General features: G+C 54.9%; 4 protein-coding genes and 1 long non-coding RNA gene across 8 annotated transcripts in view; 3 read left to right on the forward strand and 2 right to left on the reverse strand.

The window, feature by feature from the left end:
- Positions 1-812: 812 nt before the first annotated feature.
- Positions 813-17389, forward strand: SYPL2 (synaptophysin like 2). Of its 2 annotated transcripts, none has more exons than XM_050956425.1 (6): positions 813-1040; positions 1140-1211; positions 6499-6623; positions 11712-11913; positions 12789-12980; positions 13816-17389. In XM_050956425.1, the coding sequence occupies exons 1-6, from the start codon at positions 993-995 to the stop codon at positions 13942-13944; spliced, it is 768 nt and encodes a 255-aa protein (XP_050812382.1). In that variant the 5' UTR covers positions 813-992; the 3' UTR covers positions 13945-17389. The 2 variants fall into 2 exon arrangements, with proteins under 2 accessions (XP_050812382.1, XP_050812383.1); XM_050956426.1 differs by lacking the exon at positions 813-1040 and adding an exon at positions 2483-2591.
- Positions 17390-19999: 2610 nt separating this feature from the next.
- Positions 20000-23673, reverse strand: LOC127052664 (uncharacterized). The gene is made up of 3 exons (XR_007774842.1): positions 23460-23673; positions 21098-23408; positions 20000-20376 (listed from the first exon to the last, which is right to left on the reverse strand). It is a non-coding gene; the product is annotated as an uncharacterized LOC127052664 (long non-coding RNA).
- A 1518-nt stretch (positions 23674-25191) lies between these two features.
- Positions 25192-42466, forward strand: ATXN7L2 (ataxin 7 like 2). Of its 2 annotated transcripts, none has more exons than XM_050956155.1 (11): positions 25192-25354; positions 30275-30346; positions 31634-31738; positions 33471-33675; positions 34675-34985; positions 36083-36165; positions 36853-37097; positions 37402-37594; positions 37942-38063; positions 39874-40720; positions 42306-42466. In XM_050956155.1, the coding sequence occupies exons 1-11, from the start codon at positions 25222-25224 to the stop codon at positions 42318-42320; spliced, it is 2331 nt and encodes a 776-aa protein (XP_050812112.1). In that variant the 5' UTR covers positions 25192-25221; the 3' UTR covers positions 42321-42466. The 2 variants fall into 2 exon arrangements, with proteins under 2 accessions (XP_050812112.1, XP_050812113.1); XM_050956156.1 differs by having other exon boundaries at positions 25193-25354; positions 30278-30346.
- A 3738-nt stretch (positions 42467-46204) lies between these two features.
- LOC127052598 (probable transmembrane reductase CYB561D1) lies at positions 46205-51327 on the forward strand. Of its 2 annotated transcripts, none has more exons than XM_050956452.1 (3): positions 46205-46429; positions 47423-47460; positions 49015-51327. In XM_050956452.1, the coding sequence occupies exons 1-3, from the start codon at positions 46297-46299 to the stop codon at positions 49516-49518; spliced, it is 675 nt and encodes a 224-aa protein (XP_050812409.1). In that variant the 5' UTR covers positions 46205-46296; the 3' UTR covers positions 49519-51327. The 2 variants fall into 2 exon arrangements, with proteins under 2 accessions (XP_050812409.1, XP_050812410.1); XM_050956453.1 differs by having other exon boundaries at positions 46205-46420.
- A 7491-nt stretch (positions 51328-58818) lies between these two features.
- AMIGO1 (adhesion molecule with Ig like domain 1) overlaps positions 58819-67784 on the reverse strand; it is a 16060-nt gene continuing 7094 nt past the window's right edge. The window contains exon 2 of the mRNA XM_050956263.1: positions 58819-58835. The gene's annotated coding sequence lies outside the window, so the exon portion shown is untranslated. The remainder of the gene's footprint in view (positions 58836-67784) is intronic.

Consider the following 67784-nt stretch of genomic DNA (forward strand, 5'->3'; position numbering starts at 1 on the left):
GGAAAGCTCATGCTCCAATACACCTGTTAGTCTGTAAGGTGCCACAGGACTCTAGAATTACTGTATCAGAGAGGTAGCCATGCTAGTCTGCATCTGTGAAAGCAGCAAAGAATCCTGTGGCACCTTATAGACTAACAGACGTATTGGAGCATGAGCTTTCCTGGGTGAATGCATGCATGCATCCGACGAAGTGGGTATTCCATGCTCCAATACATCTGTTAGTCTATAAGGTGCCACGGCACTCTTTGCTGCTTTTATAGAATTACTGTGTGTCCCAGCACCAGGTGAGTATGTGCACAAGGCGCTTGGGGGTGACAAATGCACCTGTAAACTGCCTGGGAGTCGGTAGGGAAACTTCACTATGTGTTTGCTTTAGTGCCCAGCCCCCAGAAGAGGTGGGTAGAGACAGAACCATGGCGCTGCTTGCATCTATTCGGGGTGGCTATTCATGTTGGTTTGCTACGCTAAATTCACTAATCATCGATTACTAATTATTGTGCATTAGACAAAATGGTTCATCCCAGCTCATGGGTTCGTGCCTGTCCCTGATTTTCATTAGTTATCGGGGGAATTTAGGGCAAGGGTCCCCACCCCCGATCCTGAGCCGCGGGCTCCTGGCGGGTGTGAAAGAGGCAGCCCCCAGCCTGGCAATGGCCCGGACACTCCGGGAGTGCCGCGGCTGCGGACAGGGGGCGCCGGTGCCCCCAGCATAGGGGCAGGCGGGGGCTGGGTTTGGGGTCTCCACGTGACTCCGCGAAGTTTCGCTGCGAGTTTGACAGAAGTTTGAATCGCGGGTTTGTGCAGCCGCCAGGGCGAAGCGCAGGAGGCAGCAGCCGCCGGCGGCAGTCCCGGAGCAGCGCCCCCCGGACAGCCCCCTCTGCGCCTGGGCTCATCCCCAGCCCTCCTCTCCGGCTCCCCGCAGCCCATCGCCCTGCAAGGGTGCGCTCCGCCCGGCGACACACGCATCGGCCAGCCCTGCCCGCAGCCTGGACATGTCCGAGCCCACCGCCCCGGCTGGTGACAAGGAGCCCGGGCAGCAGGTACGGCCCCCTCCCTCCCCTGCCCCCTTTCTCTGCCTCTCCGCTCTCCTCCCGGGGCTTGGCTGACCGTGGCTCCCCGCCCTTGTCTCTCCCCTGCAGGGCCGGCGGCTCTTCGGGCTGCGCTGGGGCCGCCTGGAGGAGCCCCTGGGCTTCATTAAGGTGCTGCAGTGGGTGAGTTTGCTACAGAAGCTCTTTCTATTTCGGTACCAGTGAGTGACGTTCCTGCAAAGCAACGCAGCGCTGGCTGGCTGGCTGCACTGGGGGGGAGGAGGGCTGCTCTCTTCGGGGGCGAGTTCTTGGTGAGTGGGGTATGGGGTAGGTTAGAGGAGGGAAGGAGCTGGGCATGCGGTGCCCCTCCCAGGCAGCCCTTCTATGTGCAAGGAGGGCCTGCGTCTTTCGGGAGAGGTATGGGAACTGGCCTTAGCCCTGCTCACGTTTCACTCCGGGGAGAGGGGGGGGAAAGCTGGCTGCAGTGGCTTAACCTTTCCAGAGCTCTGATCCTGCACATACCAGGCCGCCAGGGTCCCCCAGCTCACTGAACTCGCCTCTCCCACCTCCCGTGGGAGAGACTGGAATCCTGTGCTTATTTGGACCCCAGTACTTGGGGCTGAGTGTGTGGGAACCCCAGGCCCCTCTCAACAGATCTGTTATAGAACAGCCTTCTGCCACCTTCTGATCACTGAATCAAGTGGTAATAGCCCCAGTTGTCTGCTACAGCACTGTTGAAAGAATTGTGTTCCCAGGGCAAAGTTACAATTGTTTTATAGCAGGAGTTCTCCAATGGGGTTGGGACCCCTCAGGAGGTTGTGAGGTTATTATATGGGGGGTCACGAGCTGCCAGCCTCCACCCCAAACCCCGCTTTGCCTCCAGCATTTATAATGGTGTTAAATACACAACAAAGTGTTTTTAATTTATAAAGTGGGGGGTCCCACTCAGAGGCTTGCATGTGAAAGGAGTCACCAGTACAAAAGTTTGAGAACCCCTGTTTTATAGCGTCGGAGTCAGGCTCCACTCTGAGTGTGTAAGGCATTGTCAAAAGAGCTTTACATGTACTGACTCTGTTTAAGGAAAGAACTGTTGTCTAGGGCAGGATGCTAAGAGCCAGGACTCCTGGGTTCTATTCCTACTGACTCTCATGTGACCTTGGGCAAGTTATTTCACCCCTAGGAGCTTCAGCATACCCATCCATACGGTGAAGATATGCACCCCCCTTCTCAGCAGCATTTCACCAAGGCCATTGTGAATTAAACAGGCTATAGAAGAGCTCCGCGTTGGTGTTCTGAATACCACCAGTTATGAATTACAAAGTTTGCAAAGCTTACTGTTTAAAAGGCTTTCTGTCTGAATGAGGAACCGCAGCACTAGCGTATCTCGTAGCACATCAAGGGGACTGCATTTGTTTCATGTCTCCATGTGGTGACCAAGTGTTTGTGGTGTGCAGGTCACGCTCTTGATCTGCCAGGATCCAGGGAGCCTGTACTTGGTATATGGTGTGCCATGTATTCAGCATTCGGCTTGCCTGTAGCTCTCTTCATCCGGAAATCACAAAGGTAGGGGAGTGTCATGGCCCGTTTTACAGCTGGGGAGAGTGAAGCAGACAGGGGAGGTGATTTGCCCAAGGTCACTGGCAGGGCTAGGAATAGACTCACATTGTTTGTCCCACCCCACATCCCAGCCCTCACCCACACAGTCTCTGAGAAGCTGGCTGTGACTCTGTTTACTTTGGTTTCAGAGTAGCAACCGTGTTAGTCTGTATCCGAAAAAGAACAGGAGAACTTGTGGCACCTTAGAGACTAACAAATTTATATGAGCATAAGCTTTCGTGGGCTACAGCCCACTTCATCGGAAACATGTAAGTGGGCTGTAGCCCACGAAAGCTTATGCTGAAATAAATGTGTTAGTCTCTAAGGTGCCACAAGTACTCCTGTTCTGTTTACTTTGGGTTCACACGTCTAGGCCGACACCTTCCCAAAGTGGCTCCGGTTTCGGATCCCTCTGTTTTTGGGAGCCTAACCTGAGACACTGGGAGCCGGATTTTCAGAGGTGCTGAGTGCCTTCAGTCCTGACCAAAGTCAATGGGAGCTGCTGGTGCACAGCACCTCTGAAAATTCAACATGTCTCCAGTCAAATACCCTGAAATAGAGGCATCCAAAATCAGTGGCCGGTCTCACAAACATTAGCCTTGCTTCTCACTTAGCCACATCTGAGAGGCGCTGAGTACCCAGAATTCTCACAGAAATCAATTGGAATGGAAAGTGCTTCAGTATGCTGCAGAATCAGGCCTCCAACCAATAGTAGCAAAAGGGAATAAATCCTGGGGAGGGAAAGAAATGATACAGGGCGGTTCAAAGGGACATAACTAGGAGCGACACTCTAACACTGAACAAAGAAACTGAAGCTGAATGCAGGAAAACAAGGGGTAACAAAGGCCAAGATCCTTACAGGTATTTATGCTGTTAGTGGAAGTTAGGAGCCTAAATACCTTTGAGCATCTGGGTCAAAGAGTTCTTTGTGGTATAAAGTCTCAAGTAAAATGGTGGGAGACACATTTAAAATTAGGCTGGGCAAAGTACTTGGAAATATACAGTATGAAAAAGTCCTGCCCTGGCTGAGAATGGACAAGGCGACATAAGTCCTCCTTTGCCCCTGACTGCTGTGATTCTCTGCCTGTTCTGTTCAGGATTTGGTTACATAGATCAGTCCTTTATAGATGAAGTGGGAACCCGTCAGTCTGTTCAGCCTACGTTTTCATTCTCTTTCGTGTACACATGCACACAGAGAGTTGTTTTCTCTTCCTGTCGCTCATGGGAGCCAGAGTTCAGGGTGCATGAACTTAACCAGAGCTGAGTGTTTCTGCATGAGTTACCAGAAAACTATTCAGAAGCCACATTCATCTTCCCCACCCCCCCATGCCAGTGGAAGAGAAAGAGAAATTCAACTCAGAACCAAGAACAGGAAATGTCATTTGAGACTCGTAACCGTTTCCTGCATGGATGAATTACACTCTCATTACTGGGGGGGAGGCAAAGAAAACAAGACATCAGTTTATTGGTCCTGTAATTGAAAACTGATTTTGGTTTAGAAGCAAAAAAGGCCCTTGACCATAATCAGCCCCAGAAAGCGAATTAAAAGGTGCGTTAAAGGAAAAAGATCCTACCGGGGGTTCAGGCCCTCAGCTTCACAGTTCTGAGAGAGAGATTTGGGTATCAGGTTGCATCTTGCAATGAGGCAGCAAGTTTGAGGTTCTTGTGAAAACACAGATTTTTCTTTTAATGGAGTCTGTACTTCTGCCAACGCCACCTGTCTGCATGTCTCTGCATCAGCCGTTCTGGAAACACCAGCTTCTCTGGGAGGTTTCTGAACTGTTGACTCTGGGCTTTAGGGCACAGGTGGCCCTGTGGTGAAACTCTTCCAAGGAGTCTGCTCACGCATCCGCCTGGGCAGGTAATCCCCACTGAGGCCAATGGGGTGGGGAAGAACCGTGTGCAGCTTTAGGTCTCATGGGACAGCATCCAGGTCCCTTCTCTGCCTGTGGCAGTTCCCTTCCACACACCCCGAAACCCATTGCTCTCCTCCGTCTGCCAAGCGAGTGCAGGGGGCCTCATGGAGTGCACACAAGCTGGCCAGTGAGCGATGTGGGGAAGGGAGCCTGTGAGAAGAGATCTTTGGGATGGCGCCTGGCCAGCCTGTGTTGCTGGCACAGATGGGCAGGGATGGAACAGAGGAGCTCAGCAGGGAGGAGGAATCACTGAGAGCGTGGGCTGTCTATCAACTCTGCTGGACGGTTACTAGTGCTGTCAGCTGTTTGGTGTTGGGGATCAGGCACCATGGAGCCCCCACAAGAAGCACTGGTGTGACAGATCTTTGGAATGGGGAAGCTTAATGAGCCAGCGATGTGTTCACTGCCTTGTGTGCCCAGGTGTCCTGGTGCTGTGCTGCAGTCAATGGAGCCTGTCTGCCCGTGCGGCTCAGTGTCTTCTTTGTGAGCAGAGCCCCGGGTGCCATGGTGTGCCCCAGGTGGAGGCATCAGCCCCATTGTCTCCAGCAGTGGGACAGCTCTTGCTGTCTTTAAGCTATAATGCCTATGTTAGTCCCTGCAGCTATTCTCTGCCCTTACCTAATGGTTTCTAAGTGATTCTTAGAGCAGCTAGTAGTTGGAGGTGGGTGTGGTGCAAAGCAGACACGGATGTTGGGTAAATAGCTCTGCCAACCTGGCATGTTGCCTGTTAGGGTTTCTTTCTGTGCCGACCCTCCTCAGCCCTGGAACCTGCAAAAGGCCTTGTTAGAAAGGAGAGTTACGGGAGTCATCCTGGCGGTGCTGTTGTTCCCTTCCCTGGGGCTGGTGCATACTGGGGTCTATTAGAGCTGAGGTCAGGGAGTAAGACACTGAGGTTCTAGTCCCAGCACTGCTACTACCTGCCTTTGTGTTCCTGGGCAAGTCACTTCCCTGCTCTGGGCCTCATCTCTTCCTGCAGTAGGGATCAATGGGCCTGCTCCGCAGCTGCGGTAAACTGGTGTAGCTCTGCTGAAGTGAGAGCACCAGTCTGGGGGCACATACCAGTGACGGGGAATGTGCATCCTGAGAGAGACTGTAGTCTGAGATCGCACCTCTCATTGTCCCTGCAAACGTGACTGGTCCTCTCTGAGGAAGGTACATACTTAGTTATATGCAACATAGCAAGTAGAATCCTAACCAACCAAACTGGGAAGAGAGGCTGGCTCAGAGGATTCCTGGGATCTAGAGAACTTTCACTGCTAGGCTGCCAGCTTGGCCAGCTCCCGGTCAGGGGAGCAGTGACTGAGAGCTCTGGTGGTGGCTCGCCGGTGGTGGTCTCAGCCAGGTTCCATATCCCAGAACCTCCATCCCAGTTGGCACTGACTGGCCCGCTTACTGGGCCTCAGCCAGAGTGGACTATGGAGACTGCTTCTGTCTCTGTCTGGGTCATAGCACTGCCTGGTCTTCTGTGAGGAAGAGATTGATTCCAGCTCCGCTTTTTCCTCCCCTTGCACTGCTGCTGAGGGGAGTGCTCTAAGAGCGGTTGCTTGGGAGACAGGGGTGCTCAGGAGCCTTGGGTTCTGTTTCTCCATGTTTTGCCTGCATTTGCCTGTACTGATTTCTTGTTACAAATGTTATCACTCAAGGAAAAGACCTTGCTGACTGGGTTTTCTGCTGGGTCCTTGCACCAGGTGACAGGGATGTCATATGACCATGGCACTACATTGCAACTGTTGAGGATGTTGCCTTGATGATAGTGTGTGGATGCACCATTGTTATATTGTGATGATGCCCCAAATAAACTCAGGACTATTTACCTGTGAACACTGAGGCTATCTTGTAAATTTCAGGAGACGTGGTAAGCCCAGAAGAGCTGCTTGCTAAGCCTGTTACATGTTGCTACTTCACTGTCACCAGCTGGAGTCCCTCTGACTCCAAAACCTTTTGCTTTTCTCTTCCAGCTCTTTGCCATTTTTGCCTTTGGATCCTGTGGCTCTTTCAGTGGGGAGACAGGGGCTACTGTGAAATGCAATGATGACCTGAAAGAGATGACTGCCATCTCTGTCCAGTTCGGATACCCTTTCAGGTAACGAGGGGCCTTGCTGGGCTCTAACCCGGAGGATGCTTCCTCTCCAGAGTTACATGCCGCTGGAGATGGTAATCAATCCATCTGAACAGATAGACTGGCCAGACAACAATGCTTGACTCAATGGAGAGAGGTCTGTGAAGGCACCAGAACCCATATCTTACCCCTCAGCTTCCCAGATGAGTGCTTTTCCCAAACCAGTACACTCTGACTTGCTTTTATTACAGTTTTCAAAAAGGAAATACTTTTGTTGGGGGGGGAGGAAATGTATTTTTAACCAGTGGAACTCAATGCTGCATGATATTTCTGCCAGAACAAGACTCTCACTGCAGGTTTTTCTTTAATTTTAATGCTACCTAAACAGATTGAACTTAGTCTGGGAGTTGAAGGGTGGCTGTTTAACTGCTCCTATTGAAAAATGACTCCCATTTGGGCTCTGCTTTGGGTTTTGAAAATCCCTTCTGCAATGGGTATGGGCAAGGAAGGGGAGAAGGCAGGGTGGTATAGGTCTTAATTACCCCCAAACTAACTGCAAATAGGAAGCTGCAAGGGAACGGATCCAAAGAAATGGCCTTTGGATGCCTGAAGAGTTGGGGCAAGTGGGCACAGGATGGACACTGCCTGATCCCATGGTGTGCCAGGGAAGTTGGTTCCTAGCCCAGCTTAGTTGCAAAGAGAACAAAGCATTTTTAAATAAACAAGTGGGGAGAGCCAGCGAGAGGAGCTGTCAGCCTTCCCCTCCACGCTCTGCCGAAGCCCTGTCTATGCAAGGCTCCTATGGCCATGGAAGCACCGTAACTCAGACCGATTCATACCAACTGAGGATCTGTCTCCACTGAAGTCAGTGGAGCTGCGTCCTTTGACATCAGCATGTCTTAGATCTGCTCTGAGGAGTAAATAGTGCTTAAAATGGTGCCAGCTGCCTCCCTAGGGCTCCCAGCGTTGCTGCTGCCCATGGATCTCAGCTGGGGTTAGCAATGTTTGAAAAACTCCCTTTGTGGAGAAAAGGGAGCTGCAGTCAGGCCACAAGATGTAAATAAGGTTATGGTCAATGGAGAAACCTCCTTCTCAAACCAGTCCAGATCTCTTCTCACCTCAGCAGAGCAGACTCCGCTCCTCGGGCCAGAGTCAGGCCATGCTTTCTCACGTGAGCGCCTGCAGGTCATGTGTTTTGTTGATTATATTTTTTTCTCTCTCCCCTGAAACATGTTTTGTCCAGTAACATAGACACCCACCCACTGGGGATTTACTCAGGAATGCAATGTTCTGTATGGGCCCATCTTCTCAGCCCTCTGCTAGGTGACTTAGGGACCTTGAAAGCAGGGTTAATCAATGCTTGAATAGCTTTGACTGCATCGTATTTAAAGGTGTATCCTCTCCGAGCATCTCCTGGAGACAGAATACCCAAAGGAGAGCCAGTCCATTATGGACAGATCTGATCTGAGCCCTTTAGCTCTTGATCCAAGAGAGCATTTCAAACGCAGACCCCAGAGCATAGGGAACCCTTTGCCCAAGACAAGCTAAGGAGGCTATATGCCTGAGCTGAAACCTTTTGGACATCTTCAGGCTGCATTGTATGGATGAATGCATGAGTAGATCCGGTATCGGTTCCCACAAGAGAGGAATATGTGCCACTATTATCTGAGGCAAATAGCGTAGCAAAGCTTCAAAGAATGATTAGGTATTTGTACGAATAAGAGCAGCACCTTCAGTTATAATAGTTCTGATAATAACTGGAAGGACTTTTAGTCCTCATGCTTCAGGGCATATGCTGATCACCAGCTGGGTCAGGAAGAAATTCTTCTCCCCCCTGCCCTGCCCCCTTGTGGCATTTAAAACAAAGTATTTTTCTTAAAGCATCTTGCACTGGTCACTGTTAAGAGATGAGGTGCTGGACTAGATAGATAAACCATTGATCTGTTCAGTCAAGCAGTTTCTCTGCTCGATTCTCTGTAGGTTGGAGGGCTCAGAGATCCTCCTTAATCAGCTAATGTGGGTGTATGGAGAAAACCATCATAATTCAGAGGTGACTACTTTAACCCCTTGTAGCTCACAGGTGTCAATGTCACAGCTGTGAATTCTGAGTGCTATGCTATGGGCTGGCTGCAAGCCTGTTCCCCTTGCTGGTGTCTCTGAATGTGCCCCTTCAGGTGTCAGGCCTCATGCCTTTTCTTCCCTGGGGGTGGAATTACATGATTCTCTCACTCTTAGACTGGGCCCTGTGCTTCATCACCTTATGTATCTACTGTGCTTACCCCGACAGGTCCGAGTGGGTTCAGCACCAGTGGTTCATCCCTTTGGGAGCTTGTAAGCAGTGGTTAGTTCAAAGAGCCAGAGAGCCTTCTACACCAAAGCATTGTTCAGCCTTAACAGTAGGAGCCAGGCATAACATGAGAGAAGGATTAAACAAGAAACAGCCTGCACTCATCTCTCTTATCTAAAGTCCACCACCCCCTAGGAAGCCCAGAAGGCTTGATTTCTTCAATTCCTCCAAATGGGTGTCTGTGTCGATCTGCCCCTCCCTGACAAGGCAGAGAGAGACTTTTTAACTGTTTGGTTTCTGTTTCGTTGGTTGGCTCCCAGTACTGGCATAATAAGTCTTGTAACTTGGCTGGAGCCTGGAAATAGCAACTTCACAGCAAATAGCTCAGGCATCCACTTTTAATGAGTGGCTAGTTGCTTATCTGCAGCCATTGTGTTGCCTTCCTACTTTTTCCTAGTCAGTCCTACTATTAAACTAAACCAACTCATACAGAGACAGTGAATGTCCCAACAACCCACCATAGCCAACAACCAGGTCACATACAGTGTTCCTAAATCATCATCCGCTCCTCCTCACATCCTGCACAGCTGTTCCTTTACTCCACTGGCTGTAAACTTGCAAAAGGGGCAGCTGGCCTTGGAAAATATCCCTCAGTCACCTGTTTGGAGGTGCGGTAGGGAGAGGGAATATACTGCAGGATCCATCACCCCCATTCCTGACCGCTGCTGAGGTCAGGAAGCAAGTTGCTGCAGACTTCAGCTCATGTTTCAGGTATAGGCCGTTGCTGGAAGCAGGGTACTGGCATTGATGAGCCAATGGTGTGTTCCATTATGGCCGGCATTTGTTAATCCCTCAGCCACCCCAAAGCCAGAAAGTTTTGTCAAGCACCAAGGAAGTCAAAGTGAGCACAGGAGTAGCCCCGTTTGTTAGGGATCGGCAAAAAGGCCTCTCGGGTGAGCAGAAAAGAGGCTAGAATTAGATTGAAATCCAGCCTGTGAAGCTAAACGTATGAAAAGTGTGAACATGGCTATATCTATCCACACATCTCGGCCTGCCTGCCAACATTTGATAGCTATAAATAGAGGCACACCTCTGATCTCCACTGAAATGCATCTGACTAGGAGCACTGCTAGGAGGCTCAGAGAGGGGGGGAAATGGAGAACTGTGCTACTGAAATAACAGTGACTGTCCCTGCTCAATAGAGACAGTTGGCAAGAAGCGTGGCAAGGCCTTGGGCATACCTCCGTTCCTCCTTAACAAGTGCTTGCACCATCAGAGCTCCTCTAGGGACCTCCAACATATGCAAGACTCCTGCCCAGCTCCAAACACAAGATGGAAGAGTATAGCTCTCATCCCAGTCTGCTAGGGGCGCATCACCAAACTCACACCCCAAGATGATGAACACAGGGAGAGTTTTAAGCATCTAGTGAACTTGTCCCCTGTTTGACGGTCCCTGTTTGCTTGATACATTTCACCGAATGGAAAACAGGCTGCTCTGTTTCACTGTCCAGGTCAGGTCATCCTCCTCCATCCTGACGTACACAGGCTGAGCCAAGTGGAGCGTTGCCCATTTAGACCTGCTCCGACCTGGCCCTCGCTTTCTGCTCAGTTTCTAGCTGTAGTTCTTGGTACTAGTCTGGTGCTGTTGTTTTCAGCTGCATAAGAGTGAAGGGAGAGAATCAGATCGATGAGAAAATCCCCCTTTTCCTTTAAAGTCAAACTTGGTGGGTGGGGTGATTGGGGTCAGAAAGTTTTTCACCCCTCGGTGGCTGTGTCATATTCAGCGTCGGACAGTGGTGACAGAAAGTTACCTGTTTACCTATGGGGCTTGACTGCCATGGACAAAGGAGAGCTGACTGCCCGGGCAGGGTACAGTCTAATCAGCGTGCACAGAATTGGAATGCAGGTGCCATCTGATGGTTCTTAGCAGCCTGTGTGAAATGAGCGGGTGGGTGTCATACCGGAACTGAAGTGACAAGTCACAAAATCCTTTCTGTTACTGACATGAATCAGCCCCATTGCTGGCAGCCTTAGCAGAGAGGTGGTTGGATACCATGGTGATGGGCAACCTAATGGAAACCCAGATAGATAGAGTGGCCAAGGACTGACTGCTGTGGAATCTGAACTCGCTCCTAGAGTGTGTCGACCCTATCAAATCATCCAGGGGAAGTGCTGCTCCAGTGTAAGAGCAAGTGCAGACCAGACACCGGCATTTATACAGCCATGGGCAGGGCTACTGGTGTAGGTCAAGCCTTAGAAGGGATGAGGCATATTGGTAGGCTGAAGTGTGGGGACCTTTCCCTGCCACTGCCCGTGCTGTCCTTGCTCTGTGGATAACTCCCGCCCATGACCCCCGAGCCCCAAGACCACACTGACAACCTCCTTCAGAGGCAGGCCAAGACAGCTGTCCATCTGTCCAGGGGGGGAGCAGGACAGACGTTTCTCTGTGACTGTGGGGCCTTTTTCCAGGCCCTTGTCCGTTCACGCATCCAATCAGGATTCCTATGGGTGCCATCCACTAACTCCTTGGTCTCCTCTGGGCAGCAGGTGCTCTAGGGGATTCTCTGCTCAGTGTCTCCCTCTGCATTGCTGGTTTTATCCCATGACCTGCACCGCCAATCCTGTTGGCTTTTGTCCCCCATACTCAGTCCACCATATCTGGGTTTCATGGCCCCACCCCCGTCTGAGGGGGTGGGCCTTCCAAGGCTCTGCCCACCAATCCCAGCCTTCAGACAGGCTGGCTCCTTTTACCCAAGAGGGCGGATGGAGGTCTCACCTTCCTCCCTGCTAAATGCGTCTCTCCCCATCCCTTTCTCTGTGGGCAGGTTATCCAGGATTCCCTTTGAGATGCCTGTCTGCGAGGGCAACGCCACTAAAAGAACTCTGCATCTCATGGGGGACTTCTCGGCCCCTTCTGAGTTCTTCGTGACCCTGGGAGTCTTCTCCTTCCTGTACAGCATGGCAGCCCTGGTGATCTACCTGCGATTTCACTCCCTTTACATAGAGAACAAGAGGCTTCCCTTTGCGGTGAGATCCCTGCCATAGCCCCCAGGGCTGGGGTTTGTTTGGTGGCTCTTACGGCTGTGGGGCTTGTTCTAAAGAACCTGTGCCAGAGCACAGGGCTGGGAGTTAGGTCTCCTGGGTCTGATTTCTGGCTCCGCCACTGACTCGCTATGGGGCCTTGGGCAAGTCACTTCCCATTTCTCTGGAGGAGAAGTTTGGGAAGGCAGAGCTGAGCATCTGAGGGCTTCTCCCACCATTGAGCCATCATTCTGTCCCCGCAGCCCCTTCCAGCCTGGGAGCTCTCCCTGTGGTGCTGTCACAGAGCTAACCCTTAGCAGGTACCTTCCCCCTTATCCTAGCCAGGGTCAGCAGCCAAGTGATTGAGCCTTCAACTCTGTGTGCTAGGTGCAAAGGCTGAAGGCAGTTTCAGAGCCGGGGCTTGCAGATGAAAGCTGCAGGCCCTGTGGTGGGATATAGCAGGATGTCTGTTTGGTGCCCAGGGCTTCAAGTCAAGAAAAGGAGGCATTAGATGCAGGCAGCAAGGGCAGACGGTACTAAACCCCTTTGCTTATCAAAGAACAGGGGAGATGCATACATTGTGGGGAGGTGCTGGGACACTTGTGGGACCCTCCAGGGAATTTAGGGGCCTTTCTGGAGCATTGGGCCTAGATCTTTTAGAGTTTGCCCTAGTCTGCCAGCCAGAGGGGCTGGGGCAGAGCTGGGAGGCTGGTCCCTGGGCAGGTGGTGTTGGGAGGCAGCATAGGCCAGGTGGGCTGGAGGTCCTGGAGCTAGAAGAGCATTCCCATCTCCATGCCTGGGGCTGGAGCGAGTGAGAGGAGCCCTGCTGTGCACAGCACCAGAACCAACATGATATTTCCTTCCTTCTGCCGCCCTCCCAGGATTTCTGTGTGAGCGTCTCCTTCACGTTCTTCTGGCTGGTGGCGGCTGCAGCCTGGGGCAAAGGCCTGTCAGACGTGAAGGGGGCCACGCGGCCGTCCAGTCTCATCGCCGCCATGTCTGTGTGCCATCTCAAACAGGCGGTGTGCAACGCTGGGGCCACGCCGGCCATGGGGCTGGCCAACATCTCCGTGGTAAGAGCCCGCAGCGAAGCCAGCGCCACAGCTGTGCACAGGCAAAGGGGCAGGGGACTCATTCGGCCAGATTTACACCTGGTGTAAATGGGTTGTGCCCATTTACACCAGCTCAGGATCTGGTCCACAAGCTGCAAAGCCTGTGACCACAAAACTGGAGTAGAGTGCTGGTGGAGACACCTCTTAGGCTGTGCTATGCCCTGGGTGGGGGTGGGGGTGGGGGCGTTATCAGCACTGGGGTTTGATCCAGGGACCATGAGCTGCTACTGACTGAGCTCCAGAACCTGGCTCTGTTAGCCAGAGCTGGACCAGGCCCATTGGCCTCTGTACATGGAATGCCTGTGCTTCGGGGAGATGGATGGCCACATGGTGCTGTAGTTTAACCAGTGCACCAAGGGCAGTCAGCGTGCCAGGAACTGCTCAGACACCCTGGTGTGAATGGTGCATTGAGTGCTGTCTCTGTACTGAGTGCATTGCCCTGAGAGGCAGTCACTGGGAGTGGATGTGTGCGCTCTGAGTGACTTAGCTACTTCTTCAGCACCGGAACAGGGGCAGAGGCAGCAGTTGAAGAATTGAGGGGATTTTGCCAAGTCTGCATGGCCTCTAGGCCTGGGGAGCTAAGGGAAGTTTTCTGTTAGCTGTAGCAGTGAGCAGCCTTATAGCCTTTGAGCCCCCAGCAACCGGGGGGCCATGCAGCGGAGAGCCGAGCCGTTCTGATTCCACCCAGGAGCGGGGTGTACACGGCTGGACACACACATGCGCCTGAGGCTGGGAGGCCTTGCTGTGAGTGCACTGATGGTAATTGTGCCCTTTGCTCTCTCTGACTCTCCCCTAGCTCTTTGGCTTCATCAATTTTATCCTGTGGGCTGGAAACTGCTGGTTTGTGTTTAAAGAGACCTCGTGGCACGCGCAGGCCACCAACAAGGAGAATTCTGCTGAACAGGGAGCCATCGACAAGCAATAAAGGCCCTCTCTGCCTGCCCACCCCCTTCGAGACCTTCTCCCACCCTGGACAGCCGGTACCTTGTCACATACATGCCTTCATCCCAGCGCTGTGGGACCGTGTTCTGTGCAAGCTCCATCCTCATGTTGGCATCTCTCCTGAGCATTCTGGGATGCCCGCCTATGAGTGACTGGCAGGCGGGAGTCCTGACTCGGTCCCAGGTATACAGAACTCGTTGCAGACTCCAAGGTTCTGGTAGCAGGGTTTATTAATTTTGTTAATAAGTGTAATTTATTTGTTTCTGTGTTCCTGGCCCCCACCAGCCTGTGGCTGTGTGGAATTGCTCTTCACAGCTGCTGTGATGAGCCTAAACCAATCAGGAGTTTAGATGCCATAGGATCGGGTACGGAGTCACTTGCAGGTGAGAGTGGATGTGCTGGGGAAACCTAAGACTGGGGCACTACAGGACCACCCCTCATGCAAGAGCATCCCTTACTGCCCAACCATGGAAAGGCAGAGGCTGTCTCAGACCTCCCCCCTACTTGACTATGAACAAGGGAGACAGACTAAGATGCAGAAAGGGAAAGTGGAGAATATGTGTTTCTTGCTCCTGGGAGAAGGCCGGTATATTTGTCCTCTCCCCTTCTGCCTGCAGCATTGTGTATGTCCTGGAGGAGGCTGATGGAGGGTTTTCAGCTGCCCTTGAACTCCGGTTTGGCTCAGCGGGAGACCACGCATTAGGCCAGATAATCTAGTGTAGCAGCAGCTTGATACGGGGGTGCGATCCTGCCCTTGCCGGACAGTGCCCTAGGAGGGTTTTCCCATCTCTGATCGCAAACACGGGCAATGCTGGGGGTAGGCAGTTCCTTACTCAGATCTCCAGATCGTTCCTCTTCCCAAGACAACCCACCCTATTAGCAGCTTTTGGTGCTCGTTCCCTCCCTCTCCTACAGCTGAGGAGCAGCCCCCGATTCCTCCAATCCCTCCTTATAAAACCTCCGAGTGTGTGTGTGTGTGTCTGCTCCATCGACTCCCCGAGAGGCAGCAGCAGGGGCTGACCCTCTCCAGTGTTCTGAGCCAAAGAGCTTTGCTTGCTTCTAGGAGACTTTTCTCACAGCCGGAGGAGCCACTAGCTGAGTTTATGACCCTAGACGGAAGGATCCAGAGCTGAGCTGTGCTGATACCAGCACAAGCAGAAGGGAAGCTTTGTCCAAACAGAGCGTTCAGATCATCATCAGTCTCCTTGTCTGCAGTAGTAAGGCCGTCCCCTTTCCCTGCTGGCACTATACCAGCTGCTTCTACTAAGTCCTGTCCCTGGAGCCCAGCGACACTGATTGGTGACAGAACCCCTGAACAGTACTGTCATCCCCCCTGGCCACTGGGGCACGAGGCAGCTGGCCCCGAGCCCATTGGCATTTTAACCTCTGACCCCCCCAAGGTGCTGTGTGCTCCCGGAGCTGCTGGGCAGAGTGGTAGCATGGCATCCCAGGTCCCAAAGACAGCCCTGCTTTGTTCTTGGAGAAGGGGCTTGTTCAGCAGCTGCTTTAATGCCCTGAACTCTGTAAACCCCTCTGAGCTTCAGGGCATTGCTCTGTTGCAAAGGGCTTGCTGCCTCCCCTACAGACAGGTGAGAGCTTTGGTTCAGGGGCCCGGGGAATCCAGACGCCTCGCTGACTCTTCTGGGCATCCTCTCTCTCTTTCCTCCCTCTGCCCCCCACGATGAGGGTGCCTCCCTTCTGCTGAAGGAGAGACCGGCGTTAGTGGTGCTTTGTTAGCTGGGGACCTTCTCTTCAGCAAAGACCTAATTCCTGCATATTCTGTATACTTCCCCTCCGCCAGCACCTCTCGCCCCTCTATGGCAGCCAGGCTCTGGCCAGTTGTAGGGAGCCTGTGCGGTCCCTGCCCCAGAACTGCAGGGGGCTGAGCCCCACAAAGCTGCGATGCCCAGTTCCCTGCAGCACAGCCCCAGTCTACATGCTGTGGTCCTTACTGTGGCCATTGGATGCCCTGCAGGACAAGAGCATTGACCAAACTGTTACTGGAGGGCTACCCCCTCCCCACCCAGGCTTCCTGGGCCGATTTCTGTCCTTGAGTTCCTAGAGGTATAAACCTTCATGTTTCCAGGGGGAGAGACAGCTCAGTGGTTTGAGCACCGGCCTGCTAAACCCAGGGTTGTGAGCTCAATCCTTGAGGGGGACATTTAGGGAACAGGGGCAAAAATCTGTCTGGGGATTGGTTCTGCTTTGAGCAGGGTCTTAGACTAGATGACCTCCCAAGGTCCCCTCCAACTCTGATAGTCTATGATAAGCCACCACTAGCTGCCAAGGGTCAGGAAGAAGCTTCCCCTGTAGCCAGGCTATTCCATAAATGTCCAGGAGGGGTTTTCTTGTACCTTCTTCTGAAGCAGCTGGTGCTGGGGACCAGATCCCAGACTAGGCAGACCACTGGTCTGATAATTCCTACACTCCCATGGTGGCTCCAAGAGCACCAGGACAACCAAAGCACCAACACACCACTGCCACATTTGGTTCCTTCTGCTTTGCCTGTGTCCCAGTTTGCTAATTTGGGGGGAGAGTTGAAGCCAATCCTCAGCTGCCAGGCTCCATTAAAGTCAGAAAGTGACACTGCTTTATGCTAGCTGAGGGTCTAGCCTTTGTGGATAAGCCACTTCAAGGACCGATGCTGCTCAGATCTTCTCAGAGTACAGCGATGGAATGGCCTGGTCTTTATTTTGCTTATCAGTGATTAGTAATAATGGCTCCAGAACCTGGGGGGGAGGAGAGGGCACTTCTCTGCATTTTGTAACCTCAGCCCTCACGGGGAAGCGGGGGCTGGGAACCATTTCTACTGTGAGGCTTGTTGTGTTCTGTGTTTATTTATTTTTTTGCTTTGGTGCTAAGGTTGGCACCTGCCCCTTTGCCCAGCACTAGGAGCAGCTCCTATGCTAGCCTGCAGTCCTCCCACATGGATAACCCCCGCCCAGCTCAGGCAGCAGGCTCCAGGCCAGGGATGTGCTCTCCTCATTGGGCTCTGCCCTGTGACAGAGATCCCAGAGGAGGGGTCCTGGGGTTAGGGGGAGAGACCAACCTTAGCTGGTGCTGGCTTTCCGTTTTCATGTAGAATCTCTTGGCTGGGGGTGGAGGCAGGCCTGGTGCCAGCAAAGGGCCCTGAATGTGTGTGACTCTGCAGGGAGAGGGGTCACGGGAGGTGTGGGGGAGGAGGAGGAGGCAATTGCTCAGAAACTCTTTTGGCCACTGTTAAAGCAACTGATTACAGCAGGAGCTGAGAAGGGGGCAGTGGCCCAATCCCAAGCTCTGCTGTGTGCGCCCTGGCACTGACTGGCTGCTTTCCAGCAGCCCCTTCAGCCTCCCCAGGCCCAGCCCGGCCCGGGATTACATTGCATGGTTTTCTGGTGCTTGTTGTTATGACTCTGAATAAAAAGTGCAGTGAGGGTTTGATATGACAAGGTGCCGCTCCAGGCCAGTTTCCTTTGCACTCTCCACCCATCTCCAACAGTTGCTCTCTACCCTGCTTCGTGTCACAGTCCTAGCAAGCCACTTCTCGGCTCCTGCAACTGTCACGCCTGCAACGTGTGGTGGGCCTCCTCCTCGAGGGGTTAATCCAGATAGATAACAGCCTACTATTACTGCTAGCTGATGTTCCCCTCGCTGGAGAGGCGCAGGCCTGTGCTGTTGGATCTGAGGGCCCTGGGTTCAAACCCCTGAAAGGAGAGTTGTTAGCACAAGCAAGCTGCTGCCTGTGCTTGGCTCTCTCTCCACCCCATATCAGAGGAGAGCAAATTCAGACCCTGTTCCACCTAGCAGCTCGGGAGGTGCTGGCACTAGGCCACTGAGGACACAAAGCCATGTTTGCATCAGCTGCTGGGACCCAGCTTGACATCCATTCAGCAGCAGGTGCTGATGATAGCCTGTGGCCCCCACGTCTCCCAGGGTGGAGTGGAGTGCAGTGGCCATACCTGTGATGGGCCCTGCACTACTCCAGAGAAGGGGTGGGTATGCTGCTGCACTGGCTGCCTCCTCTGCCCCAAGGGAACAAGCCTGCACTCACCTCCAGGTCAGGTGCTTAGGTGACCTAATACAGCTTTGCTGTTGTTGCAGCGTCTGCCCGCTGACTCCACCACCTGTACGCCACCTGTTCTGTTGCCCATAGCATTCAGGCAGGGAGGGCATATAGTACGCAGCCATAGTCACCCGTATGCCAGAGGCTCCCCATCCCCGCTGACCTGGCCTGGGAATACACTGCCATCTCACCCACAACATGCCCCAAGGATCAAGGGGGGAAGAGCCCTTGCTTTGATCCTTATGTCTGACCAATCATGTTAGTAGAGCCATACAACCAGGAACTCCCCAGAAAGGGAAAATCACCATCTGTTAAGGGCAGAGCAAATCCCACTAGGCAGATAGGTTGGGGTCATATTAGTCCCAACCAGCTGCTGCACCATTCTTTGCCCACAGGCAAGTGCCAATCAGGCAGGGCAAAATGCTTCCCTGCCTTTGAAAACATGGGAGAAAATGCTTCTGGGCTGATCCCAACCCCAGGGCACCCCACGGCTCAGCGTGAGCACCAAGGGAAAAGGCTGTGAGGGTGGGTTGGTCATTGCTTCATGTTACTATGTATGTCTCAGCAGTGTACATGGCACCTAGAAAGAGGAGCAGCTGGATTGTGATCTAGGTTATACTGGAAAAAATCCACAGGAACTCGACCGACTTGGACAGAGTCACTTTGGATTTACACCAGTGTAACTTAGATCAGAACCTGGCCCAAGCTCTTTGTTGCCAGGATCTTTTGGTGTAGTGTTAGGCTGATGCCAGGATGAAAGGGTGCTAGACACATAGGGGATGGGCGCCGCAGTGCTGAAGAAGGGGATGCAATTTCCTGTGGAGATTGAGTGCTAAAAGCACAGTGGCTTTCTTGTGGATCATCCTTCCAAACGAGGCTCAGGGCTCACACCCAAATACCTTCCTCTGAATCGTACTCAGTGCTGGTGCAGGTAGCTGCCTTGCCGCCAGCGAGAGTTGGGCCTTACAGCCTTGGCTCCATGTGCCAGGTGCAGTAGTGCCCATGTGGATTCATTTTAAGGACATTTGCAATGGTCCTCGCTCTCTGCCTGATCTACTAGGTTCTGAGGCTCTGCTGCATGTACCCCAGGGTGGGCCTCATCTTTGAACATAGAGGAAATGAGCCCACGTGGAGGTGGGTTTTTTAGAGCGCTGGGAGAGCTCCCAGCACTGCGCCGCAACCACACAAGGCATGTTAAAGCACTGCCGCGGCAACGCTTTAGCGTTGCCAGTGTAGACTAGCCCTGAGCTGTGCAGGATAATGAACTATGCAAAGTGCTAATGATGCAAGAGGCTGTGATTACAGCTAGGAGAATCTGGTCTCTGCACAGCTCCCACTGACTTGGGCTATGTCTGCACTATAGCCTGTCAGCAGAACTTATGTCACCCAGGAGGGTGAATAAATCACCCCCCGAGCGATATATGTTACACCGACAAGTGCACGTGTGCACAGCGCTATGAGCTATGTAAGCGGGAGAGCTGCTGCTGCTGCTGTTCGTGGTTTTATTATGCTGAGGGGAGAGCTCTCCCCCATCGGCATAGAGTGTCTTAACCGGACGCACTGCAGCAGCACAGCTGCAGTGGTAGAGCTGGGCCATGCACAGCTGTTCATGTAAACATGCCCTTAGTTTAACCTGGTACCCCAAGTGCTGCAGTGGGGCCCCTTCTCCCCCCAGCCCTGAGATTTCCAACCCCTCGGTGTATTCCCAGAGCCTGAATCCTCTCCAGGCCTTCAGACCAAATGTTGAATTAAAGCAGGTAGGCAGAACCCCAGTGAGACTGACTTTTATCTCTGTCATCTGATGGGAAGAGGCAGGGTTATGGGGGAAGCAGGATCTGGATGCTGTGATTCCAGCCCCACCACAGCCTGCTAAGAGGAGTGCCAGATTCTGGAGAAATATTGCTGTTTGGAGACTTAGCAACAGCCCTTATAGGAGAGAAAATATTCATTAGAAAAGGAGCAAAAGTGATGGATGAACTCATTCTGCAGGCTGGGCTGGCGGATGCCGGCTGGCTGGCTGTATTGATTTCCATGTGGAAGGGGGAGAAATGGATCAGCACAGGCATTGAAACAGACAAAAGCTTTCAGGGCCCCAGGGGGCCCCCTTGGCTGCAGTCCTTGCTGACCCCGGGGAGTCCTCTGTCACCATGACAGGAGAGTCAGGTCAGCTCTTGGTGCAAGCTTCTTATGGCCTCATCCTAGGTGGTGAGGTGAGGCTGCAGCGGTTCTGTCACCCCAGTATCCTGATGGATGGTTACTGCTAGACCCTTTATCTCGGGTCATTACCTTCTGCCTCCCTCAATTCCCCCTGGCAGTTTCCAGTGATACAGGATATTTCTTCACTTCCTGTCCAAACCTGTTGGGTGGTGGTTTCTGCGAAGGAAAACAGAAAGGAACATAAACTTTGGCCAGCCAAGTGTAGAAGTATAATTAGGCAGGGCAAAAAGAATTTGAAGAGCAACTAGCAAAAGACTCAAAAACTAACAGCAAAAAAAATGTTTACGTACATCAGAAGTGGGCACTGGACGATAAGACCATTGCAGGGAAACTAAATGAATTATTTGAATGGGTCTTCACTGCATAGGATGTGAGGGAGGTTCCCAAACCTGAGCCATTCTTTTTAGGTGACAAATCTGAGGAACTGTCCCAGATTAAGGTGTCAGTAGATGCAGTTTTGGAACAAACTGATAAATTAAACAGTAAGTCTCCAGGCCCAGAAGGAACTCAAATATGAAATTGCAGAACTAACTGTGGTATGTAACCTATCACTTAAATCAGCCTCTGCTGATTGGAGGATAGCTAATGTGATGCCAATTTTTAAAAAAGACTCCAGAGGTGATCCCGGCAATTAGAGGCTGGTAAGCCTAATTTCAGTACCAGGCAAATTGGTTGAAAATTTAGTAAAGAACAGAATTATCAGACATGTAGATGAATGTGATTTGTTGGGGAAGAGTCAACACAGCTTTTGTAAAGGGAAATCATGCCTCACCAATCCATTAGAATTCTTTGAGGGGGTCAACAAGCATGTGGACAAGGGGGATCCAGTGAATATAGTGTATGTGGACTTTTAGAAAGCCTTGACAAGGTCCCTCACCAAAGATTCATAAGCAAAATAAGCAGTCATGGGATAAGACGGAAGATCCAATCCTGGACCAGTAACTGGTCTCGAAGTCCCTTCCAGTCCTAGAGAGTCTATGAAACTGGTAACAAAAATAGCAGGAAACAAAGAGGAGGAATAAACAGTCAGTTTTCGCAGTGGAGAGGTAAATAGTAGCATTCCCCAAGGATCTGTACTGGAACCAATGCTGTTTGACATATTCATACATGATCTAGAAAAAGTGTAAACAGTGAGGTGGCAAAGTTTGCAGATGATACAAAATTACTTGAGACAGTTAAGTCGAAAGCAGACTGTGAAGAGTTACAAAGGGATCTCACAAAACTGGGCAAGAAAATGGCAGATGAAATTCAATGTTGATGAATACAAAGTCATGCACATTGGAAACCATGATCCTAACTATGCATTTAAAATGATGGGGTCTAAATTAAATGTTACCACCCAAGAAAGAAATCTCGGCATCATCATGGATAGTTCTCTGAAAACATCCACTCAGTGTGCAGCGGCAGTCAAAAAGGTGAACAGAATCAGGAAAGGGATAGATAATAAATAGGGCCCTACCAAATTCATGGTCCTTTTTGGTCAATTTCACAGTCATCGGATTTTAAAAATAATAAATTTCATGATTTCAGATATTTAAATCTGAAATTTCACGGTGTTGTAATTGTAGAGGTCCTGACCCAAAAAAGAGTTGTGTGTGTGGGAGTGGGTCACAAGGTTATTGTTGGGGGGTGTGGTACTGCTACCCTTACTACACTGCTGCTGATGGCAGCGCTGCCTTCAGAGCTGAGTGGCTGGAGAGCGGCGGCTGTTGTCCGGGAGCCCAGCTCTGAAGGCAGAGCTACCGCCAGGAGCAGTGCAGAAGTAAGAATGGCATGGTATGGTATTGCCACCCTTACTTCTGCGCTGCTGCTGGTGGGGCGCTGCCTTCAGAGCTGGGCTCCCAGACAACAGCTGCTGGTTTCCAGCTGCCCAGCTCTGAAAGCAGTGCAGAAGTAGGGTGGCAATACCATGGCTCCCCTAAAATAACCTTGTGAGCCCCCCACAACTCCCTTTTGGGTCAGGACCCCCAATCTGAGATGCTGTTCTCCCCCATGAAATCTGGTCTTTTGTGTAGTTCTACCCTGTATTATACAGATTTCATGGTCCGTGACATTTTTCATGGCCATGAATTTGGTAGGGCCCTAATATCAAGATAGTAAATATCATGTCACTATATAAATCCATGGTACTCCCAAACATTGAACAGTGCATGCAGTTCTGATCACCCCATCTCAAAAAGATTATATTAGAACTGGGAAAAGTACAGAGAACAGCAACAAAAATGATTAGAGATGTGGAAAACAGCTTCCATATGAGGCAAGATTAAAATGACTGGTACTGTTCAGTTTGGAAAGGAGACTAAGGGGGGATATGATAGAAATATATAAAATCATCATTGGTGTGGAGAAAGTGAACAGGGAAGTGTTATTTATTGCTCATAACACAAGAACCAGGGGTCACCCAATGAAATTCATAGGCAGGAGGTTTAAAACAAACAGAAGGAAGTATTTTTTCACACAGCACAGTCAACCTGTGGAACTCCTTGCCAGGGGATGTTATCAAGGCCAAAAGTATAACTGCATTCAGAAAAGAGCTAGATAGATACTGGGCCAGATGGGCCATTGGTCTGACCCACTCTGGCCATGCTTATGTGATGCTGTGCAGTGTTAGACAGCTGCTGTGCTCTGTGCCTAGGGCGACCAGATAGCAAATGTGAAAAATCGGGACACGGGGTGGGGAGTAATAGGAGTCTATATAAGAAAAAGATCCCAAAATTGGGACTGTCCCTATAAAATCAGGATATTTGGTCACCCTATCTGTGCCATAACCCCCTGCACTTCAGAGGCAGGTGAGGAATCACTCCTTCCCCCGCAGTAGAAACAGTCTGTACAGCATTAGTGATCCTTGTGCTATGTAAGGTCCTATGGAAACCCCAGAGGCTATTACGACTCCCCAGATCACTTTTGTGCTGTAGAAATGTTGAGGGTGAAACTCCCTCCAGTGCAGGGATCCCAGGCAGAGCTGGGCACAGAATAGGGTGACCAGCTGTCCTGATTTTATAGGGACAGTCTCAATATTTGGGGCTTTTCCTTATATATGTGCCTGTTTCCCCCACTCCCCAGCCCCTGCCTTGATTTTTCAGACTTGCTATCTGGTCACCCTTAAACAGAACCCTGGCATCCGGGCTCCCAGTGCCCTTCCCCCCGAGGGCAGAGAGAGAACCCAAGCATCCGGGCTCCCAGTGCCCCTCCCCACCGAAGGCAGAGAGAGAACCCAGGCGTCCCGGCTCCCAGTGCACCTCCCCCGCGAGGGCAGAGAGAGAACCCAGGTGTCCCAGTTCCCAGTGTCCTTCCCCCCAAGGGCAGAGAACCCAGGCATTCAGGCACCCAGTGCCCCTCCCCCCGAAGGGCAGAGAGAACCCAGCCGCCTGGGCTCCCAGTGCCCCTCCTCCCCAGGGCAGAGAGAGACCCCAGACATCCCAGCTCCCAGAGCCCCTCCCCCGCAAGGGCAGAGAGAGAGACCCCTGGCATCCGGGCTCCCAGTGTCCCTCCCCCCCGAGGGCAGAGAGAGAACCCAGGCGTCCCGGCTCCCAGTGTCCCTCCCCCCCGAGGGCAGAGAGAGAACCCAGGCGTCCCGGCTCCCAGTGTCCCGAGGGCAGAGAGAGAACCCAGGCGTCCCGGCTCCCAGTGCCCCCAGGGCATGGAGAGAACCCAGGCGTCCCGGCTCCCAGTGCCCCCAGGGCATGGAGAGAACCCAGGCGTCCCGGCTCCCAGTGCCCCGAGGGCAGAGAGAGAACCCAGGCGTCCCGGCTCCCAGTGCCCCGAGGGCAGAGAGAGAACCCAGGCGTCCCGGCTCCCAGTGCCCCGAGGGCAGAGAGAGAACCCAGGCGTCCCGGCTCCCAGTGTCCCGAGGGCAGAGAGAGAACCCAGGCGTCCCGGCTCCCAGTGCCCCCAGGGCAGAGAGAGAACCCAGGCGTCCCGGCTCCCAGTGCCCCCAGGGCAGAGAGAGAACCCAGGCGTCCCGGCTCCCAGTGCCCCCAGGGCATGGAGAGAGAACCCAGGCGTCCCGGCTCCCAGTGCCCCCAGGGCATGGAGAGAACCCAGGCGTCCCGGCTCCCAGTGCCCCGAGGGCAGAGAGAGACCCCAGGCGTCCCGGCTCCCAGTCCCCCCAGGGCAGAGAGAGAACCCAGGCGTCCCGGCTCCCAGTGCCCCCAGGGCATGGAGAGAACCCAGGCGTCCCGGCTCCCAGTGCCCCCAGGGCATGGAGAGAACCCAGGCGTCCCGGCTCCCAGTGTCCCGAGGGCAGAGAGAGAACCCAGGCGTCCCGGCTCCCAGTGCCCTGAGGGCAGAGAGAGACCCCAGGCGTCCCGGCTCCCAGTGCCCCCAGGGCAGAGAGAGAACCCAGGCGTCCCGGCTCCCAGTGCCCCCAGGGCATGGAGAGAACCCAGGCGTCCCGGCTCCCAGTGCCCCCAGGGCATGGAGAGAACCCAGGCGTCCCGGCTCCCAGTGCCCCCAGGGCATGGAGAGAACCCAGGCGTCCCGGCTCCCAGTGCCCCCAGGGCAGAGAGAGAACCCAGGCGTCCCGGCTCCCAGTGCCCCGAGGGCAGAGAGAGAACCCAGGCGTCCCGGCTCCCAGTGCCCCCAGGGCATGGAGAGAACCCAGGCGTCCCGGCTCCCAGTGCCCCCAGGGCATGGAGAGAACCCAGGCGTCCCGGCTCCCAGTGCCCCGAGGGCAGAGAGAGAACCCAGGCGTCCCGGCTCCCAGTGCACCTCCCTCGCGAGGGCAGAGAGAGAACCCAGGCGTCCCGGCTCCCAGTGTCCCGAGGGCAGAGAGAGAACCCAGGCGTCCCGGCTCCCAGTGCCCCCAGGGCATGGAGAGAACCCAGGCCTCCCAGCCCCGAAGCCAGCATACCCCGATGTCCGCGGGAAGGCGGCTGTGGGGCGCCTGCGCACAGCCCCCCTGCCCCGGGCGCAGAGGACTACACTTCCCAGGGTGCGCGGCGCGCCTGCGCGTGGGCCGCCCCGGGCGGGCGGCGGGGGGCGCGCGCTCCCGCGGCGGTGATGGCGGTGCGTGGACGCGCGGCGGCGGCGGCAGCAATGGCCGCTGTGGATCGGCGGCTGCCGAGCCTCGATGACTTCGCGGGGCAGAGCTGGAGCGCCTGGGTGGAGAGGGCGGGGCCGCCCGCCGAGCCAGGTGAGGGGCCGCGCGCGCCGCCCGGGGCCGGGCCTGCGGGGCGCGGGGGCCAGGGAGGGGAGCGGGCAGCCGCCGCCGCCGTCCGGCTCCGCACCCCCGCCCGCCGCCCGCCTCGAACAAAGGAGCCACGGGGTCCTAGCGCCGCCTGCGCCTGGTGCGCCGCCGGGTCCTAGCGCCGCCGGGTTTCCCCGATCCCCCCGAGATCCCGAGCACCCTGGATCCCTGAGCCCGTGGGATCCCCCGGATCCATTATGAGATGCTGGGCATCCCGCAATCCCCGGACCCCACTGGATCTCCTGTTGATCAGCTGCACCCTCCAACACTACTGGATCCCCTGTAATCCCATGTATGTATGTCCAAAGCATCCCATGATCCCTGACTCCACGGATCACCCATGATCCATTATGTGTGTTCTGAACATGTATCATTTCATGACCCCACTGGATCCCCTGCGATCACTGATCTGTTTTGTATGTGCTTAGCATGGTGTGCATGCTGTGATTCCCCAACCCTGCTGGATCCCCTTTTATCCCTTATGTGCATCCTGCGCATCCCCTGATCGCAGACCTCACAAGATCACCCAGGATCCCCGAATCTTGATCCACTAAATCCTGCTATTATCCTTGAGAGCCCTGATCCTTTCTCTGGATCCTGACCACACACGTAGGGGGGAGGGATAGCTCAGTGGTTTGAGCATTGGCCTGCTAAACACTGGGTTATGAGTTCAATCCTTGAGGGGGCCATTTGGGGATTGGTTCTGCTTTGAGCAGGGGATTGGACTAGATGATCTCTTGAGGTCCCTTCCAACCCTAATATTCTATGATTCCTGAGATTCCCGATCCCACTGGATGCTCTCTGTGATGCCTACTTGCCTGACCTTCTCTGTAGCCTCTGAAAGCAGATTCATCCTGTGATCCATAAAAACAACAAGGAGTCCGGTGGCACCTTAAAGACTAACAGATTTATTGGGGCATAAGCTTTCGTGTGTAAAAAAACCCCACTTCTTCAGATGCACGGAGATCCTTCTCACCATTTCCTGCCCAGCAGATCCCACCATGATATTTGTCCTCAGCTCCCTAGCCCCCCGATCCTCTGCACTCTGTGATGCCTGTCCTCCATTTGCCCAGCTGTCCCTTGCACCCAACACTTGTGACCCCACATCAGCCTTGATTCTTCACAAACTCATGCCCTCATGGCTCCTTGCTTCTGATGTCTCCTCTCCCTGCCCTGTCACCCCCTGAACTTTTCACTTGAGCCACTGAATCTGGTCCTCCTCCATCCCAGGCACCGTGATTTTTCCCTGACCCCCTGCATTATCCCTGACCTTTGAACCCCCAGCATAGTGTGCCCTGAAACTGATCTCCCGACCCAACCCCAGAGTCTCTCATGGTCCTCTGACCCTCCCGGGATCCTCTCCTCCACTAGATTGCCCTGCAGACCTGAACTTGATTATGTTCCCCTTGCACCAGGATCCTCGTGCCCAGGAGACGTGTCTCCTCTCTCTGCTGTTCTCCCTCTGATCCTCTCCGCCTTCCTTCTCAGCTGCTGGCCCCTCTCCATTTACCTTTCCTTTGTGGCTGCTGCCCATTCCCCCTGTCCCTCAGTGCACAGGGGTAGAACTGGGTGTGATACCAAGGGTCAGGGTGGGTTCTCCATCACATGACCTTTGCCCTCCCTGAACCTGGTCCCTGAGCCTTACCAAGCCTGATCTCCTGCCATGCCCCCATCCTGCTCCGACCTCTACTCCCCTAAGCCTGGACCTCTGCACTCTCAACCCCTGCATCCTGCCTCTGTTCCACTTGCTCCAGCCACTTCACCATCCCTCTGAGCCATCTTTCCTCCCATGCTGCTCTTCACTCCCATGTTGTTCACTCCCTCACTCCCGCCCTCTGCCCTCTTTCCGCAGGGGGATGGAGCTGATAGCTGTCTCTTGAGACTTTTGCCCTAGAAATCTCAGGAGTTGTTCAGAAGCATCAGCATTTTGGGGGGCATCATTTGATTTCTCCAACACAGTCTGACGCTGGACTCTGGAAAGGCCCTGGAAGTGGGGGAGCGGAGGCTGGTGGAGCTGTCCCTGGTGACGCTTCTTACATTGTGGAGCAGTGTCCCTTCCCCCTCCATTATCTTTCCCTTGCACTAGATGTAGTTAGAGCATCGTGCTTCCTGATCTACTTAGGGCTCCGGCAGAGTTTGCATAATGACTCCTGTGTTTTCAGGGATTTATAGCTGGGCTGTGAAGCAAATTCCCTTTACAGACAAGTTCATGCTGTCGGCTAAGTTCTTTGCTTGTAGATTGAAAATGGTACAGCAGTGAGAGCTGGAGAAAGCCTTGTTAGTTTTTATCTAATCTTTCCTCCTGCTGGGTGCAGTGCAGGAATCTCCCCCTCGTGGGTTTGTCCTGGCTGGCCTGAACTAACTCACACTATGGCGTTTAACAGCCATGCAACTTTTTGCAAGTTGTTGCTTTATAAAAATATGCAGTTTCCCTTCTCCAAGGCTGTTCCTTGCTGAGAGCCTGTTGGCGTTTCCCCCTGAGATTGGGCCATGGATTTGCCCTGGTTGGCTTTAATTTCTAGGATCATTTTCAAATCTACTTTTTAAAAAGCGTCGGCTGGGTTTAGTGCCAGAAGGAAATGACAGCGCCGGGAGAAGAGCGAATGCTTTATTGCCTCATTGATGCCTGCATCAGAGCGCAGCCTCATCCTGCAAACCACTGGTTTGTGAGAGTCAGTCCATGTTTTGAGCTCTGTCTACAGCGGGTGCGTCCTGCCCAGGCAAGTGCAGGCTGTGGTGTCTGGCTATTGGATGCAGAGAGAGCATGGTGGAGTGAAGAAAGCAAGGCCCTGAATGTCAGGACTTGTGAACCTGGCTCTGCTGTTGTGTGATAATGGGCAGGTTAGCCGCTTCAGGCCCAGTTTCCCACGGGGCTTGCTGAAGTTTCGTTGTGTGGGGATGCCTGGGTGAAAAGCGCCAGAGAAGGGCACAGTGGGGAGGAGAGGGTTGTGAATTCTGTTGTTTGTGTGTAGCATGCAGAGGCCCAGAGGTGGTCAGGACCCTGGGAGCTGCCTGGATATACACTAAGAGTCAGTTCTTGCCCTGACACAGGTACAGCTGACCTAGCCCAGCTAAACAAAGGATGGGAGACTGGAAGAACTGTCTGCCTCATCTCATGGGGGGAACTGAGGCATGGAGAGATTATGTGACTCGCTCAGAATCACACAGGGGGTCTTTGGGGAGCAGGGGAGTGACCCAGATCTCCCGAGTCTCAGTCTGGCGCTTTAGCCACACCACCACCAGTTTTGGAGCTGCAATAACCAGGTGCATCAGCTCCAACACGTACGTCCACAGTGGATTCTTTTTCCGCCCCTAAAGAATTTAAATTAGCCCCAGCTCCCTCCCCCACCAGAAATTCCCAGCCAGCCCTGCTTGCAGGTGGCGTTCAGACAGCACCATGGGGCTGACTCGAAGGGATGTTTGGAATCCTGGAGCTGGCGTGTTTGCCCCTGGCACCCCGTTGTGTGTGCAGCACCTGGGTGTGGCAGGGTGGGGGCCACGCTGCTCAAGCAGCTGGTTAGTGGCACAACCCCAAGGTGTTCATGGGGGGAGGAGGGAGTGGTGGGATGCTACTCGTGCCCAGGAGACGTGTCTCCTCTGTCTGCTGTTCTCCCTCTGATCCTCTCCGCCTTCCTTCCCAGCTGCTGGCCCCTCTCCATTTACCTTTCCTTTGTGGCTGCTGCTCATTCCCCCCGTCCCTCGGTGCACAGGGGTAGAACTGGGTGTGATACCAAGGGCCAGGGTGGGTTCTCCATCACTGGCAATTTGGAAATCAAGACGGGATGGCTCTCTGCTGTAGGGGTGGTTTGGGGGCAGGTCTCTGGCCTGCACTATGCTGGGTGTCAGGCTGGATTGTCACACGGTCCCTTCTGGCCTTGGAATCTATGAGCTCAAGGAAAGGAAAATGTCCCAACATGTGGAATCTGCTGGACCCCACTCCCCCCCTCGCAGATCAACTTGGCTGGGGGATCATGTCCCAGGGGTGGTGGGGGCAGTCCCAGAGCTCGGGACTCTTTGAGCAGGTCTGGGCTAAGCCCTGGAGAATGATGCTGGGGACAGATTGGTGACTCCGATTTCCAGCTGCCCTGGCTGAGCACATTGGCTGCCGAGATGGTCAGCAGGGAAAGAGCAAGCCCTCCAGAAGTGAGTTCTAGCAACCTGGAAAAAGTTGGAATAAGAGTGTCCCCAAAGGGAGCTCTTCTGGAATAGTACTGCCCTTGGAATAACTTCCCCATGTAGACAACCTTGAGCAGGGGCTGCCTTCGGCGACACGCCTGCGGGAGGTCCCCGGTCCCGCGGATTCGGCGGCACGGGACCTCCGCAGGTGTGCCGCCGAAGGCAACCTGCCTGCTGCCCTCGCGACGACCAGCAGAGCGCCTCCCGTGGCTTGCCGCCCCAGGCTCACGGTTGGCGTGCTGGGGCCTGGAGCCGCCCCTGACCTTGAGTCCTGCAGGGTCCACTAGGGTGAGCAGAGAGGTTGTCATGGTTTGCAGGGAAAGGAGCTGCGCTAAAGGCCTTTCACAGACCCAGACAAAGACCCCTTCTCTGCCCCGGGGCCGCATCCTGGTTCCACCTCCACCTGTCATGTGGCAAATGGTCCATTGATGGTGCTGTTTGCATGTCCTGCTTGATTCAAGGAGGCCAAACAGGAGATTCCCCGAGACCAAGGCCCTGCACCTTGTTAACTGACTGATTCTTAGGGCTCCTCAGTCTGTTGGCAGCTTGGCGACCTGCCATCCTCCCACTTTGCAAACAATGCCCCCGCCCCCAGCCTGTAGGGAGCAGGCTCTCTTGGCTTCTGGGTTAGAGGGCTGTGGGGTTCAAGGAAGGGTCCTGACTGTTGGTGATGGGGCTGATTTTCTCTAGCAGGGTCTGAGGTGGAGGAGAGCAGCAAGAATGGCAGCAAGAAAGTGGATGCAATGACACTCATTAAGGAAGGTAAGAGCTCATCCAGCTCCTTCCAGCTCAGAGAGCTGCCTGATTCTGTAGTGGGCATGATCTGTTCCTTTGGCGAAGGCTCTTGTTATATGTGACGCCGGGGGCGGGGGATGGTTAGCACAGGAGCTGTTGTGAATTTGGCATCAGCGGGAAACTTTGTGGCCCTGCTCATGGGTTGAGGCTGTCAGCACCATTTCCCTTCGCCTGGGCCGTTCAGACCGGTCCGACGCTGTCTGGCCCTCTCAGAGGAGAGAGCTGCTAAATAGCCGACACAGCAGGATCTACTCCTGCTCCTAGCTGCAACAGCTCCTCTTGGCTGTGCAAACCACGTCCCCTTTGGGTGGAAATGGGCTTCAGTGCATAGAGCAAACGCGGGACAGACTTCAACCCAGGCTGTGCCTCTCTGGCCTCGCGCACTGTGGAGCTCTGCAGAGCTGGCCTGGAGCCCAAGCACAGAACGTGGCTGGTGAGGGCTATGCTCTTCAGGGACCCCCACATCCCTTGCAAGGTTGTTGTAGCTCCAGCATTCCTGGCCTGACTGTTCCCCAGCTTCACCTGGCAGCCCAGGGCCTCGATCTCGGTTGCTGCAAGGGAGGCTCCCGCAGACATTGAAAGCTGGCCCAGTGCTCTGTAATCCCCCCTAGCCTCACACCAGGCAGCCCTGCGATCCAAGTGTATGAACCCGAGAAACCTAGCGTACCATAGAGCCCTAAGTCAGTCGCTTTGACCCAGTCACACTCGGGGCGGGGGCAGCGTGAGGGCTGCAGGCTGTCCCCCAGTTTAAGGCTTGGGATGCGAGGTTTTGGAGCCCCTGGTGAGGCCCTTGTCTCTGGATCGTTTGTGCAGCGCACTCATAAACCGGACACCAAGGTGCCATAGCCCCAGCATCCGCACGGGTGGCAGCTGCCCCTCCTCCATGCCAGCCTTGCCCTGAGGGGCCTTCTCCAGGGCTGAGTGGGGATGTCAGGCTCCATGACCCATTTGACCTTTGGCCTCTACTCGTGGTGTTGGCAGCTGTCCTGTGTCTAGTGAGATCTGAGACCCACCATGCTCATTTCACACAGGCCGTGAACAGCCATTGACTGGCAGCAGGGCTGAGCTATGCTGGGTTTGAGCTGGAGCCCCTGTAGTCTCTCTTTGGGGAGCGAGGACGTGACTGTCCATTCACATTGGGTACAAAAGATGGGTTTCCTTAGGCGTGTCTCTTGGCCTGGGCAGCCACAGCCCCACCAGGCCGCAGGGGGCCCTTCGTGGCCTCTCCCTTACCGCTGTCTCTTGCCCTGGCAGACATGTCTATCTTTGGGCACTGCCCAGCCCACGACGAGTTCTACCTGGTGGTGTGTAACCACTGTAGCCAAGTGGTCAAGCCTCAAGCCTTTCAGAAGCACTGCGGTAAGCCGATTGACTGTCCGGGGTGAGGTCAGCAGCTGGGCCCCTTCTGCAGCTGGCCGGGAATGGGGACCTGGTTCTATTCTCCTCCCCCGCGTTCTCTGGGCCCTCGGGCACCAACCTCGGAGTGGCTCTGGAATGACAATTCTGCTGGTGTCCCGGCCACAGCTGCTGTGTTTGAGATTGAGCTTGGGGCGCAGGGGTCCAGAGGGAAGGCTCTGCCTCCTCCGTCTGCAATGGGGAGAGAAATGCTGCAGAGACAGCAGCATGGGGCTGTGCAGGAAGCCGCAGGCCACCCAGGCTACCCACCAGCTGCACTTGGTCTTGTTTTGTGATGTGACTTGTACGCGCCCTTCGCCCTGGCCTCGCAGCCCTAATGCTGCCTGGTGCAGAGGGGCAGCCCCAGGGGGTGAAGGTCTAGGAGAGAAGCCCCCTGCACTCACTGTTGTGGGGCTGGGCCTGGCTCCCTGCTCTGGGCATCATGATTGGGTGTAGGGGGTCGCAATGCCATGCAGGTGTGGCCTGGCCATCATGATGTGGGTTGGCCAGGCCACATTTGAGTGAGTGATATTGTGAACTAGCGCATGCCCATGAGAGAGGGGCAGCCGGGCCAAACCTGAGTGACGCTGTGACCCCCCGTGCCAGTCTGCAATGCCTGTGGCGAGCCAGACCTGGCCCCACGGGACAAGAGCTGCCGCTATGGGGAGAGTGTGGGGCGGGCTTGCTCTCTGGGCTGGGAGAAGTGTATGTTTGCCTAGGGCCTGGGAACCCACTTAGATCCTTCCCATGACTTGCCAGTGGGTCAGGACCCACCATTTGGGAAACGCTTTCTTAGGGGGACCTTCAAAAAGCATCCTTGAGCTATGAGTTGGCAGCTTGTTTCCCATCCCAGCCGTCATTCTCTGTCCCGCCGCACCTGGCACAATCCCACTCTCTCCTCCACAGCAGGAGCTGTCTGCTGCTGGGATGCCCCCGGCAATCAGTGGCAAGGCAAGAGAGTGTGGAGGAGCTACCTCTGGCATCCTGGAAAGAACCGGTGGGGGGGCTGGGCAGGGAAGAGCAGCATAGAGAGCCATGTTCCTGGGGTGGGCAGAGCAAGGAGTGCCTGGCTGCTCTGCCTGGCCTGGTTGGGTGGCTCCCAGGTTCTGGTGCTGGGCATGGTTCTCCAGGGGCCTGCAGGGAGGTGGAGTGGAGCAGCCTGTTCGGGACCCTGCCACTGCACTGGGGTGTCGAAGGGCCTGATAGCTGTTGGCACGTATTGGACCCACTGGGGTCTGTTGGGCCAGCTCCCAAACACAGGGTTTTGCAAGCAAAGGTGATGTACAAGGCAGCTCAGGCTGCTAGAGTGAGGGGGTTGCCTGTTGGGCTGAGCACAGGCCCAGGAGCCAGGACTCCTGGGTTCTTAGTCAGCACTGCTGCTAAATTCAGACAAGCAGGCTGGAGATGGGAAAAGTGGCGTTGCCCAGGCTCCACCCCAGGCCAGCTGGATGGTTCTGTTAAAATGATCAGCAGTGAGATGACTGTTGCTATTTCAGTTGTCATCATTAGCCTTCAGAGTGAACAACACGCTGAGATGAACGGGGCCGTTCCTGTGGGGCTGGCCTGGCTGCAGACTCAGGCAGCCCTTGGTGCTTTTCCCCCGGGGCGTTGGAGAGCAGTGTGGGGTGTCCCCCTCCTCTGATGGGCAGGGCCTCATGTGCGCACGTCACTGACAAGGCCTCCCCCTCCCCCGCAGAAAGACGTCACGGACCTCTCAGCAAGCTCTACGCCCGGGCGCAGGCGTCTGCCAATGCCCAGAAGTGCCATGCGGTCAATGGGCAGCCCGCTGCCTGCGGGGGCCACAGCAGTGCCAAGGCCTCGCGGGAGAAATCACAGAGCTCCCGCAGCCGGGCCCAGCACCCACCTGAGAGGCCAGACAAGGCGCAGAAAGACAACCTCTGGTGAGTGGGATGGGGCAAAGGGGGAGCCTGCACTCACGTGGGGGGGGGGGTTGGCTCGACACAGAGGGGTTGAGGGGAGCCTGGCTCCACTCTCATGTGGGTGTAGGGGAGCCTGTGCTCCTCTGATGTGAGAGGGGTTGGGGGGCAGCCCCACTCTGGGGAGGGGACCCTGCTCTCTTGTGCAGGGAGGAGGAAGGGGGGCGATGAAGAGAGACGTGGGAGAAGGAGCAGTAGGGGAAACCACTCCCTGCTCATACACCGAGGGACAGAGAACCCCACTCTGATATGGGTGGAGGGGGTTGGAGGAGCCCCACTGAACTCTGACAAGGGGGGAGGGGCCTCAGGGAAACCCCAGCTGGCTCTGACGTGGGGAAGGGGATGAAGGGGGATGTGCTGGGGAAGGGGGAGCCCCACCCCACTTTGTTGGGCTCGGGAGATGCGCTGCTCTGGCTGTGTGGCGGGGTCTCGACGGAGACTGCACCTTTGCCCCCGGCTGCCTGGGCCTCAGTGGATGGAGGCATTTCCAGAGCAGGGTGTTGTCTCCCTCTGTGCGCGCCGGGGGTTGCTCATCGGGACTGTGCTCAGGAAGGATGGCAGACCCAGCCCAATGGGCCCCTCCGAGGAGGGGCAGGGGAATGAGAGCCCTGGACTAGCTCAGCCAGCCCCAGCCCCTGCCAGTGCTTGCACCTCCCATTCAGCCCAGTCACCGCGGCTGGTTGGACTGGTATCTGCATGCGACACAGGGGTAGCCCCAGGTCCGTGGCAGGCCGGAGCATACGCGCTCACAAGACTGGTGGGCAGCAGGCCCAGTCCAGGGGCTCAGAAGGGTAGCCCAGAGTCCAGGTCTCACAAGCCCAGAGCACCTGCCCCAGGATGTGGCTCAGGGGCTGGGACCTGGCCCAGACGGGCCTCAGTCACCCTCTGCTGCTAGGGAGATTAGCAGCTTTGGCTAGCTCATTCCTTGGCTGAGCTCTCAGAGCCTGTCCCTTCTCCTTCCAGTTTGTTCATGCCGGTGGTGAACCTGGAGAAGATTTCCAGCCTTCCCAAGCCGGATGGACACGGCATCAAGGTGCCCCCAAAGGCTGCTGCTGCTTCTGTCTCCGGGCAGCCATCTGCCAGCTCCAAAGAGCCCATGGGGAAGCTGTCCCTGGCAGTGTCGCCCAAAGAGCCGCTTGTGCCAGCCAAGGCAGGAGGCGACTCCGTTGTGCCCGCCGATGGTCTGGACAGGAAACCAGAGAGCACCTCTGCCTCAGGGGAGAAGGAGCCGGGCGCCAGCAAACCGCCTCCCAAATCCCACAAGAAGATGGCGCGTGAGTCCTGCTGTTCCTCCTTCGCTGCCCGGTGGGGATGATGCTGAATCAGGCCAAGGTGACAGCTGGACAGGGCGGTTAGGTGGTGGCGACTCAGCAGTCCTGTGCGATGATGCAGCTGCGTGATTCAGCGCTGGCTGCCAGCTGTGATCGCTTAGTGGCTCAATGCAGCCTCTCTCCTTGAGCGGGGAGGTGTGGGAGGTGGGCTCTTCTCTGCCCCATGGGCAGGGATCCTGGCATCTCCTTTTCTCTCCTGCCACACACACACACCAGCTGAGCCTCTCCCTTCCCAGCCCAAGGAGCGCTCCCCTGGTTGGAACCCAGGAAGAGTGAGAAGGCCACCAGCCAGATCCTGGGACTCTTCTAGTGCCTGTATAGCCCTAAAGAGCTGCATGCAGCTAGGGGGCTGTCTGCTGGGTCCCATGACAGAGAGCCTGGGCCAGTGCCTCAAACCTAGAACTGGGACTCAGGCCATCTGTGTCCCAGTCCCCTGCCACTGACCCACCGTGCAGACTTGGGCGAGTCACTTAAATGCTCAGTGCCTCAGTTTCCCCATCTGGACAATGAGACTAACACTGGAGCTTGTGAGGCTGAAGGAGCTGTTCGCAGTGTTCAGAGATCCCATTGCGTGTCTTTGCGTCTCCTGCACTCGCCCAGCTCTGCTATAGTTGGGGTTTGGGGCATTTCAATCCACCCTGGAAGCCCATGAAAAGCTTTCCATTCATGCCTCGTTCAGTAAGCCCCAAACTCCACCTTGCTTTGTAATAACAGATCCTAAGGACTGGGCCTCATTTCTCAAGGGGAAAGTTTTATGTAGCACCTGCTGCAGTTGTATCTGAGCTCCACCCCACGGCAAAGAGCATGAAAATAGAGGCAAGAAGCAAGATTTCCCCTTTTGAAATGGCGAGAACCTCCCAGCACAAAAGCTTGTTCCAACAGTCAACCAAAGCTCCAGGCCAAACGCAGGGATCTTAGGAAGTTTGGCAAAGACTCTAAAGAGCAGAGTGAGCTCAGGGGATCCAGCCAGGCTCTGTCACCGTGCCCAGTAACTGCTGCTTTCACTTCATGCATCTCAGCTCTGTCTTTCTGCCCTGCAGGGAAGGAGTGTGATTTGAACAGGCAGTGTGGAGTTGTGAATCCTGACACCAAAAAGATCTGCACCCGGCTGCTGACTTGCAAGGTACTGGCATGTGTGAGATTGTTTTCTGGTAGAACAGTAGGAGGCGGGGTGAGTTCAGGTCCCCCTACAGCCCAGCTGGAGGTTGAAGGGTTCTGCAGGAGGCTGCAGACTGACGTGCCCACTGGGGAAGAGAAGCGCCCACTGAGGAAGAGAAGCGTTTGCTGTTGCATGGCTATAAAGTGCCACTTCGTGAAGGTTTAATCCAATGGTTCTGAAACTATTTATCATTGTGGGCCGCACGTGCAGCTCTCTGTGTTATGTGGGCCACATGCACACAGTATATATACTACCTGTATGGCCCTGAGGATGTTACATGGGCCACAGCTGTGCGCTGACGGGGGTACAAGCAGCCCACGGGCCAAGGGTTGAGAGCCACTGCTCTAGTCCATTGGAGGAGAAGGGGGCGGGACATGTAGTGCTGACTGGCTCCAGGAGGCCCCCATGGACTAGAGACACCGCTTCATCTCATGGCTCAGCGGCATGCATGCAGTCAGGGAAACGTGAAGCCTCGGGCCTCTGCTCCAAAAACAGGCTTGGGAGGCCCAGGAGAATCTCCACTAGCTGAATTAGTAAGAGGGTCTGTAGCTCCTGCGAGCCTCTAGGCACAGGGGGGGTTCCCATGGAGGTCTGATGGCATCCTGTGGTGAGCCGGGGCTGTGACGCTCTCCCCTCCTCCCCTTTTCACAGATTCACTCCGTGCACCAGCGCCGCGAGGTGCAGGGCCGGGCGAAGGACTTTGACGTCTTGGTGGCGGAGCTGAAGGCCAGTTCCAGGAAGGGGGAATCCCCCAAGGAGAAGAGCCCAGTGAGGAAGGAAGCGCTCCCCGACCGACTCTCACAGGAAGCCTCCTCCGGGGCGCAGACCTCCTTGGTTCTACCCAGCACTTCCCCTTGCCGAGCAAAGCAGCCGCACTCCCACTGTGCACTTCCCAGGTAACGCAGCAGCAGGGAACCTCGGGTTTGCTTCCAGCTACCACCTGTGTGTGTCAGTCTGGGCAGATGCACCTGCCCTAGCATAGGAAGGGGTGCTGTGCAGGTGCCTCTCTCAGGCTGGCCTCTTGCATCTTCCCCGTGCAGGGATCCTAGCAGAACCAGGCCCCAGTGGGGACTGTCTGCCCTTTCCAGCAGTGCCTCTGGCACATAGATCCCCCCTGGCCTAACCCCATCCCTCTGCAGCTTTAACCTGAAGGCCCCCAGCAACGGCAGCTCACACTCTTCTGCCTCTCATTGGGTTCAGGTCCAGGGTTTCCTCAGAGAGCGACTCGGAGGAGCCGTCCACGACCTGTGGCGACAGAGACCCCGGGCTCTACCCCTTTCCTGTGCCCAAGGGCAGTAGCCGGGTATCGAGCGACGAGAGCGAGGATGACATGGCTGAGGAATCCCACAGGCTGGACTGTCATTATGCAACACGGCCACCACGGCCTCAGGCGGTGAGTGCTTTACGTGAGATGGGGTGGGTCTCTGCCCCTCTCTGTGCGGAGACCAGTGCCCCTGCTGGCACTGGGGACAATGACCTGTCCAGTGATTCTCAGGCCAGTTTGTCAGCATCCTGCTCCCACAGAGGAACTTGGATCTCACAGTCCAGCTGGTACCCATGCAGAGTTGCCACGTTTGGGGCAGGGAAGGAGATGAGGGGTTGAGGACTCAGCGGACAGTCCATCCTCTCTGCCATGCTATGGGCTAGGCTCCTGACCAACGGCAGGGGGCTGCTGTGTGGTCTACAGGGGTCTCAGCCTCCCTGATGGCTCTTTTCCCCTCCTCTCTTAATCTCAATCAGTTCTGCACCTTCGGAAGCCGCTTGGTCAGCCCTGGGTGTTATGTGTTCAACCGACGGCTGGACCGGTTCTGCTCAGCCCTCAACTCCATGCTGGAGAGACACCTCAGCTCACACATGTGGAAGTGAGTGTCCCGCTGGGGGAGGCAGCGCCTGGACCAGGGTGGGGCAGGTGTGTCTGTGCCTGGCCCAGGCAGTGGGGGTGGGGTGCTTGGGAGTGTGGGAGGAAATCGTTCCCAGCTCACATGCTGAGATGAGAGACTGCCTGAGTGGCATCTGCCCCTGCTCAGCTCCTGTGGAGGTTGGCTTCCCTTGTGGTGGGGACAGCTGAGCACTGAGCTGGACAGTTGGCAGTTCCCAGTCCAGCCACTCCACTCCCTAGTCAGCTTCCAGAGGGCGGAGTGAACATTAGCACTTCTGCCTCCCATCCTCGGCCTAGTGCCGAGGTTGCATTGGATGCGATTGGCCTTCAGTCTGTTGGGAAGCCCATGCAGTGTGGGCAGAGAAAACGCATGGTAAGATCTCCAGCCATTCATGGGGGAAGCTCACCCTACATGCACGAGGGGGTGTCATGATCCCGTTATTGTAACCCAGGCCAAGGGAGCTGTGGCAGGCTGCAGAGGAAGCCTTGGGGGACCCAAGGAAGCACTGAGGAGGCAGTTTTCAGGAAGGGAAGTCAGCTGATGTGTCAATCACTTTTGTTCCTTTCAGCTTTGCTAAATTTAGAGGGTGGCTTCTATTTCAGTCTGTACGGTAATGCCTGCCCCTGCCCGCCTTCCCTTCTGCCTGCAGTGGGAGCAGCAGGTGGGATCCCTCCATGCCCTTCAGGGCATCTGGGGGAGCGAGAGAGGATGGCCATTGTGAGCAGAACCCCAAATAGAGTGGTAGCATGTTAAGAGATTACAGCAGGCATTGAGGAGCCAGGACACCTGTGTTCTGTTTGTAGCTCAGTAACTGACTTACTGAGTGACCCGAGCCAGCCTCTTTACTGCTCTGTGCCTCAAGTTCCCCATCTGTATAACAGGGGTGACATCCCCAGTCTGTTGGGGGAGCTGAGGCTGGACTAGCGTTGTGAATGTGCTTTGAGATCTCAGCAGCAGGGAATGCTAAGTGCAGGATCCTTATAAAGTGCTTTGCCAGGAACGTAAATAATTCCTATTAACATTTATCGGGCTGGTTAATACTTCCCTGGCCAGTTCCTACCCCACACTCCCAAATCCCCACCACCTGCAGTGATGCTAAGTCCCGGCTTTCCTGAGCAGGTGGGGCTGGAGCACAGGGCTTGATGCACAGCCCTGATAGACAGGCGCATGGGAGAGACAGCCGGGGATCAGAGGGGGAGGAAAGAGCTCTGACGGGGTCAGAGTAGGGAGGAGATGGGTGGGGACTAGAGGAGGAGGCTTCTTGGGACTGGAAGGGCAACGGGGCCAGGGAAGAGGTGGGATATGGCCTGGGATCAGATGGGAGAGGTGACAGCCTGGGGTTGGATGGGGGAAGGGCAGGTGGGTGGGGCATGGGGGAGGCAGCCTGGGATCTAATGGGTGAGGAGGCTGGCAGAGGTTGGAGACAGCCCGGGATTGGATAGAAGAAGGGCAGGTGGATGGGGCATGGGGGGAGAATGCCCAGGATTGGATGTGGGAGAGTCCAGTGATTGTATAGGGGCAGGGCAGGGGGTGGGGAGTGCTGGGAGAGAGCCTGGGATCAGATGTGGGAGGGGGCTGGCAGGCGCTGGAGATCAGATGGAGGAAGGGCAGGTGGTGGGGATGCAGGGACATGGCCTGGAACAGATGAGGGAAGGGCAGGTGGGAGAGATGGGTGGGGGACAGCCTGGGATCAGATGGGGGAGAGGCTGGGGGCGGGATTTGTGGGGTGTCGTTTAAATAAGCAGCAGCCCCTCCCCCCACGTTTCTGATTCTGCTTCATTGGCCTCACCAGGAAGATCCCTCCAGCCGCCGACCCCCAGCTGCATCCAGCCCCATCGCCCGCCGGCCCGGGCTCCTCCACATCCAGCACTTCCCAGATTGGCAGCTCCTTGCTGGCATGCAGCCTTCCCCACGGCACCCCCGGGAGGACCTCCTTGTCCTGTACAGCAACAGCCGCCAGGGAGAGCCGCAGCCACCCCAGCCTGAGCTACACGGTGGGCTCGCCCCACGCCGCGGCCGCCTGCAGCCAGTCGGACTGCACGGGTGGGAGCCAGTCCATCACCTCCCCGCTCCCGGCCAACACCCCCTCACCATCCTTCAGCAAGTTGCCTTCCACCAAGGCCAGCAAGTCCTCCAAAGCCAAGGAGCTGGCAGGCAGCGGGGAGCCAGAGGCCTCGGCCCGAAGGCGCAAGCAGCCTCTGGGCGCCGCCACTGGCCCCCCGTACAAACGGACCTGCCTCCTGGACCCAGGCAAGGGCAAGGTGGCCGGCTGCCAGGTCCCCCACCCATCTGCAAAGACCAAACCCTCCCTGGGCTCCCCCTGTACCGCCTCCCTCAACGGCGCTATCTCGCCAGGCTCCAGAGTCAAGCGGGCCAGCCACCTGGACTGCAGGGCTCCCAGCCACCCTCAAGTCAAAGCCTCCCAACTGGAGAACCGGGGCTCCCCCCTGAATGGGCCGAAAGCGCTGCAGGCCAACTGCCTCTCGGACGAGGAGGCCAAGAAGCGCAAGAACGCAGCTACCTACTGCAGGCCAGTGAAGGCCAAGCACCCGGCTGCCACCTCCGACTCAGGCTGCACTGTGCGGAGGAAGAAGGCCGTCGCCTCGCTGGGCTTCGAGGAGAAGCGGAATGCACTGAAGGTACCTGTGTCCCCCCCCCCCTCCCCCCTACTGCTATGCACCCCCACAACAGGCTGATCTTCCTGCCCTGCCCACCAGTGCAGTGGGCCTTTGGGTCTCCTCATGCAGCTCTGTCATCCCCCCCACCCCACAGCAGTTCTTTTCCCAAAGTTCCCCTCCCCATCCTCGTGGCTGCGTCCTGGGGTCTGTGGCGCCTTCCCAGATGGACACGGTGGTTCATGGGGCCCTTCTGAACTCTGCGGGGCTGGACCAGGCTGCAGAGGTCTGAGCAGAGTGGACACAGGGAGTCGCTGCCACAGGATGGAAGCCCCTGCCCTGGGGCACTGCCTGGCAAGCTGGCTCCTTGAAGCCCAGCCAGCTGGCAGCTCATCCCCAGGCCACCAGACAGTACAGATCCCCAGCAGGAGACGGGTTAATAGGACTGTGGATACGTGCAAAGTGGTCTGTATTCCAAGCACTCTTTGGAGGTGTCACATCCCCAGTGGGTGGCGCTGTTGGGAGTTGGCTGGGGAGGTACCCACAGCTGCTCCCTCCCAGCAGGGGCTCAGGCTGAGGACAGCCAGCAGGACATGCTTTTTCCAGTAGGATTTGCTGTGGAATTGAGGCAGAGGCCTTGCCTTGCTGGAGCTTGCAGCACTGCAGAGAATGGTCCTGGGCTGGTGCTGGCTGTTGGGAAGGATTGTGGCCTCTCCTAACAGGAGGCTTGTAGGTCACGGCTGGTGTGAAATGGGTACATGACCGGTACCCCCTAGTCTGTGGGACTGTGGGGTGAGAACAGGGCTGATCAGCTGCTGAACTCTGCCAAGAAACAGTTCTCTTCCCACCTCTGCCCTAGACTTGCTGGGCCTCAGTTTCCCCGTCTGTAAAATGGGGAGAATGATCTTGACCTGATTTTCAAGGGCTGTGAGCTTTGATGTGCTGATCTGCTCTGAAAGGTGAAACATCCCCCGTGTACTCAGCCAACCTGCTTTCTGGCTGTGTTCATCACAGCTGCTGGCTTCTTGGTGTCATTACGTTTCTACTGCTTGTGACTCCCATTAGCCCTGCAGGGCAGAGTCTATTCCTGTTAGACCTGTGGGGCCAGCCAGGCCACCAGAAAGTCTATTCTTTTTTGTGCATCAACGGAATCAGTCAGTGACCTCTGTGAAATCCCACGAGGGGTCACTTAACTTGGCCTGTCGAACCTTTATTACTGATGATGTGCAACAAAGACAGAGCCCAGGTGGATTCTCAGGTCCCTGGGGAAGTTTGTGGAGTAGGGAATCACCTTTTTATGGGAGGGGGCACATTCGCTGGGAAGTCACAGATCTGAACAGGGGCCACACGATGGCATTTCCAGCAGCACAGGGCATGCTGCACTTCTCTGAAGGGCTTTGGCACTGAGAGCTCTTATTCAGCTATTCAGCTGCAAACACAAGAGTGTGTTTTATTATAAGTAGACGCCAATCAGACACAGCTCTTGGGCTCCTGACAAGTCGCCCTAGTCCCTGAGCCCCTGCAGCGGGTGAACATTGGCCCTCCGCACTCATCTGTTCTGCTCCTTTGTTCTTCTGTTCTGACCCCCTGTCCTCTTGTCTCCTTGCAGTCGAAAGCGCATTAACAAGCAAGTGCCTGTGCGATGCAGATGGAGCCATCGGTTCTGAGGACTGGGAGGCCCTGGGTCGGATTCAGAGGCCACTGCTTTTTATAACTTTATATTATTTTTTTTAAAAGAAAAAAAAACTCTATAAAAATACCTCAAGACTCTTTTCCTGTTCTGTTGCTGCTAAAAAACCCGAACGAACAAAATCCCAAGGGGGAAAAAAAATCCAGACGCAAATCCGATCCACACCTGGGAGGAGGTTTGAAGTGGATGGACTGGACCGAGGAGGCAGCCGCACAGCCGGGCTGGGATATTTATAAGAATTATTATTGCTGTTTTTGTTTCTTTTTAAAAAAAAGAAAAATCAGTATTGAAAGGGTGGTTTGGCCTGTGGCTTTCAGCGTGGGGGAGGGGCAGGTGCCCCCTCCTGGCAGGGCCAGGAAGCGGATTTTCCAGCCAGCTACATGTGGGGGTGGATCCCTCTGCAGGCCGTGCCCTGGTGTGCATGTCATCGCCCATTGCTGCTAGTGTTCTGACATATTCCTGGTGCCTGGGTGGCTCCCCCTGCTGGCAGTGCCCTGACATTTAGGCACTTACCTTCTCCCAAAGCTGTGCTTGGTGGCGCAAGCGATTTCGCTACTCTGGAGTGGGGCTTATGTCAGGATCATGCAATGTTCACGCCGGTCCTTTAGTGCAACGTCCTCTGTTTTTCTGATTCCCTTTGCTGCTCATGTGCCTGGCCCGATCTCTATCTCAGTGCCCCCTTCCTGTTTTAGCCCTGGTCAGCGACTGGCACCCAGTGAAGTGGTGGTGTGAGAGACAGGAATACCCCACCCCGATGGGTCAGCCCTGAACCGGCACCCATGTTCTTGTCTAACTCTACTCCAGCTCATGGCTTCGTTTGTGAAGATTACTACCTTGCACTGTCCTTAGAACCAGAAGGGTGGCTTGAGCCAGTCGTGGTGTGGCTGAGAATCGTATTTGCTGCTTGGCCAATGCTGTGCTGGTCCAACCCCCCAAGTCTATTATTAGGACTTATTTGTTATATTGGGCTAATGGCTGAAGGCCTCGATGGGCTGGGCATTGTACAAATCCATGGTCGGAGACAGTCACTGCCCCAATCTCAACTAGACAAAGGGTGGGGTGGAAAACAGGCACAGAGAGGGTAAAAGTGACTTGCCCAAGGTCATCCAGCAGCCAAGTGGCAAAGCTGGGAATAGGCCCAAGGCTCCTGACCCCCAGTCCAGGTCCTTTGTCCAGCTGCCTTTTTTCCCCCTCTTCCAAGAATGCTGGTTAATGTCAGATCTGTAACTTGATGGTGAGATCCTGGGGAAAGGCTGCAGGGCTCAGCGGCAGCTCCAGACACCAGCGCAGCAAGCGCGTGCCTGCGGCGGCAAGCTGCGGGGGGGTCCTGCCGGTCTCTGCAAGGGCGGCAGTCAGCCAGCCTTCGGCGGCAATTCGGCCGAAACCGCGGGACCGGGGACCTCCCACAGGCGCGCTGCCAAAGGCAGCCTGCCTGCCGTGCTTGGGGCGGCAAAAAAGCTAGAGCTGCCCCTGGCAGGGCTGGCTCCTTTCAGCTGGCATTCCAAGGAGAGCCCAGACAGGCGGTTTGGAGAGAGACCCTTTTCACTTTAAACAGGCTGGGACTGGGTGCCTGGCAGTGGTGACTTAGGTGCCTCAGGCTAATGTTTGTACAGAGCCTAGCACAATGGTCCATAACTAGGGCTCCTGGGCACTACAGTAATATATGTCTCTGTTTGGCTCAGGCTGTGCCTCCCAGTCTGTCCTGCTGTTTTCAGCCATGTCATGTCCTGCTGTCTCCCAGCTATTGGATTCTTCCCCACCAGTCTTTCACTGACATGTTTAACTACACTGCAGTGTGGACACACTGTGCTTTTCACTGCAGTGTATCGCTACACGTCCCTAGACGCTGCCGACACTGGTGTACAGTGTAGACATCAATCCGCTCTCCCCAGCCCCAGCTCTCAATTCTAGCTCCCGTTCCCTCTGCATTCACATCACGCAACTTTCTCCTCCAGGCTGCCTGGACCCAGCCAGAGGGGTCACTGAGAGCATAGAAGACAGGCTCCTTGCTCTCAGTTCGGTCACCCTGGCTGGGCCTCAGCATGACCCACAGCAACCCAGAACTGCACTTGCAGGGAGAGTGCTTGTGAGGCCCAGCCTGGAGTGGACCCAGTGCAGCCAGAATCTTTGGAGAACTGAGCTGCAAAAATCAAAGTTTTAGCTGAGCAAGTGCAAACCGCAATTTTTCAGATGCTCATAACTTGGCCAAATATGGGCAGATTTCTCCAGGGATGGCAAAAGGCACATCTCTAACATCCTGTCAAACGTCAAGTCCCTGTCCCAAAGCAGGAAGGCGCTAGAGCTTTCCAAAGAAAAGAGGACCAGAATTTTTTAACACGGGAAAAACAAGGTATTTTTCACTAGTCTTCATCTCAGAAACAGCTGAACGGTTTTGGCTGAAATCCTCCATCATCCCCCACAAAAATCAGTTTGGAGCAGACACCCAGCATGTAAATTTTTAGCCCAATTGGTTAAAGTTTGGCAAAGTTATAAGCAACTGAAAATAGGCTTTTATAATGGGAAACATCCAGCAACCTGAATGGTACGCACTGCTGCCAGCCCTGCGCATGAGAACAGCAGCCCTTCTGCTGCGGGAGTGAGGAAAGGCCTGTCTGGAGCAGGCCTGCAGGAAGCAGTCAGCTGATCCTTGCCCAGAAATGGGCAGGCAGGGGAGTGGTTTAGAAAAAGCCCTTAGCATCCAAGTGGGAGGGGTGTCTGTGACCAGATCCTTCTTCGTGGAGTTTCCCCAGCCTCATTCTGCTAGCCATAGGCCAGCAGAGCGTGCCCACGGGGCAGGCCCAGGAGCCCTGGGCGACGTCCCTGTGTGGAAAGGCTGAATTCATGCTGCTGGGGTGTGGGCCTGGGTCTCAAATGCCCATGGAGTTGCCCCTTTTGGAGTCCCGGCCTATGTTGGCTGCCAGCTGGCACAGCAGGGAACCAGCCCCAGAGAGATGCCAGCCCAAAGGGATGATGGGGCTTTGGCTTCCAGGCTGACTGCCCTCCTAGAAGATGGATTGTGCCCCATGAACCCAAAGGGAGGTGGTCAAGGCTTTTGGGAGAAAGTAGAGTGGCTTATGGAGGGGGAAAGAGGAAGGTACCCCTGCTCCACCATTAGGATTTCAGTTAGGGTGACCAGACGTCTGGATTTTATAGGGACAGTGCCGCTTTTTGAGTCTTTTTCTTACATAGGCTCCTATTACCCCCCCCCCCGTCCCAATTTTTCACTTTTGCTGTCTGGTCACCCTAATTTCAGTCCTCCAGATCCTCCCACGAGCCCCACAGGATCCCTCTAGCTCCGCCCTCCCTCTCCCCTCTGGCCCTGGCCCCTCCCTTCCTCCCGCTGCTCCTCCTTCCAGCTCCACCCCTCCCTCTCCTCTCTGGTCCCTCCCCCTCCCAGCCACCGCTCCCTCTGCTCCTCTCTCTAGCTCCACCCTCCCTCTGCCCCCTTTAACCCCTCCCTCTCCCCTCTGGTCCCTCCCCCTCCCAGCCACCCCTCCCTCTGCTCCTCTCTCTAGCTCCACCCTCCCTCTGCCCCCTTTAACCCCTCCCTCTCCCCTCTGGTCCCTCCCCCTCCCAGCCACCCCTCCCTCTGCTCCTCTCTCTAGCTCCACCCTCCCTCTGCCCCCTTTAACCCCTCCCTCTCCCCTCTGGTCCCTCCCCCTCCCAGCCACCGCTCCCTCTGCTCCTCTCTCTAGCTCCACCCTCCCTCTGCCCCCTTTAACCCCTCCCTCTCCCCTCTGGTCCCTCCCCCTCCCAGCCACCCCTCCCTCTGCTCCTCTCTCTAGCTCCACCCTCCCTCTGCCCCCTTTAACCCCTCCCTCTCCCCTCCGGCCCCATCTCACGCCCTTGGCCCCTCCCCAGCCCGCCGCAGGTCGGTGTTGCTGGGGCGGGACTCGCTCCCGGTCCCGCCATGCAGGCTGGGCCCCCGGAGTCCCGCGTCTCCCGCTGGCTGCGGCGGGGCACCGGCCTCCTGGCGCACCTGGTGGCGCTGGGTCTCACCCTCTTCCTGCTGCTGCTCTCCCGGCCCGGCACCAGTGAGTGGGGTGGGGGCTGACAGGGGGAAGGGTTAAGGGGCGGGGACTGGGACTGGGGCTGGGGCAGGGGAGGCGTAGTTTGGAGAGGGGCTTGAGGGGGGCAGGGACTGGGGAGGTCAGTGGAGGGGCTGGCTGGGGAAAGGACTGGGATGCAGGGCTGGCAGGGGTAGGGGAGGCGTGGTCTGGGGAGGAGGCTGATGGGGGTTTGTGGAGGGGCAGGGATGGAGTGTGGGGCCAGGGGAGGGGAGGCATGAACTGGGCATGAACTGGGTGGGCCCAGATGAGTGTTGGGGTGAAGCTGGATGGGGGGTAATGGAGGGTGCAGGGGCCAGAGAAGGTGCTGCAGGATAGGAAGTGATGGGCTGTAGGGATGCAGCAGGCTGAGGGAGGGGAACGTGAGGCCAGAGTCAGGGGTTCCCTCTTAGTAATTACTGGTAAGTGGGCTGCAGAACAACTGAGTGCCCCCTCCCAAGCCTCCACCCTGCTTCCTATAGCATAGTGCCCCCGTGTTGAGGCATTGGGGTCTGCACCGAGTCAGTTCCCAACCCCCTTCTGGACCCCTCTTCCACTGTGGAGAACATCCTCCCTGTCCCAGGTCTCTGAAATGAGGTGTCTTCCTTCCTGGGGCTGGCCAGAGCCCTTCCTGTCCCAGCATTACCCATGTGCATGTCTCCTCTCGTCCCTGATTAACTCTGAGAAGGGATATTATCTCCAAGGATAGAAATAAACCTTGCCAAGGGTGGGGATGGGGGTGAGGGGGAGAAAGGACTGAAATGCTGTATTCCACATGCCTTCCCAAATCCATCAGGAAAACAGGATTCAGCCCAGAGCACCAGACAGTTGAGTGACCCTCCATGCTTGATTGTCCCCATCAGGCTCCACAGCCAGGGGAGAGGAATGGTAATGAGAAGTGCTCCAGTACAGAATGGGTGAATGAAGCATCATTTCCTGTTTAGTGCTAAGTGTTGCCCCAACCAGAAGTGTTGACTCTTTCCTTCCCAGGTCTGTTTTCTTGGCACCCTGTCTTCATGTCTATAGCGGTAAGTTTTTTTGTGTTTAGCTACTAGAAATGTCCCCGGGTTTATAGCTGTTTTGGTTTGCTTTTGGAGATGTTAGCTTGTAGCTCTGGCTTCACTCCCCCCTACCCCGGGTCCCACTCTGCAGATGGAGACACCCTTAGCAGCATGCACTAATTTGTCCTTGTCGGATTCAGCCCATGATCTATTGCGGCAAGTGCTATCCTCCTGAGGACTTGTGTGTCCCATTCACTCCCGAGGTCTGGTTTCCAGTGTTTCAGTCGGTGGACGTGGTGGTTGGAGAGGAAGCGCAGACTCTAGAGCATCTGTTCAGGTGTCAACAGTGAATTTATTCCCCACATCTTTAAAGTAGGTGCTCTCCTGATTGGCAAGATGCCCCCAAATGGTAGTTCTTAGCCCTGAGCAGATGGCTGATTCCAGATGTGGTTCAGTGTCAGTTTGTAGTGAAAGCGGCTGTGCCAATGTCTGAGAGCAAGGGTTCAGGGGGGAAGGGATTTCATCTGGAGCAGAGTGAGAGGTTTGTGAACATCAGTAAGAGAAGTGTGTGTATCTGGGAATTCTCAATGTACAGTGGGAGGCAAGACCCTCTTACACTGACAGGAGTTAAAGATGGTTTCCACTATGTATGAAATAGATGAGAATTATTTATTTTGGTTGATAAACTAGCCATCAGTTACAATTTTCCAAACACGTTTACACTAGTTTAAAAGCATAGCTAAATTAAAACAATGAAAAGGCAAATTCTAACCCCCCAGGAACCCTCTTCCCATGACAGGCCTTAGGGAATAGCAACATGCCCTGAAGCTTTAAAAATAATAATAAAAAGTGGACATGTATTTGAGCCTGGAATGCCCTGCTTCTGACCCTTATCTCCCCCTACCCCCACAGAATAGAAACATGGGGGCTGCAGGCGCGTATCGCACCTGAGCGCCGCTGGAGTGGGAGGAAGGTCTCGAAAGTTCCCAGGAACATGCAATAGGGGGCTTTTTAGTTTCAAAACAACCCCTGGAAAGAGGTTGGAGGTAGATGTAGTGTCCACATGCGACATGCTAACGCTGCGGCAGCATCAACCTGCCCTGCAAAGCGCTGGTGCTGATGTTGGGAGCAGGACTCTACATAGACTCATAGACTCTAGGACTGGAAGGGACCTCGAGAAGTCATCGAGTCCAGTCCCCTGCCCTCATGGCAGGACCAAATACTGTCTAGACCATCCCTAATAGACATTTATCTAACCTACTCTTAAATACCTCCAGAGAGGTATTTGCTACATGATTTGCTAGGACTGAACTAACTCACAGGGACAAGGCCAAGTTTGCCTGTTCCCCCTTATGTAAACTGAGCCCTCTTGTTACTGGTGGTGGTGATCTCATGACTCTACCCATGAGAGTGGCTCAGGGCTGGACGCGTGAACTTTTCTTTCTACCCCTAAAGGCCCCTTGTGCTCTTCTGTCTCTGGGTTAACGTGCTGCCCCACGCAGGGTCCTTGGCCAGTGTTCCTGCTGGGCAGGGTGGGGGGCAGCCGGGTGTCATGTTGCTAATGGTCTCCTGTGTCCCCAGTTCTGCCTCTGCCTCCCCGAAGCCATCCTGCTCTTCTCGCCCGAGAACTCGCCCTTCTGCCTCTGCTCCCGCCAGGTGAAAGTGTGGCTGCACTGGACCGCGCAGACGCTAGTGGTTGTGGCTGCCACACTGGGCCTGGCCTTCATCATCTCCAGCAAGAATCGGAGCGAGCTCCCGCACTTGGTTTCCTGGCACAGCCTCCTAGGTGTCCTGACTCTGGCTGCCACCTGTGGGCAGGCTCTGTGTGGGCTTAGCCTGCGCTTCCCCCAGCTGCTGAGGATCTCTTCTGTGGCACGGCTGAGGCTGTACCATGTCACATGTGGCCTGGTTGTGTGTCTGCTGGCCACCTTCACTGTAGTCCTCGGGATTTTCTCTGACTGGTTCCAGGCACAGATCAAAGGAATAGCTTGGTATTTCTGCCTGGCACTGCCCTTCTACCCTGCCCTGGTGATCATGAACCAGACCACAGGCGTTCATCTACCGAAGAAAAGGGTGCGTGTCTGAACTCCGGCCTCCCCTCCTCCTTGTGCCTCTTCCCACCCTGGGTCTGAGCTCTGACCTGCCCATCCCCCTCTCTTCTCCCCCCTTCCACCCCTGGGTCTGAGCTCCAGCCTGCCCATCCCCTTCTGCCCCCCCAACACCCCCTCAAGTCTGAGCTCCCACTTGCCCTTCTGCCTTCGTTCCACAGTACATGGATGCATTGGGGCTAGTCCCTTCGCTCCCTGTACTAATGAGCATTTTCCCTTGTGCGTTTAACAGAGCTGCTCTGTAGGCATAGGTCCTGAGCTGGCAGATCACAGCTAAGATAGACACTTAATGTCTTTTTGTTCAGGTTTGACCCAGGGCTCAATTTCAAGCTCCTGGCTCACACTGGAGTCCCTGCCCCTGAGCACTGCAGCTCAGCTGGTCCTGCCCCTGGATGAGTCCCTTTGCTTTTGAGTGGAAAGCCCCGGCCCATCTTTGCACGCAGAACTCCACCGGCAATCTCTGCTTGTTGTTCGACCCCTGGGGCTGCTGGGATTGTAAATGAGGCAGAAGAGCACCTGGGTGCAATAGGCCCCAGATTCTCTTCAAACTGGATTAATTATTGTTCCTAATGTTACTCTGGGCTTTCCGTTGCCCTCTTCTCCCTGCAGTGCCCCCCCCGAGCCCCGACCCATGCAAGTCCTCACAGAGCCCCAGGCTTTTCTTAGGCAGGAGGGTTGGATTTTGTGGTAGTTGGACCCCCCAAGGGCCCAGCAGGCTGAGGGAGCAGTTGGAAGGATATGCGGCCTTTTGCCTGGATTCTTGCCAATGTGGGGTGTGAAATGGGCCTGTGTGAAATGAGTTGGTGGTCTAGCTGTGCCTGAGGCACCTAGATCCTATGGTGAGGGTGGTGCCATAGACAGGTGGCATTGGGTGTGGAAACGTGCACATTCCTGCCCAGGCTGTACCCATCCAGTGGATGAGCAAAGGTCTTGGCTCTGCATGGTCCTTTGACAAACACTGAGTTAACTTTAGCCAAGGATGGGGTTAGGGGATCCTGGGGAGGTGGTTGCTTGGCACCCTCCACATCCCCCTCGGAGAAGCGGCTATTTCAAAGGCCAGTTGCAGCACTTGACTTCTGCCCTTGATTGTCCCCTGCTGCAATGGCAGGTCTGTATCTGTGGGTCGCTCTGGGGCAGAGGCCATGGGTTAGCTCAGTGGGTTATAATGGGAAAGAACCAAGTTTGCAGTGTCCCTAGGGTTTTCATGGGCTGGGAATGGCTTTGTGTAGCCTGAGGGTAGGATGCAGGTGTAGCCTGGGGTAGGTTTACTAGCTGTGGAGGCTTCATAACTCGCAATGACTTGGGCTTTGGACCTGGGCTCCACTGAAAATTTAGGTCAGCATAGCTCCAGAGCTCGTGACTGCCACAGCTGTGCTGACCGCACCCCCGGTGTTGACACAGCTGAGGTGACAGAAGCAGTTTTTCATCAGGCTAGCTACCATCACTCGGGTAGGTGGCATTCCTATGCCAATGGAAAAGCCCCTTCCAGCTGTAGGCTACATTGACACTGTAGGTATGTGCTGGCATCACTGTGGCGACGGAGCTGTGTTGCTATAGTCCCCGTAGTGTAGATGTAGCCTTAGTCAGCAGCAAAGCTCCTAGGGCCATGTTTGGGGTGGGAGCTGAATGACTCGCACTGTTCCCATATTTAACCATTTTAATGGCAGGACTTGTGGCAGGTGTCTGCCTCCAGTATCTCAGAAGGTGCCCCACTGGCTTGCATTGCATTTCCCTTTTGGGGATGCCACCAGTTCACCCTCTTCCTTTTCCTCTGCTGCTGTCTCACCAGCAGTTGTGGAGGGGATGAAGGACCAGAGCAGAGAACAGGAGCCTGAGGTGCTAACCAGCTGGCACTGCAACAACAGAATGTCCAATGTCCTGCCCCCCACACCTCCCTGTATGTGTCATCAGTGGGGTTTTCACCTGGGACCCTCTGCACCACAGCCCTGGCTAAAGAGTAGCTCTGCTAGGCTGCTATCCTTGAGGATCAGCTACTATGCTAGTGTGGGGACACATGCAGTGAGCAGACTATCACTGCGTGGGTGTGGGTGGCAGCAGAGGCAAGGCAAATGTGCTAGCGGCGTGGAGACCCATGGAAGGGCTGTGATGCCCTGTGATGGCTCTTGCTGTGAACATGCTGCTGCCTTGTGCCGTCTTCTGCCCAGTCCCACTCGACTGGAAAATGAAAGAGCGTGCAGATTCTTTTGTGCACTCAGGGTTTGGTTGCTAGCTATCCTTCCCCTCCCCAAGGACTCACTCCTCATTCTGAAATGCCACCTGCAGTGTCACTCTGGATTAACCCTGTGAAGCTGGCAGGAGCAATCCTTGCCCTTTCCAAGCTCAGGACATTCCACATTTTAGCTGCATTCTGAGTGGCTCCAGCTTGTTTAACCCAACTGGATCCCCTCTCTCTGTTGTGTTATGGGTCCAAAAAGCTGGGCCAAGTCCCTGCCCTGCGGTCTAAAGGCATTGGCTTTGCCTGCCACTTGGCGGTGGGAATGTCTTCCATCTCAGGGAACTAATGAAGTGCAATTCAACATTGAGGCCTCATCTGGAGTACCATGTCCACTTTTGGGCCCCACACTACAAGAAGGATGTGAAAAAATTGGAAAGAGTCCAGCAGAGGGCAACAAAAATGATTAGGGGGCTGGCGCACATAACTTATGAGGAGAGGCTGAGGGAACTGGGATTGTTTAGTCTGCAGAAGAGAAGAATGAGGGGGGATTTGATAGCTGCTTTCAACCACCTGAAAGGGAGTTCCAAAGAGGATGGATCTAGACTGTTCTCAGTGGTAACAGATGACAGAACAAGGAGTAACGATCTCAAGTTGCAGTGGGGGAAGTTTAGGTTGGATATTAGGAAAAACTTTTTCACTAGGAGGGTGGTGAAGCACTGGAATGGGTTACCTAGGGAGATGGTGGAATCTCCTTCCTTAGAGGTTTTTAAGGTCAGGCTGGGATGATTAGGAGGGAACTTGCCACCGCATGGGAGCTGGAGAACCTGACCCAGCTGTCTCCCTGCAGCATTGCCGACCAAACCAGTCAGAATCCGGACTGAGCTTTTCCTTAGTGCAGAGCCACGCACCAGGATTATGCCCTACGTGTCTGTTGCACCTCGCACGACGGGGTGCTGACCTCAGGGAGGGCCTCTGGGCACTATACAAATATCGAACTGTCCCTGCTTTGTGTTGGGTTGGAAACCTGTATAAAGCAGCTGCTTGCTCTGAGATAACTTCTTGGGAGACCTGCAGCCCAGGACCTTGTTCTCTGACAAACAAGTTTCCATCAGCAGCTGCTGTTCGCAGAGATGGGCCAGGTATGGTTGGGATTTGTACAGTAGCCCATTGTCTGGCGCACCATGGCATGCAGCAAGCATCACAATATCTGACTCCATAGACCTCATTATGGCATATCTTGTTATAGATCATAGCAGGAGTGGAAATGAACCAGAAGCACTGTAGCCTGGGGGAGAGGGAGAGCAGACAGATGAGTGGCTGCGGTGGACTGAAGGTTGCTAGGGCAGATGGACGGGGAGGGGTGCAGATGGAGCGAAGGCTCTCTGGGCCTCTCTGATCACATCCCACACCTGCTGGGTTTTGCTGTTCAAACTTTGATTCCAGCTTGCTGAGCAAGCCAGCATTCTGCCCTTGTGATTGCCAGCTTTGGGGGGGAGGGGGCAAAGGGGGTGGCTCTGGGGATGGGTAAAAGAAAATTAGACACATCTAATAAGATGCACTAAAGGCACACAGAGAAGTTCGTCAGTAGCATGAGGTGGGAGGGAGAGGCAGAGCAGGATTTGGATTCTGTTTGAAACACAATAACTCCATCGGAAGAGGGTCAAGGTAAACTAGGGCATGAATGGTTCATTTTCCATGATCTCAGTCTCCAGGTTACTTTAGATTGCGCTGTGGCAAAGGGCTCTTCACCCTTCTATTGCTGTCATTCTGTCCTCTGCATTTCAAATAACACTGAAACGGGTAAGAAGTGTTTGGTAACTGTATGGCTGGTGCGTTTGTGTGCGCTTTTAGCCTGTGTTGTGTGTTGAAAACGCAGCCCCGCATAAGTGGGGCCCAGTCATGGAATGTAATTCTTGTGTGTAACAATGAAACCTCAGTCAATGCCAACTGTGCCTGATGTGCTCTGTTTGTGGCATACACGGATGGCATGTTGCGTTGCTGGCAGGTTGGTACTGGGGTGCCATGACTGCCCGTGAGGCTCAGCCATTTGTGTGTGTTATCTGGGATGAGGCTTGTAGGATGAGACAAGATAATGGCTGAAGCTGAGGCCTAAAAGTCAGATCTGGCTCCTTTCCCCACTCTGCTGTTGACACACACATCCATGGGCAAACACATCACCCCTCTGTGCCAGAGTTTCCCATCTGTAAAATGTGGGGAACACTTCCCTGACTCGCAGGGCTGGTGGGGGCTAACTGAACTGCTAAAGCCCTGGACAATCTGAACACCGGCGTGGGTGGGCTCGAGACAGGCAGAGTATTGGCAGGAAGTGGTCTGTCCTACTTCATTTCTCCAGAGTAGGAGTGCCCAAGCACCATGCAGCTGCTGCAGAGCCAGTAGGTCTGAGTGAAGAGTGAGCAGCACTGCACCATGTATGGCACCTGTCATCAGAGGCTCTCAAGAATGTCACAGCCACTGATCACTTAATTCTCATGAGGCCCCCTCACCCAGGTTATTTTTATTGCCATTTTACAGCTGGGCAAATTGAGGGAACAACACTTGCCCAAGATCTCACAGCTAACCCAGATCTGATTTCAGTCCCGCTGCTCAAACCACTGGGCCAGACCTGAGATGGAAGGGAAGGGAAGGCCCAGCGAGGGCGGCACTCAGGATCTAGAACGACCATGTTGAGACATCTGCCCATGCCCCTCTGATGGGCACCAGGATGGCAGGGAGAAAAGGAAAATTAGCTTCCCCCTCTTCACAGGGTAGAAGCTGAGTGGAACCCAGGGGATGGCTGAGATGACATGATGACCAGACAGGCTGTCTCTAGTACTTACATGGTCCCCACTGCTGGAGTGTGAGTACCTCACGCTGCACAGCCCCCTGTGAGGTGGGCAGTCCTGTTACCCCCATCGTTTCTTTGTGCTTTTGCACGGATAGGAACCTAAGTGACTTGCCCAAGGTTGCCCCGGCCCTCTGCAGCAGGGCAGGGAATTGAACCGGGGATCTCTTAAATGTCAGGCTCTACCCTACCCTGGCTCCTCCATCCTTGCATCATAGGGGCTTGATACATTATCACTGCCTCGTCCTTAAGCCACAGCAAAGCACTTTTCCCAGTCAGTGATCCATGCTGGTGAGCTGCGGGTTCCGCAGGCAGCCCGACCTGCACGCACCTGGGATGGCGCTAAGATGACCAGACAGCAAGTGTGAAAAATCAGGACAGGAGGTCGGGGGTAATAGGAGCTTATATAAGAAAAAGACCCCAAAGTCGGGACTGTCCCTATAAAATCGGGACATCTGGTCACCCTAGATGGAGCCCCAGCTGCGCCGAGGAAGTGCTGCGACGCAGTGAGCCGCGCGGAGCGGGGCTGGGGAGCTTGGTGAGATGTTTGCCCACACGGGGGAGCTGTTTGCAAAGGCTTCCTGGAGGGAGAGCCCTGGAGCTGGCCTGCATATTTCACAGCTCCGCCGCTGGAAGCTGCGCCGTCTCGCCCCCAAAGCCGCCTGCTCCAGTTGCAGAGAGAGGCTGCAGCGGAGCTCGCACCCTGGTCTGGAACAGGTTGGGCGAAAACTGCTGCATTTCTGCCCGGCGGCAGCTCCGCTAGAGTAGCTGGAGGGACGCCCTGGGCTGCAGTTCTGCCAAGCTCACCTCTCCTCCCCCAGAGCATGGGCCCCTTTCTCCCCAGGGCTCAGGGCTGGCACCCAAGGGCTCTGCCTGTGTCGCCGGCACAGAGCCGGGCCCGTCGCTGGGTGGACACAGGAGCTTGGAAGTTGGCCCTACAGATGTTGGGGCGGAGGAGGGGAGATTAAATAATTTGTAAAACAAAGTCAGCCAGAGGTCACTCTAACAACGGCATCCAGCCAGCCAAGGAGAGAGGGTGGGGAGTAGCTGAGGGACCCCTGACCCCTCTCTCTCCAGCAGTCAACCCTCCTGTACCGTTTGAGCTGGTTTCCCAGGGCCTTGCTTGTGTGGCTGCTCTGGTTGTTGGGGGGTGAAAATTGTGCCATGGTGGGATTAGCTATGTTTGACCTTAGGCCAGTGCCAGATTTCCCGCTTGCCCTCGCACTAGACCCAGGGATTGGTGACAGATACAAAGGTTGACATCTCATGAAGCATCAGGCAAACGTTTTGTGTCCTGTCAAATGCAGTGAGGATCCCAGGCTGCCTGTGGCCCCGAGTCAATCCTGCATGCTAGCGGCTTCTTTACCTCTGGGGGTGGTGGGGAAGGACAAGGTGGTGTGATTGTGAAGTCCCGGATCTTGCAACAAGCCAAGGCTAGTAATGCTTCACTGGCCGGTATGTCTGCTTTAGGCCTCGAATGCATTGTCCAAGCACTGGTCCTGGATCACTCCTGAGAAAACATCCTTCCCTGGGGTGCAGCTCAGCCTCTCTCCCTGCCCCTAGCACACTGGGATCAGTCGATCTATGGGACTGATCTGGGCCATGGTACTGTAATGTCTGAACAGTAACAATCATTACTGTATTGATCCTTGCAGACCCCTGTGGGATGGGGAAGGTTTGTTATTCCCAGGGTCTCTCTCACCTCCTTCCCCTCCTCTCATAGTTAAGTTGTCAAAGTCAGTCCTGCAGGGTCCTGGGTGTTAGTGCTGGCAGTTCCCCCAATCGGGCATCATGAGGTGGTGCCCCCCTTTGCCCTGTCCCCCTGCCCCCAGCGTGGCTGCCATTTGGCCACTGAGCCCAGCAGACTGAGGGTTGGCCCCAAACAGCAGCTTTGGCAGACATGCAGACAATGGAGCTTAGCAGGGCCTGTCAGGCAAGTGAACAGCGCTGCTTGGCCTGCTCTTTTCAGCTCTCAGGGAAAGTGCTGCCACTCGGGACCAGGCAGCGTTTGATCTCTGGCTCCCTCTTTCACTCAGCAGCCCAAGATACGGCCTGGCTCATCTCCCAAGGGGTGCTGGGATTTGCTCCTGTTGTTAGAAGGCTCCGAGTCGCTTTCATCCCCTGCATAGAGCATACAGGAGCACCGACCGCTCTTCTACTCAAAACAGTGCCTCTGGTCCCATGCTCCTTTTGACTGGAGTTCTGGGCCCAGGCCTCCAGTGGTGGAAACCCTCTGCTGTTCCGTTGTAAGGAGCCCATTGCCCTCCAGCCCCTGCCCAGCCCCACGGTGTCTCCCTGGAGTCCAGAGAGGGGATGTCCCCAGCTGCTCCCGGCCTTCGCACTGTTGCTGTGCCACTGAGTTAAGCCCTCTCTGGTGACTGCTCATGCAGAGGGTAACATGCTTGTTTCAATTCCCCGTTCTTCATGCAGCCTCCAGAGAGGCGATTTTGGGGGCTGCAAGGCAGTGATGGACGCTCCTCTGTTTGACCCATTAAAATGAGTGTTACAGCTGTGCCTCGTGGTCCTGACCGGGAACACGGCCACCTTGTGCTAGGCGTGTTACAAATGCATAGGAAGAGGAGGAATGGAGGCACTAAACAGAGCAGACGGACGGGGAGAGAAAGGGCTACACCATACAAGCAGGAAGTGGGGCCCTGGGATTCAGTGACTTGCCCAAGATCACCCAGGGCATGTACCCAGCCCAACCCATCTAGTGCCTTAACCGCCAGACCTGTGTCCTTTCATACCCTGTCTGATCTTCACCCAGTGCTGTGAACTGGCCCTGTTTGCACTTTTCCTGGAACATGTCAGCTGGCCCAGCCCCCACTGCTAGCTCCCCTGCCAAGTGCCATCTAGTGCTCCGAACTGCTACAGAGTACACCATGCCTTTTAGTCAGTCTCCCCTGCACTGGGGAGGTGTTTAGGGCTGTACGTCGCAGGCTTAGCCCATGATCCAGTCTCTTGCTGTTTCTCAACCTGGCTGTTGGCACATCATCCAGCATGCCTGTCCTCATCTCTCCCAAGCAGAGCCTTGCTGGGGTCCAGCTGCCATCTCAGGTGTCTGTCTTGCCTGAGGTTACCCGCCTCTCAGCCAGCGTCTGCACATGCAGCAGCTGGAAACAGCCCTGGGCACTGCTGCCTCCCATAGCAGCCTCAAAGACTCTGCTCGCAGTCCCACATCATTCTGTAACTGGAGTGTTTAGGGGAGCCCAGGGTGCGGGAGTGAAAGGGAATGAGGTCAGAAGCAGACTTTTCCCCAGGGTGGGCTGGCAGGTTCCCTTCTTTGGCCAGGGAGCCAGTTGTATTAGGAACCTGGTAGCAGAAATATGGACCAGTGCACATGTGTGCGCCCAGGTGTCTCTGTGCAGGAGTACATATATGTGTGGCATAGGTGCATATGTGCAAAGGAGGTGCACTAGTGTATATGTGCAGAGCCTTGTGGGTGGTGTATGTATGCTGGAGTGTGAGGGAAAGTGTACATGGAGGTGCCTGCGTACAGATGGACCCAGGCAGGTGCGTGTGATGTGGGAGAGAGGGTGCACAGCTGGATCTGTCAGGATTCTGAGCAGTCTGGCACTGTTTGCATAAAATAGAGAGGACCCCCAGGCTGCCTGAAATTATGCCATGACCCAGGGGCGATGGTGCCCCTGCCATGACTGATATCAGTCCCCAGACAGGAAGGCACCTTTGCCCTCCTGGCTGCAAGAAGCAGAGGCTAGAACTGTAAGGCCCCTCATTCAGCCCACCACATTCCATGTTTCCAGTGGGGTGTCTCAGGGATCAGTTCTTGGCCCTTCACTAATCAACATTTTTATCGGTACCTGGAAGAAAACATAAAATCACCACTGGTAAAGTTTGCAGATGAGACAAAGATTGGGGGCGTTGTCAGTAATGAAGTGGACAGGGCACTGTGACAGAGCAGCCTGGATTGCTTGGAAAGCTTGGGAACAACCTAATAATGTGTTTTAATATGGCTAAATGTAAGTGTCTCCATCTGGGAACAAAGAACATAGGCCAAGCTTACAGGATAGGGAGCTCGATCCTGGGAAACTGTGACACTGAAAAAGATTTGGGGAGTCATGGTTGATAATCAGCTGAACATGAGCTCCCAGTGCGACACTGTGGCCAAAAGGGCTAATGTGATCGTGGGATGTAAAAATGGGGGAATTTTTAGTAGGGGAGGAGAGATTATTTTGGGAGAATAAAGAGGTTATTTTACCTCTGTATTTGGCACTGGCGCAACTGCTGCTGGAATCCTATGTCCAGGTCCGGTGTCCTGAATTCAAGAAGAGAGGGGTCAGAGAAGAGCCGTGAGAATGACAAAAGGATTAGAAAACCTGCCTTAGAGTGATAGACTCCAGGAGCACAATCTATTTAGCTTAACAAAGAGAAGGTAACAAATATTTTAAAAAGGCTTCTTCAGTCCAGCAGAGAAAGGTCTGACAGGATCCATTGATTGGAAGTTAAAGCTAGAGAAATTCAGAGGGGGGACAGGTGTACATTTTTAACAGGGAGGGTGATTAACCATTGGAACAACTGACCAATCGTCACGATGGATGCTCCATCACTGACCATTTGTAAATCAAGATGGGATGTTTTTCTCAAGCTCTGCCCTAGGAATGATTCTGGGCCAGTTCTCTGCCCTGTGTAACACAGCGTGTCAGACTAGATGATCCCAACGGTTGCTTCTGGCCTTGGAATCTATGAATCAGCCTTGATCACTCAGCACAGACACTGAATCTGGGCTGATCAGTTTCACCTCCACATTCTTGCTGGGTGCTCAGCCCTGGGGGAGATGTTTACATCGGTTTCTTCCCTAGAGTGAGCTGGTGCAGAGATGTCTCTGTGTTGGGTTTTGCAAACTGTTCTCTTTTCTATTTATCTCTCCTCCACCCCCCACATCTAAGCGTGGCGCCTGCACCTAGCTGACAGCATCCTTTCAAGTCTCCCATCCAGGAGGATGAAACCCCAGCGAGGATGAAGGTGGTGTTGCTGCCAGATGATGTTATGTCTGTGACAGCTCTGGTGTGCTGCGCACTTCAGGCTGGGAGCAGAGGCTTGTTGATATACAGGCAGAGCAGGAGCAGGAGCAGAAGTAGGTTGGGTGGGGGGAAGCTCCAGACAAGTTTCCTAGGAAACAAGACAATGGGCCAGGGACTTGGTCACCAAAGGGGAGGGTTGCCTGGAGTGCTGGGAGGGGAATTCCTAACAGAGGAAACTCCAGGGGTTCTCCCTCCCCGCTGTCCCCCTACATCCCATTCTCTCTCAAGCTGCAGCAGCTGGTGTCTGCTTCCTAGCTTGGGAGGGCGCCTGGATATTCTGAGAACAGAACTGCCCCAGGAGCTCCAGCACAGAGCCAGACACCAGCTTGCTGGTCCAGCCAGACAATTAGAGTGTGTGGAGGGGATCTCTGGGCAGGAGAAATGTGGGAGCGTCTGTAGGGGAAGCAGTAGTGAGAGCCTGTGCTAGCGGCTGCGGTGTCATCGAGGTGGCCTGGCTTTTCTTCGTGTTATATCGTCACCGGGGGAAATTCTGCAGCCCCTGATGCTGGAGGACCTTTGGGGGTGGGGCTGCTGTATTCCAGAGCTCTTGTGAGCAGAGGCTGCGTGGGGGTTACGGTCTGGTGCTGCAGGGAGCTCAAGCTGTTTGCACACCTGCTGCACTAGTCTTCAGAGCACAAGGCAGAGGATGGATGGGAGGGGTGAGGTTGGGGAGACATGGCACAGGCCTTCCCTTAGGCCTCACTCTGCAGTAGGGCAGGCGCAGCTTGGCAGCCACTCATCAGCAGTTCATTAACGTGGGGCCAGGGTCTCTAGTAATCCCCATGTGGGGTGGGGTGTCTTGCCTGGTGCTGATCCACCCAGCATCCTATCACTGCCCCGAGCAGCCTCAGGCCTCCAACCAGAAGTACCTTGTGAATGGGGAGCTTTGGGGGTGATGCGCTGCCATGTAGTTAATCAGGATTCTGCAGCAAACCACATCCTGCTCAGGGCAGATCTGCCAGGTGCATGATTAGGCCAGAGCAGCATCGGGTGCAGGGGGTGGGTGGTGGGGGTGCATTCAGCACAGGTCCTGAGCAATGTAACTTCTCCTGGGCTCAAATTCAGTGCAGTGAGGGCTCCTTGATGGCATGGCAGAGCCTCGAGCCACTTCTGTGCTGGGGGGCAAAGTGGACGAGATGGCACGGGCACAATCCAACTCTGCAGGAGTCAGCTTTGCACATCTGCCCCCAGCCTCCCACTGTCTCTGCCATGGCTTGCTCCTGCCTCGTGAGTGGATGGCTGCTATAACAGGTCAGCGTCTTATGCCAGGCATTTGGGCTGCAGCCCTACCTGCCAGGCAAGCCTGCCACTGCACAGTCACAGGCATCCTCTCACTTGGCTCCTTCCCCACCACACCTGGGCTCCCAAATCCACCCCACCTATACCGCCAAAGCCTTCTCCAGGCCATCTCCACCTCCCACCTGGACTACTGCAGCCTCCTCTTCTCCCTTCACATGCCCGTCCTGCCCTGCCGCTCCCACCGTATCACATCATCAGTTTTGGGCCTCACCCGTACCTCCTTCCACGTCAGCTCCAGCTCCTCACCCTGGCCTCCCAGGCTCTCCGTGGCATCCTCCCCTGCCCAGGTGCCTCCTCCAGTTGCCCCCTGCATGCCCTTCTCTGCCCCTGTCCCCCTTGCACTCTGCAGTTGGTTTCCCACCTCCCACTTAAGCCTGGAACAGCTCCTCTCCTGATGTGTGCCTAGAGGCTTCAACTCCTCTGCACTCCTTCCTCTGGCCTTGCCTTCTGCTAACCTCCCCTGGGGCCGCCTGTCCCACGTGGGTGCCTGACCCCAGCAGGGTCACTGAATACACAGGCCACCATTTCTAAGCCATGGGGCCCAAGCTGACGCCCCTGCGTGCCAGGGGACCTGTCTCTCTGTGGCTGGGCACCCCCAGATCCAGCCAAAATCAGTGAGAGCCAGGGTTGCCTACCTTGAGGCCCAAGGTTTGGGGAAGGCTGCGATTTGAGGCAGAACCCATGCAAAGCATGGTGGCCTGGGCTTTGGTCTGGGTCCATCTGAAAGCCAGAGGATGCCAGAAGTCCCCTGAAATGCTGGAGAAGGGAGAGAAATGAGCTACTGGGCTCCTTCTGGCTCTGCGTGTCTGCATGCGCATGCACTGGGGCCGTGTGGGGGCAGCGATCCTAGTCCTGTGTGCCTGGCTCCGAAGTCATTCGTGGGGCTCAGGTAATATCATCCCAAGAGACATTGCTGGTGCAGTGACATTGTGACACCTCTGTTTGGTGGAGGGAAGCCCCATGTCGGTGGCTAATTTTAGTCCTAGGCCCTGCAGGAAGGCAGGCTGCTTAGCCAGGGCTGCCCCCTCTCCCCAGCTGCTGCTTCGGAAGCAATCATGGCTGTGACAGAGAGAAAAAACCCAGCACAGAATAGTATCTATTGCCCTTTTCTGACCGCAGGCCATAGGGAAGGGAAGATGCTTTTTAGTTTCCAAGAGGAAGGGAAATGGGAACCTCTGCAGCGCCTACTGGGCCTGCAGGAGCAGCAGCAGCATAAAATCCTTGCCCAGAGAGGATAAATTAGGCATTAATATCATTGCTAAAAGGTATTATCCCCTTCATATGGGGCTGGCGCAAAGCCCTTCTAATACCTGCCAGAGCCGAGTGGATTTCTGCAGCAGGGATACAATGCTGCCTACCTATTCATCCACCCCACAGAGCAGCTCACACAGGGCCCTTAGCTCTCCGGGGTGCCCCAAGATCAGCACTGCTGCTGCCCAGGATTTGGCTGGCATTCTGGAGAGAGAGGCTCAGAACCTTGCCATGAGCCGTAGCAAGGAAAGGGAGGTCTGTGCTCCTCCAAAGCAGCTGTATCACCATGCTGCACCCAAGCCACCACGCAGCATTGGCCCCATGGGCTCCAGATCCTGCAGCTCCCATGCCACCAAGTTGCAAATGCACCACACCTGGAAATAGGTGCGAGGGGTGCAAACCCAGCGTTAGTCTCCAAAGGTAGAACTGTTACCTGGCTTGAGCGCTGACTGTATTAGCAGGCAGGGCACAGATAGTTATTCCAGCAGCCATGGGATGGGGATGCTGCTCATTGGAGAGCTCCATCTTTGGGGCATGGCCTTTGTCTTTCTGTTTGTGCCCCCGCAGGCTTCTGGGTGCTGTAATGGCTATAATAGTGTTCGGCTGCCAGGGCCAGGCGGAAGGAGCCCAATGTGTCTAGTTTGCGTCGTTCAGCAACATCTCTCTCTTTGCTTGAAGGGTCTCTGGAGAAGCCTGATAATGTATCGACTCCAGGGGCTTGGTGGAGAGGATGCTAGGTGTGGAGCTGCCATAGGGAGAGCTGCTTTCATAGCACAGGCTCTGCTTTAACACAGGAGGGGGTGGAAGGTAGCAGATGTTGGCTAATGATTAGAGCAGAAGGACTGGGGGTTAGGACCCCTGGGTTCTATTCCCAGTCCTGGAAAGAGAAGGGCCAAGTGATTGGAAGTGAGGTCTCCTGGGTTTTATTCCTGGCTTTTCCACCACCGCCCTGTGAGAAATTGGCCACTTCATGTCCTGGTGCCGTAATGCTCCTGTCTATTAAATAGGGATAATATGACTTCCCTCTCCTGCTGGATAGCTGTGAGGAGCAATTGTGGCTAGCCGAGTCAGAGGCTATAGATGTGAAAAATCTGATTGCATGTGGGCTGGATGATTTGGAAGGTTCCTGGGACTCCCCTCTGAGCCACAGCCAGACAGGGGGCTCATTTCTAAATCTGGAAGCCTGTGTACCATGGCATTGGGCAAGACTGATCTGGAGAAAGGGGTAAACAGTGAGGTGGCAAAGTTTGCAGATGATACTAAACTGCTCAAGATAGTTAAGACCAAAGCAGATTGTGAAGAACTTCAAAAAGATCTCACAAAACTAAGTGATTGGGCAACAAAATGGCAAATGAAATTTAATGTGGATAAATGTAAAGTAATGCACATTGGAAAAAATAACCCCAACTATACATACAATATGATGGGGGCTAATTTAGCTACAACGAGTCAGGAAAAAGATCTTGGCGTAATCATGGATAGTTCTCTGAAGATGTCCACACAGTGTGCAGAGGCAGTCAAAAAAGCAAACAAGACATTAGGAATCATTAAAAAGGGGAGAGAATAAGACTGAGAATATATTATTGCCCTTATATAAATCCATGGTATGCCCACATCTCGAATACTGTGTACAGATGTGGTGTCCTCACCTCAAAAAAGATATTCTAGCACTAGAAAAGATTCAGAAAAGGGCAACTAAAATGATTAGGGGTATAGAGAGGGTCCCATACGAGGAAAGATTAAAGAGGCTAGGACTTTTCAGCTTGGAAAAGAGGAGACTAAGGGGAGATATGATAGAGGTATATAAAATCATGAGTGATGTAGAGAAAGTGGATCAGGAAAAGTTATTTACTTATTCCCATAATACAAGAACTAGGGGTCACCAAATGAAATTAATAGGTAGCAGGTTTAAAACAAATAAAAGGAAGTTCTTCTTCACACAGCACACAGTCAACTTGTGGAACTCCTTACCTGAGGAGGTTGTGAAGGCTAGGACTATAACAGTGTTTAAAAGAGAACTAGATAAATTCATGGTGGCTAAGTCCATAAATGGCTATTAGCCAGGATGGGTAAGGAATGGTGTCCCTAGCCTCTGTTCATCAGAGGATGGAGATGGATGGCAGGAGAGAGATCACTTGATCATTGCCTGTTAGCTTCACTCCCTCTGGGGCACCTGGCATTGGCCACTGTCGGTAGACAGGATACTGGGCTAGATGGACCTTTGGTCTGACCCGGTACGGCCGTTCTTATGTTCTTATGTTATGTTCTTACTAGCTCAGGGCTCTCAGGGGGCGGATGTGGCTGATGCTCTGCCTGTCAGCCCCATCTTTCTCCAAGGCTCACCTGAGGAGGGGGAGGGGGAGGGGAGGCAGGGGGTTCCACCTTAGTAAATGACAGGGAATTGGCAGGGGCTGAACTTGCTCTTTTCAGAGGGTGAACGTGCCCAGGTGTGACTGTCCCCATGTGGGGATGCATTCTCTTCCCAGTCCCCCACTGCTGGCTTTCCCCTGCACCTGCTCTTCCTGCCAGTTCCTAGCAGCTCTAGGTGACCATAGTTCCCCAAGGGAAAATAGGGCCCCATGTGGGAATGGCCCGAGCCCTCTCCCCAAGCAGGGTTGGCCTGCGTCGCTCACTTAAGTCCCCTCACCCCCATATGGCTGGCAGCACTGCTCACTCGAGCCCTGCCTCCCCCGTGGCACAGACCTGGCATTGCCACTAACTCCCCACCCCCTGCACATTCCTCTGCATCTCACTTTTTTGGCAAAACTGGGCATTTGTCCTGTTCGCTCTTGTCAACTGATCAACTTGGCAAGAGCAAACGAGATAAATGCCCGGTTTTGCCAAAAAAGTCGTGACGGTCAGGGCAGGGTTTAAAAAGCAGCTGGCACCGTCTGTTCTTCTCTGGGACACATCCTTATGACTGAGCTGGTGGAGGGACCCACCCTGTCCCCTAACAGATCAGGGTTCACATCTAGAGTAGGCAGCCTCACAGTCACGTGCACACACAGAGCCTGAGGGCCAGGGGTCAGCACTGGGCACCTCACTACTAGAAAACTGTCAGCATATCGGGGAGAAATTCAGAGAAAAGCCAAAGAAATGAGCAGAGGGCTGGAAGGGTTTTCTCACGGTGAGAATGGAAGGAGCTAAACAGATCTAGCTTGGCTAAGAGCTTGATTTGCCATCAGTTCCCATTAGCTTCCGCTGGAGTTGTGAGCACGCTGCATCTCTGCGAATCAGGCCCTGAGGGAGACATGACACCATGCTGCAGGTATTTGCATGGGCTAAACATCAAGGAAGCAGAGACACATTGGGGAATTGCTAGGAGGGCCTGGAGGAAATGAAAAAAGCAGAGTATTACAAGAAATCTCTAAATGGTGGAGAGCCATTAGGCTGGGGAATAACCTCCCAAAGTGGCAGGGATGGAAGCCAGGTTTCAGAGCTCCCCTCGTGCACAGACCCACAAACAAACGGTGTGTCCAGTGCGGCGGTCATTGAGGTGACATCCAGGGGAACAAGCTGGCCCCAGCGCTGCCGGAATGGCCACAGAGCCGTGGTTAGCTGCAGTGTACAGAGGGGTCTGGCTAAAGCATGTGTCCCAGCAGACTGCAGTGTTTTCTCCATACACAATGCTCCCATCAGTCTGCACCAGCGACTCCATCGCCTTTGACATTTCTCGGCATAAATGACTGGAAAAGATTTTACCTTCCAGCGCCACACGCTGTCTCCTGAGCCGCTGGCGTCTCCCAGCCACGAGCTACCCTTTGAATGGGTTGAGCTGCTGTCAGCTCAGATCAATCGCTCCTGTCAGCTCAGTGGGAAAGGGGAACACTTACCCTGACGGGCCTGTTGGCACCTATGTGATGAATGCACAGCCTGCTCAGAAATGTGCAGACAGACGCAGCGGGGTCCTTCCGTGCATCATGCTCCCAGCCCCCACCCAGGCATGTCCAGCCCTCTGGCAGGCACAGCTCTCAGCTTGTATGATGCAGTCATCAGCTTTGCTGCATTAGCCTTTCGCTTTTAGAGGCTCAAGTTAAATTCTGCAAGCCTATGGCCAAATTCTGCATTGGCTTCCATCTAGGCCACTTATGCACCAGATCTTCTGGGCTGGCAGAGCTGCACTTTGCACAAGGGTGTGTGTGTGTATAAGCTACCTTTACACAAGGTAGGACAGAAAGGTGGGATTGCAGAGCCACTGTGCTTGTTCTGTGCCCCTCTCTTGGGCATCTGCCAGTAACCAACGAGGCTGGGATGTGCACGGTTTGGGGGGTGTGAGGTGTTTGCAGGGTTGATGTTTGTGCAGTGTGCATGTGGTGAGTGTGGTGTCTGGGACCTGTGTGTGTGTCAGCCGACTCTGCTCCTTAATCTGGTGAGACTGTGTTTGAGGAGAGGGCACGTGGGGCGAGAGGCAAGTACCACAATAAACCTTGTGGCCTGAAGCCTCAGAGAGACGAGGGCTCACTATTGACCCCTGTTGGTGAGTAGTAGAGCAGCCCTAAATGACCCACACACTCCGGCTGGGCACGGGCACCGTGAGGGAGGGAGCTTTCTGTTGGCCTCTAGTGGAGATCAAGGGGAATGGACTGAATGGGCCCAGCCTCGCTGGCATTTCAGTTATGTGGCAGTTTGGAGCATTTTGGTGGAAATCCATGTACGTTGTGAGTTTGAGGGCAATAGAATGCAACTGACACTTCTGGGAGATGCGAGGACAAGAGAGCAGCAGCAAGTGTGCCTGGGGTCACCCTGCGCAGGACTGCAGTAAGGGCAGAAAGCTAAAGGGAGAGAGACAGTGGGGCAGCGTGCAGAGTGCCTGTCTGTGGGGAGGACTGTGGGGAGGGCTGGAGATATGGATTCTTCTCTAGAGAGCTGAGCTGAGATTGCTGCGAGACAGCGGCTGGTGTAATGCTGAGGTGGCTCTGGCTGTACAGAAAGCAGCAGCCTCCCTGCCCGAATCACCCCATCCAGGTCAGAAGACAGCACCCCCAGAGCAGCCCAGGCTGCATCAGGGGGGTACAGACAGTCTCCCAGGTTTCTGGGTGGGGGTTGAAGTCAGTGCTATTTAAGTCTTTAGAAGGAATCCCTAGAAAATAGAACCCGGCCCTTTTTGCTCCAGACAGCACCTGGCAGAAGGGTTAAAACTGCCAGACGGTCTGCCCCTCTTCCCAGTGAATCCTTTCAGCCTATGGGCCTTTGGCACCAGGTCAGACCTTTAATGGTCGGTTACCCTGTGTCACTGACACCAGGAGATTGTCATGGAGTTTGTATCCTCCACACCAGCCCCCAGCAGTGCCAGATCACCAAATGCCACGTTAGACTGCCACATCCACACCTAGCCACGCTGTCACTGAATGACTCTTGTGACTGCTTCCCACTGGGGCTGGGTCACATTCCCCCCTCGATAACCCCACAGCACTGTCCTCTGGCGGTTCCCCAGCATGGCTTATTCACCTCAGCTTCCCCTGCCCGAGGTGGCCAATGCTCCCAAGTGGACATTGATCTCTCCCATTGTTCATTCCCCACTGGGACCATGTAGGTGCTGCAGAAACCCTAGTGCCTGCCAAGGTGAGCTAGAGAGCCACCTACAGCAGCGCATGGCTGTACCGGCTGGAGTCCCACTGCTGCTGGCCTTCCTC

This window comes from Gopherus flavomarginatus, chromosome 5, assembly GCF_025201925.1.
Source record: "Gopherus flavomarginatus isolate rGopFla2 chromosome 5, rGopFla2.mat.asm, whole genome shotgun sequence".
Lineage (NCBI taxonomy): Eukaryota > Metazoa > Chordata > Testudines > Testudinidae > Gopherus > Gopherus flavomarginatus.

Coding starts and splice junctions, on each gene's coding strand:
- SYPL2 (XM_050956425.1), top strand. CDS start 993: ATGTCCGAGCCCACCGCCCCGGCTGGTGACAAGGAGCCCGGGCAGCAG. Junction 1,041..1,139: donor ACAAGGAGCCCGGGCAGCAG/GTACGGCCCCCT, acceptor TCTCCCCTGCAG/GGCCGGCGGCTCTTCGGGCT. Junction 12,981..13,815: donor GGCTGGCCAACATCTCCGTG/GTAAGAGCCCGC, acceptor ACTCTCCCCTAG/CTCTTTGGCTTCATCAATTT.
- LOC127052598 (XM_050956452.1), top strand. CDS start 46,297: ATGCAGGCTGGGCCCCCGGAGTCCCGCGTCTCCCGCTGGCTGCGGCGG. Junction 46,430..47,422: donor GCCCGGCACCAGTGAGTGGG/GTGGGGGCTGAC, acceptor TTTCCTTCCCAG/GTCTGTTTTCTTGGCACCCT. Junction 47,461..49,014: donor CTGTCTTCATGTCTATAGCG/GTAAGTTTTTTT, acceptor CTGTGTCCCCAG/TTCTGCCTCTGCCTCCCCGA.
- ATXN7L2 (XM_050956155.1), top strand. CDS start 25,222: ATGGCGGTGCGTGGACGCGCGGCGGCGGCGGCAGCAATGGCCGCTGTG. Junction 25,355..30,274: donor GGGGCCGCCCGCCGAGCCAG/GTGAGGGGCCGC, acceptor GATTTTCTCTAG/CAGGGTCTGAGGTGGAGGAG. Junction 33,676..34,674: donor GCGCAGAAAGACAACCTCTG/GTGAGTGGGATG, acceptor TTCTCCTTCCAG/TTTGTTCATGCCGGTGGTGA.